We start from the raw sequence: 72089 nt of genomic DNA on the forward strand, positions 1-72089 counted from the left end.
GGGTTCGATCTCCGCGTGGGACAAGCGTTTGTGTGATCCACGAATGCTTGTCCTGAGTCTGGGTGTCTAATTGTCTATGCGCATTGAGCCTATTAGTATGATTGTGAAACTCCCCTCGTAACTAGCATAAAATTTCGTTGTACCACTTTTTCAGCTATGGTAGTATCTTTATAACGACATCTTTTACAGAAACATAAAAGTACATATCTTTAAAACAGTTCGTTAAGGACATCAAACTCACTCAACTCTATTTTAACCGCATATAACAAAACCGAATAGAGCATAATACCAAGTAAAATAACAAATGTAATACTAAACATTGTACCCAGCACAGTTTGTACAGCGAGTTAGCTCCACGCATAACGAAGGCGTGTATTCCGAGGGTAGATAAAAAATAAACGAGTCGTCTGCTCTCGACATTGTCTCCAGTCGCCGGTAATTAGAGGCACCGCCCGCGCGTGCTCAAGGGCGCGCCGCCTCACTGACGAGCGAGTGCACAGGTCCAGAGCCTGTGGTTACAAACGATACGAGCTATGAGGGCTGGAGGCAAAGCTGATGTCGAAATTATCATCTTGAAATTGTGACGGATGAGAATATTTTCTTATATTATTTTTTTTTTGAATTTCTTACACAATGGTTACTTTTTCATATTTTTGAATTAATGAATTAATGTTAATAATTAGATTGCGTTTCGACGAGGCTGATGGAAACTTACTTATTCTTCTTATTGTGACATTGTTAAATTATGTGTCTAGATAAAAATGACGTGGTCGTCACAGATGTCTAAATGCTTTCAAAACATACTAACTACGGAACTCGGGAACTCCCTAGCCGTTGTTCTTTGCCGTTTCCTACACCTGTTCACTATTTTCGTTTTCTTGTTACCATCATTAAAATAAGACTTGTGCAAACAATAAAAATAGATCTACGTAGTTATCGTCCCTAAATGTTATAATAGATCTTTTACATTATCCCCGACGCCGACAGCTAGGTCTATTAGCCGTTACATAAATATAATAAAACTGTATAATAGTGGGCGCTGATTTTGTTTGCCTAGTACTTGACTTGATTTTTCCTCCTTTTCCCTCTTATTTTATTACGTAAACGACTGCTGTGTTTTTATTAACAGACGTCATAACATTTTTGACTAAATCAATATACACCATTCTGATAACACCCCATTGTACTTCTCGTATATTTTGTCGTGACAATTCTTAAGGGCAACTGATATTGGTCACTTTGCCAAGTATGAGACAGAATTTCTCTATTTACAGTTGTAAGTATTTTCAAAATTCAAAATTCCGTCCCTGGGTTAGATAGCGAGCTCGTCGGTGGTATAATTTGGCCGGCGTCGCCCGCCCTGGCTTTCACGTGAATGTGACGCGGCGCGCCCATTAGGTGCCTATTATGTCTGCTGCCACCTGCTTTTATATTTTTTAGTTTTTACCACTGCTCTGTAAGGACTTGTAGCCACTGATGTGTAACAACCGTTGACAGATATGACAATTATTGTATGTAACGTAATTGCTATAGAAGAGCTTTAAAAACATTGTTAATGGCGTACACATGTACATATTATGACGCAACCGGTAAGAATAAATGTCTAACAAAGTGATTCATATTCAGAACGTGTTTCTTTTAAGTAGGCCTTTTTCAGGCTCTTTTGAAGCGTTAGTGACTCTAGTTGCGCGATACTGAAAAGTCATCCTTATAAAGAATATCCTCCAAGAAACATCTCCATCCACTCTTAAGGGCCATTTCTTTTCTCTTAGAAAATGTATTTGTAGTTTGTAGATCATAATTTACTAATCAGGCCTCCGAAGTCGAACTAGCGACAAGTTAGCATGTCATCCTCAGGGACATGGTTTTGGTGGCCTATAGAGCACTTGGCTATAAATGTAGAGTGTATTTTGTAACATAAGTTAAAATCAGTAATGCTACGATACAGTGAGTCACAAACCTTGTAAAGTTTCAGGCTGTGTGAAAAGATGGCGTAACTCGAGTCCCGAAAATGGATGCTTTGACAATCTTACCGCCTTAAGCGAGTTCCTTTAAGCTTAGCTTGCTCTACAAGAGTACTTTAAATTAACAAGTATATGTACAAAAATCGTAATTGTCATTATACCAACCCGCAAAATCCTCATAGATGTTTTACATAATGCTTAAAATGAAACAATCCACACGTTTTATTATGTTTAACTTCTATTGTACTATTGTGGAGCAGAAAAAAGAATAAAGCAAGTTACCAAGCTCAAAATATATTTAATATCGATATATAAATCCTACACAAATAATATCTACACAATACGTACTGTGAGTTTTGACCCAGCCTGCCTCACCCACACACAATCAAGAACTTAGAATTAATAGCGCGTTGTACGTGCCCCGCGTTGGGCGCCAACGTCGGTAACAACAATGCCAGCTAATGGCGACGCGTCGTTACGCACTCGACGCTCCGCAATTATTAATGCCTCCGCTGCTACGTGTGACAGGTACAAATAGTCTATTCTCTCGCAAATTACTACCACACTTAACTGCTTGTTTAGATATTGCAGGCTTTGGACCATTGTTTTGTGTACAGTACGGCCCAGACGTAAGTTTTTCATGTATTTGTACTTTTAAATATTTTTCAGCTTTTGATCATTAATTGTTTTATTTTAAAATAACAATTGCTTGGAATGGTGAAACAAACAAAAAGTTAATGTTTCTCCTTGCAATTAAATTCGTTTTTTTTAAAGTCGCTCCGTCTGTAAAGGGTTTAAAGTGTACTTAAATATATCCTCATTTTTGATCAGTACTCAGACCAATATGAATCTAGTATTATTATTAACCTAGTCGATTTATAGTTAATAACTTAATATCTGCAAACACCTTAAATTCTACCCAAAAAGCCCCAAAACAATGAAACAAAAGCTATATCCCCACCATTTTCCACATCGCTACTGATAATCCCTCTCTAAAATCAAAAGTGTTCATCTCAATACAAAATGCAAATATTTTTAATCTGTGTGCGATGTTACTAAGCCACTGGAGTCTGGTCGCTTGCAATCGGTTTACCTACGCGTCAAATTTGTGATGTACGAAAAAGCTTAGTGTTATTTAGACGTTCACAGATTATGGGCGTAGTTGGTATTGAGGTGTTCATTCTAGATGCGACTACGGAAATGTTCTTATTTTTCAAAGCTTCAGTCAATTCGTTTTTTTTAGCCATTCTGATACACTAGAGACGCTTTAAATGTTGGGGTCATTTTACCTTGAAGGCACGTATTCAGTTTAAGTGAGGACTTCAAAATGGGATATTAAAAAGCTACACATTATAGTAATAGTGGAGAACGCATATCTTTACAGTGTGGTTTATGCTGTCGATCGAAAACATCGATATCTTTTGTTTCGAATTATATTCCTTGAATTCGTAACTAAAACTCAAACATGCGTCTTAATGTATTATAGTTAATAAATTTGTGGCAGGAGTCACCAGTCCTCTTCCAGAGCCACATTATCGTGGTGCAGGTTCTTGACAAAGCGAGCGATTAAACACTCGACGTGCGATTCGCGCGGGGCGCGTCGCACCGACTTTTAGTCGAGTGTCGCAATACGCGAGTTTTGTGCTCAAAGAGAACGTTTATATTCATACAAGTGTCGGGATGAAAGATGGCGTTTGATTCTCGCACTGAAGCCTTAAAATAAAGCCGGCTTGTACACATAGTTGCTCGGTGATGTCGGCTACATTGACTACAACGCCTACAGCCGTGACTATTGGATAATGAATTACGAAAATGACACAAATAACAGTCATATTCATATTCCTCAATATATCAAATTCTCCTAATAATGCTATCTCTCGTTTGTTACAGAACGCTCACAGTCGTTCGGTCCCCGACCCAGCGGGTACATGCCATACCAAGGGCACGGGCAAGGCGGCCGCAGCTACAGCTCGGGTAACCAGGAGCAAGGCAGCCGGTACAACCGCGACCACAGCCAGGGCTCTCGCGGCTACCAGAACAACCACGAGCAGGGCTACAGCCAGGGCAATCAGGGCAGTCGCTCTGGTTTCGGCTACGGCAACCAAAACAGATTCGGGAATAACTCTGGTGGTTACAACCAGAACCGGAGTCAGAGTCAAGGATACAGTTCACAGAGTGGAGGCTACCAGAAGTATGGTGGTCACCAGACAAGCCAGGGCTACAGCTCCACAAACAAATCTAGTAACCAGGGGTACAGCACGCAGGGCGGGCGGGACTCGCGCAGCCGGCACCACAGCGACCAGCCGCCCTCGGGGCAGGGCCGCCGGTACCAGGGCTCCAGCCAAGGCGGCTCGTGGCACTAACACCGCAGCCTTAAGACTTTTAGATGTAACGTGAAATAAAATTTAATAAAAAACGCTGTTTGCCACAGGCAATATGTGCATATCTAAAATTGCGATTCGAGCGGATATTTGTTGGGAAACTATAATTTAATTATGAAGTAACCAATATCTGTTTCCATACTTGTATTATAATTATAAATAACAACGTATAAGACCTACAAATATATCATCAATGTACACATTTAATTATTATTTCCACATTTATTTATGTTTTGTATATTTTGTGAAATTCGTCTTGAAAGCTAAATAGTTAGTGAGGTATGTTGCGTACGGCTAGAAATTGTACCTATTTTAGCTAGTTATGTTTACATGTGATATTTTGAGAATTAAAAGATTATCGACTATGTTTCATATCTGTTCATAAAATATTACTGTCTTGGGGGTACTGCAGTGCCCCTGCCAAGTCCCCAACGATTAGATTGGACTACAGTAAGTTATGTGTACTAATTAATGTGTTTTTATTGGCAACTGTACGCGATTAACATTGACGACTAACCCCGAATACTAAAAACGCTCGATTTTAAGGCGTTTTTTAATGTGTGTATGTCGCTTGCTACATTATTTTGAGTATGAGAGGCAATTAAAAAATAGTGCCACTTAAAATTGAGCGTTAAATATTCGCCCATAAGACTGGCGTTTCACAAAAACGATGTTTGTTATTTTGTGAAAAAGTAATACCCAAGCATTTTTCATAAAATTACAAAATGTATAAATATGAAACAGAAATATAATAAAATTATTGATAAGACAAGTTCAATTAGTAGTGGTGGTAGATACTATAATAAGTATTTTTATATTGCCACAATTTAATATAATTTGTCGAACTTTGCAGAGATCTCCGTATCTATTGACTTATATTTATCCGACTTCGGAACAGGAGGTTATTTGTGTGAATTCGTAGATGATTTTGTAACTGAGTTTACAATACTGGAATATAATTTACTGTTTCCGGGAGCTCCTATTCTAAAGCTGAATAGGTTCCCTATGACGGGCGCATTATTGCGACGAACTACCTATGTTAGATTAAGAATTTTATGTGAATCAATCAGTTTGGCACCCTAAACAAAAATAATAAAAATCTCGACACCTCTATCATTGTATTATTTATTATATTGCATTCCCGTTCCTTTTATTCCATCATAATGATTTAACGCAAAATATCGATATCGATTTGATAATCTGATGAAAAACATGAACCTAAACAACAGTACAATTCAGTCAACATTCAAAATTCTAATCAACATTTTTTTAGAATTTTGAATGCTGATATACCAGAAGTAAAATGAAGAAAAGACACCTCATGGGTAAAAATTAAAGTTCGATTGGAAATTGGATTGGAAATATAAATTTAATTCAAATTAACTACGATCTTATATCTTAACTATAAAAGTACAAAGTAAGCCCACCTTTTATTCCTCCCACACACCTTTAACCACATAAATAGGTATATGTACAAGTACCTTATATACCGACATCAAAATAATAATAAACTAAACACATTAGTGCACATGTCAAAACGTTTTCCAATATGGCGGACAAAAGATTTTCAAGTGGCTCGCGTTTGTGCACGATCAATAGTTCTTTTTTAAATTTCTTTCATGAGCTAAGGTAGGCATTGAATGGGAGCCACTCGAGGTATGAATGATGTTAACGGTGATTTTTTAAGTATTTTTTGTCCAGACTGCATGTAATGGACTGTTAATAATTTATTGAGTTTAGAGAACAATAATTACGTGTTGTGTTATGTTAAAGGTTAAGTTTAATCGGTACTTATTAGGGCGAAAAATAACGTTGGAAAAATTCGTATTTCATGACTTATTTATATGAGTTAATAATAATAGTGTCTGTTTCAGGATAAAAATAACAGGGTAGATTGACCAACGATGTAGAGTTTACAAATTCTGAAACGGGAGGTTGTGACTCATTTTGAGTAAAATTTTATCGCATTTCAAATGGCTACTATAATTTTATGTAAGGATAAGTGAATTGAATTGACAAGGTCCTCACTCATAGACCACCTGCCATAAAATCGAACAAATCAATCCATGGGAAAATCTGTCATCCGGAAAAGAAAGTTAGCCCCAGTCCTAAAAACGTCAAATCTACCGAACTGTGAAGCTATAATAGTTTTTGACATAATCTGCACACCGAGTGAAAGGATCTCATTCACACACCACAAGCAAGTCGAGCGATTCGCGACCACTTGACCTTCTCCCGTGACAACAATGACTGATCCGCGAAATTCCCATCAAAACGGAAATTGCTCATTCACACTCCGACGATCAAGAAACGCCACTCAAATTCTTAAGACTCGGAAATCAAAAGTCATCTGTCAAATGAAATTTGAATTCTGAGTTCGGTGGCGTGCTGCGCGCGCGCCGCGTGCGGCGATTGAGAGTCACGCGAGCGCCGCGGGGAGGGCGGCGACACGCTGGCCGCGCCACTCCCCGAGTCATTAGTACGTGTGGAACACAAAGACAAACCTTTGACACATTACTTCATGGTAAAGTGAACATTCTAGATCTTAGCCGCGTTTATGGGAAACGAGCAGAGTTACAAGGTTTACGGTTCAAATGTTATGCGTGTGAGAATGTGGAGGTAGCGCCGGCATGTCGATACATTTGTTACATTTCGATAGTTTTAAATGGTTTGCTTAACAATCTGGGAAATTATTTTCTTACATAAATGACTCTTGGAACTGACTAGGTTTAAGTTGTGTTGAGACTGACAAACAATTTGGGCCCTCCGCGTTTGGGCATTCAGGCACGTTAAATTGTATGTCCCGGCTGTTACTTATACGTATTTGACTGTCGTTACGGGTAGTTAGTAGCTAGAAAGTCTGATTAAGTGGTATCGTGTTGCCAAGGTAAGTAGAAAAGGTCAGATAGGATTTTTGAAAAACTCTGGTATTCAGCAGCATCCTGTTAGACTGGAAGTCGACCCCGACATTGTTGGGAAAAGGCTAGGATGATAATGAATATACGGAGCTATTAGCTTGAGCGATATGGACGTTAATATAAAGATAATGGAACGTACCAGGCCTATTTCCTAATTTTAGACATAGGCAAGTCTTTGTCCCATTCACCTATATGAATAAAATTAATAATGATTCAAAGACTATTTAAATAGATATATTTAAGTAGGCTCCACTTCAACATTATATCTTACATTATTCAAATATATCTAAAAACAATTTTTTTTTTGATACGTTTGTTATAATAATGCATCATTAGGTAGGCCACTACAGCCATGCCCTTCACTTTAAAGCGTAAATTATATCGGTCCCTGTCTGAAGCAACAACAACATAAATCTACAAACAGATGTGGTTATTTAACATCTAACCTACATTAATTCATCCAAATACAAATTAATTTTTGTTCAGTCAACACAAAAACTAACTGACGATAAACTTTCCCCCAAATTTCACATTCGGAACACGCGCTATGCACGGCGCTGATTGGGCGGTGCTACTCGCCGCTGATTGGCTCACAACTTGACAGTAATGGCGTTAACTCGAACCTTATTTACAAAAAAGGTCGTAACAATCAAATTTGAAAAACGATTTTCATTCTTATTTCAGCAGGATAGAGTTGAAGTCTGATTACGTTTACAGTTGGTGGTTGCATTACTGCTGTGTGACATTCTCCCCTCTAGACAGATGTTGCTACATTTCAGTAACAAATTCGCCCACAACCGGTTTTGAATGCTATTGTGTAATTTTTTTGTATTATTTCACCTAATTCATTTGTCATTCGGTTGGTTAGGCGTGGAGGGGAGATATAACTCATTTCAAGTCATTGTTTGTGACTACCGGTTTTTGAAAAAAGTTGTTTTAGTATCTCTGCATCATGATATGTTTTTGCAAGGATTTTCAAGTAGATATGCGTGTTTTGATTTTGGGACTAATGGACCTTATAAACGTAAACATTAAGGATTTAGAAAAATATTATTAAAATATTGGCAAAGTGGGCAGATAGAGCCTACTCACTGTTTTGTGTCCTTCATTTATAAGAGATCAAATATGAAAATAATTATCAGACTCTTGCACTGTTTCTTATTTTCATAAAAAGTTTGAATTTTTCCACTTTAAGTGTAGTTAGGCACTGGCGCACAGTAAATCAAAATACCTACTGTCATCGTATGTAAAAAATACAAAGTTTCACTTCACACCATGTGTGAAGGCTGACATAACGCGCATCAGCTTTACTTATTCATGACATCATTAACAAAAGACTAAAATTCATAAAACCATAATCATTTGTCCGCGAGTAAGCTGCCATGTTATATTGTACAGGCGACCTCACTTTCAAGGGCCATATATTTTTATTTTTTACTTTTTAATAATTCGCGCGGCGCAGCGGTCGAGCTTGAAGCACTCCTCTTGAGCACGGACCCAAAAAATCTCAAAAATCCACCCATGTGTTGGGATTTGACAAAATTGGTCACGGTTCCGTACGATCGTGATTATCCTGATTGGTACTGCTTCGGAGGATTTTTATTTTTTGATCTGGAATATGACGCAATTTCTTGTTTGATTTTTGAATTTGAGTTTGTTAGTTTTGGCCAGTTGTTTAATGGCTATTCCGTATAAATTCTTGTCAAGTCTTTTTGCTTATGCCATTTATATAAGATGCTGAAATATTCGTAAGGCAAGGCTTTTCATGAACACTTTAATTAAGTGGTTTAGTACCTATAAAAATCCATTTAGGTACTTATTAATTTATTATCCACGAAAATGTAAAGATAGAAAATCCAACTACAAACAGTAGCCAAACCCAAGTCCACGGATCTCCAAGCCACACAAAAAGCTGCCTCATTTGACGCTGTGAATTATTATGTATTTTGGAAAAAATCCATTGTTTCGTAATCTCCCTCGTGCTTGTCTCGAGTGGGCATTGAGCAGGGCTGTTGCAGGACCACAATTATGTGCGCGCCATGTGCCGGAGGTGCCAACGTGACGGCGTGTCGGCGTGACGACGTGACGACGTGCTTATGTAATGAGCTACAATGAACACCGTTACATTTAATCATCTATGTGTGAGTAAGCTATTGTGTCGAGTATGTGCCAAATGGTGTGGACTTAGTTCGTTAGCTTGCGTAAATTGTAAGGACCGAACGAATAGCTTATAGAAATTAAAACGGGTCTATTATTTTTGTTGGTATTTTTATTAGTCACTTATTGTAATTAATTATTTCAAAAAAGCCTTTCATTTCACTTTTAAAAATCTTTATACCGTGTTTTAGCACAAAGTTGTAGATATTAATACTTCCTAAAATGCAGAACAAACGTAGGTACATAGTTTAAATAAAATTCAGAATCAGAATAACCTTGATTAGATAAATAATACTTTAACTATTAACTGGCTGAATAAAAATTAACATGCTTCATCCACAAAGTAGCCTCTTATGTGTTCGACTAACGATCAATATTTTAGCAAAGAAAAGGCTATCGCAATAAAAAGAATACTTCGCATCGCTAACACAATTCATACGTATAGCCACAATAGCATTCAACATCAAACGTTAATGTCCTTTGTGCGGAGATCGCAATATTTCCCTATTGTTTCGGCGCGCACCATTAGCGGGCAACAATCGTTCAAATGAAAGCGCGCCAAACCTCTCAGCTGTCAGATCGCGCGCCATTTTCCCTCGAGAGGATGAAAGTCGTCGTGCCTTTGCCTCTAAAAGTAATCCTTTATGTCCGTTCGCTTTGTAGTTATCAAGAGGTAGGTGGTACCGAATGTTAGGAGGAATTCAGAGAATTTTGGAAATATTTATATCATGTAACATTCAGTAAGTTTTTGTCATTGATACCATAAAGCGGTCGATAGACGATATTCGACACCGTGTGCCTAACTGCTACCAATATGACATCAATGACTGTAGTCTGAATTAATGAAATTAGGCTTAAAATCACAATTTTCGTATTCTCTAAGCATTTTTCTACACAATAACATCGGTAAGGCAAAATGCTTAAGAGGATAGGAATCATTTCAAATTCAATCCAATTGGCATTCAATCATCGGCCATTGTAAATAGCAGAATCGGGGCCCTGTAGCCTTACAGATTGCTACGAAATAATGCTGGACCAACGAAATGTTAACTACAATTCATTACCACATCCCCAATATCGTGAGTAAACTTAATTTTGAGTCTTAAGTAAAGTTAGTAAGTTATCTTAAATATGTGCCTATTCAGTATCGCCTACCTCCCATAGAGGACCCCGTTCTTTGTATGTGAAGTGCCTCTTGCCTGACTGATTTATCATGTTTAACGAATTTCCATAGTAAATATTAATTGATTTAATTAAAACCAAAACACAATAGCTTCGTAATTCCACGTTCAATTGCAAAACAGTTTTATTACGTAACATTATTCAAAGCTGACAGACATTTTATGATTTATCAAAACAAATATCGTTTGAAATAGTTATTGCCCTCATTAGGGCGATGATATGAATTGTTATAATGAGCGCTCATGTGTTAAGGCTCGTTCACGTCGGTGGCCATTTTTTTGTATTGTACTTTACTTTTTTTATTTGTTTTTCGTAATTCCAAAATCGAATGCTACATCGGAAAATGAACCCGTGGAAAAAAATAGAGTCAATGGCAATACATTGTGTTTTTATCATCAGCCTTTAGTCGGGTAACGTAATAGTTACTAGGTTCCTTTACTCATATTTTTAGGAGCAAAAAATACAGCTTTTTTTCGACCAATAAAGTAAGATATCGGCCGTTGACGGAGAGGCACGTTTTGTAATAGAAAACTGATTACTTAACACTGGGTTACATTTTTATATGTTTACTGGTCATATTTAGGAGTAAAACAAATTTCATATCCCAATTTCAATGGCAGTCTATTTAAATCTGAAACAAAATAGTAAAAGAACCAAAACAATATGGCTATACCTTTATCAAATGTATTAACGCCACCTGTCAACGCGTCGATGGTTGTCAAAATAACGCGCGTTGGCAACAGAACGGAATAAAATAAAAGGAGATTTATTGAACATTTGAACAATTCGCCGAGTCATACGCGCCGAGACGATTCAGGGATAAGGAGCGATGTTGGAAAACCTTTCGGAATTTTAATATTTGAACTCTAATTATTCAAATTAAGATGGTATTAGAAAATCAGGAATTAGGAAACTTGGTTTTAGAAATGGAAAAGATATCTAGATATTAGATAAGTACATATTCACTTGCTTATTTTTTGGATATACCATAGTAACCTCGTAATAAATTACGCTAATTGATAACAGGCCCTAAATCCTCGTTTAACTGTGCCTATTTCTCAAGTTGATATCACGAAATATTCCTTAACTATTATAATTGACCTTATATACCAAAAAGAGGCCATTTTCCTTACATACTCCTCCTTACATACAGGTGGCCATACTCAGCCAATCTACTGAAGCTTAGATACCTATATAAACACGTATCGATACAGAACCAATGTGTAATAACGATCGCGGCGGTGGTCGTGACAGCCGGCCGCGCTCGGGATAACGAGATGCGAGCCACCGAGACTCGCATGCCCACGTACCACCACATACCACCATATAGACCCACGCATGACGTGTGAACACTTCACACTTTGTACCTATGCTGTCTGCTCGCCAACCCTTCAATAATACTCGTATAACATAAGGCAAGAATGTAACTCTGCAACTACTAGGATTCTCGGTATTAGATGATCTTAAACCTGTAAAGCTCAAAAGGCCCTTTAAATCAGCAAGTTGTTTTGTTAGGTAATAGCAGAATCTAGTTTTTAATAATAGTGTATTGCTGTATGTGTTGCTGTTAACCTTTTTCATTTAAAATAAGCTTTTTGCTGTCCGAAAAAACCGTTCAAAGAAGTCCATCGAGCCCTCAAGGTAATGTAGCCATGAGTAAACACAGTATACGTCATCCCAACTCTGCTCTCTACTTATATAGTTCACTATTCTATCTATCTATCTATTCGTATAAAAATAAAAAAAAAGAGAGAGCTCGTCAAAATACTAGGTTCTCTAATAAATTCATTACAACGCACGCCCGTGCTCTATCGATTGTGGCCTCTTTGCCCGAACGTGCCAGAGACAATCGACGCGATGGCGCTTCTCTACGCAGCTATGGACAAAAGAGAACGCCATATTAGTGTAACGAACGTGCGGGATATTATACTCTACTGTTCGGAAAATACAGATGATTTTCCCCTGTAAAACTAATCACATAGAGCGTTCCAAATTCATAGCATTCGAAAAATAAATGTTCCGGTCAATGCTAGGACCTCATCCCCAAATTCAACTCTTGGCTCTTCGCAAAAAGGTTTATTTTGGAATAAAACTGAGATAGAGGTATAAAACCTTTTTGTTGGAAAACTGCGCGCTCTTTGTCTCTGACTCACTGTCAAGCATACTTGTGTTTTCCCGCGTTTTTTGTTCTAATTAGTCAGGCCCGGCCCTCGACCTCCGCAGCGCTCCTGCCACCAACGAAACGTCGCCAATGTTTTGTAGAGTTATTACAAAGAGTTCACGTTACCACGCTCTATTGAATTGCAAATTTAATTACTTTATAACCCCACCTAATAATTTTTTTGTCGGTTGGATATACAAAGTTGTTTACGTAGCGGTTGTTATATTTTCACTGATGTAGTGTATTTTAGAGTTAGAAATTGACATTTAAAACAATACTTTGTGTCGTAAGAGAAATTATCCTGAAAGTTTCTGCATATAAAATCGATTGAAACGTTTACTCAACATTCTGAGAACATTACCGCATACCTACCTATAATTGCGCCTATCAAGTAATCCGCCAAACCGAACGTTTCGAAGTATCGATCACCGTCAAGCACAAGAACAAGCTTTCAGCCGCACAACTGTAAAATTTAAATACAACACAATAATTACAGCAATTACAGTTACCCTCCGCCCTCCAAGACGGCCTCCTTACAGCTATGAATAGGAAATCTTAAGGCGTAATGGTGTCTCACCCCTTGCATTCATGGGGTTTCGTAAACGCGAATAATATTCACAAATTTGTTTACAGATCGCGTACCCGCGCACAATACGCAAGGCTGGGGAGATGGGGGAAACTCGCTTGTTTTTATTGAATTTTGCTTCAATTCTTTTTGATATTTTTTACAAAATTTGATCAGAATATTATTGGTTCAAGAAATCAAGATCGCTGGTACATTGGTAAAAAATCCCGTAGATTGTACAAGTGCAATTTCTTTATTTTTTAAGATATTTAAGTATAACTCAAAGGTAAGAAAGTAGTATCACATTCCTTGTATTTACAAATATTGTTATGAATGATTAGATCACAGTGAACGTTTCAGATTTGGGTACACTTCTTTAAGGAATCTGGGAAACAGCGGCGGTCGATTCCGGTAGTCGTGTTGATAGTTACAATTTCGAGAAGGTATAAGTAATTTATGAAGTCAGGCAAATTGACGGTAGAGTTCTAGAACTAGATATCATAATCGCACTATCCTTCTAGTTTGCAATGTTCATACAAACTGAGTCTTGATTATTACTCTTGCAAGATGAATAGTTACAGTGCGACAAAATAACATGGCTAGGTAGATCCAAAGATGTAAATTATGATGATCATCAACCTAAATGGAATCATCGTGGTCCTAAGATTCCTCAGACAAGTGTCTGAGTTTAAGTCTTCCGTCCTGTCTGAAAACATGTCACTTGTACATGTCTTGGTACCATAACAGCAGTTTTGTATATATAATAAATTAACGTGTTGTTTATTCTTCCACTTAATTTATAACCATTTTAGTAAGTATTTATTTTCAAATGAGTTTATTCAAACACTCGGTATAGCCATCTTTTTCGAATTGATTCCACAAATGATAATTAATCATGATTTGATTTTGTTCCGCGACAGTGACTACGGCGAAATTCAAATAAAGAAATTAATATTTATTAACATGTACCTATAAAATTGTCTAGCTCAAAAGTCTACGACGGACGACCTCCGTGGTCGAGTGGCGTACGCACCGGTTTCAAGGTGTCGCTAGCTCTGAGGTCCCGGGTTCGATCCCCGGTCGGGACAATGTAAAAAATCACATTTCTACATTGTCTCGGGTCTGGGTGTTTGTGGTTCCTCCGTTGTGTCTGAATTCCATAACACAAGTGCTTTAGCAACTTACTTTGGGTTCAGAACAATGTATGTGATGTTATCCGCATTTATTTATTTATAAAATATGTCCTACAAATTTCCTTAAAATTTTATTTGAACCTGTACAAAAAGTCATTTCTCCACTTGAGCTGAATAAAAAACCAACAATTTATATCTAAATCTACCCTTTATCATCGTCTCTACATCCGCAACTCTAGTCAGGAACAATACCTGCGGACACACGTGCTCTATCTGACGATCGATGCTGGCGGCTATCAATGCTGCCATCGCTGTTGCTGTTCGAAAGTTATTGATATAAACTAAAAAAGGTTTGTTATGACGACTAATTTTTGGTTATAAGAGGAAGCAGTCATAATAAGAGAGAGTCAGAATAAGAGGTGGCAGTCAAACTGTGTAAACGGTTTGGCATGTAATTTAGTTATGTAATTTAATAATAAGAGAGAAATAAAGATTTAGAATTACTAAATGTAGATTAGAAACTTTAGAGTCTAGTCAGAGTGTTAAATAATAGGTACCTACCATCGGTTAACCTATGAATGAGGTGTAATTTTAATGTATTAATTATGCTTTTCTTATAAAAAATATGTATTTCTTAAATAGAAGCAGTATTGTGTTGTATGTGTTTTATGAACTGTATTCTAATACTTTCCAGAAATATGATATGACATACGGCTGCATATGAACACAAGTCGAGGGATCGATCAAAATAGTCTGTGAAGGTAAAGCTCAGCTTGATGCGGTCGGTCTGTTGATGGATGATGACCATCTATGTTAAAACCAGTTCCTCCGTGTTTCAGAAGGCTCGTTACATTATGGGCCCCGGCTATTATTTACACATCTTTGACAGACGGTTACGGGTGGTCAGAAGCAAGAAAGTCTGACAACTAGTCTTACTGAAGAGTATCGTGTTGCCCAGGTAACTGGGTTGAGGAGGGCAGATAGGAAATTGCTCCTGGTGAAACACTGATTCCTACTTAGCAAAATTAAGTTCTAGTTAGACTGAAAGCCGACCCCAACATATTTGTGAAAAAGGCTAAGATGAAGAAAGTACGTTTTTAACAAAATTGCAAATTGAAGAGGCCGCTGCTCCTTCATCATTTAAGTACCTACCTCTACTTACAAAGGTCTATATTAGAGACCAAACACGGCGTGTTTCTCTGTTATTGTTCAAAACAAAACAAAAGCTCCTAATTATAAACCCTCGGAGCGCATGATAACAAGAATGTTCACCGTCCGTCACCCGCGACATAAATCCTGCAATATACTCAAATAATCTGCTTCGAGAGGCCAATAGTTTTCAATTTCAACCCCCTCACCTGTACGTTTGAGTTAATCCAGCGTTTTATTAACGGAACCCGTAACGAGTCGCACGTGTACCCTGCGCCAGCTTTGTTCCAGCAAAATTACTTCTGAACACCAAAAAGAGAGAACTCGAACTCCCTTCCAATCTAAAATAGACTCTATTGCAGGAACCGAAAGTGTGCGTTTCAGGGACAGCTTGAGACTGTTGTGTGTTTTTGATGGGAGGGTGGCCATGTTATTATTTCGTTTTGGCGGGCCGTGACTGACGTTCAAAGTCGGTGTTGCCATGCGGAATAAACTGTAATACGAGTTATGAAAGATTATAGCGTAATCTGGGAATATTGAAGACAATAGGAATAGACCCCGCACAGGGGTGAGAAGCGTTTGTTACTTTATTGTTTGAAGGGCTTGATTGATTTAAGATGGGATGTTTTGAAATTGTTAAACGATAATCGACGATTAAGGTATATCTATGTAAATTGATGTTCTTAAATAGCCTTAAATAAGGAGTTAAAGTTGGTGAAGCTGGTATTTATCTCCGTAGCCCGTACAAGTGGCTTTCTGTACTACTGTGGAGTCGTGTTTAAATTGTGTGATTTATTAGATATTTCTGCAAGGGAACTGAATCCAAGTAACTATCGAAATCGAAAAAACTCATCGGACGAAAAGAGTTGGAGTACCTGTCTCGTAAGTTTTCTTAAACTCATTTCATAAGCTTTGATTTAATTATGTGTAACTTAGATACCTGTTAACATAAATGTTTCCCAAAACGTTGGTCTTGTGCCTCGTTTAAACATGAAAGGATTAAGCTAACGTGAGAACATGAAGAGATAGAAATGACTATCCTTTTGTATGCAAATTCGTAAAAGGCGCCGTAAGCATATCTCTTTGAGGCGAGCACTCGAGCTGTGAGTGCTCTACCTAGATATAAATGTCTGTTCCCGAAGACTTGACCCCATCATTTTGAGGTCCACTTCAGGATCAAAGAGGCTCTACAAACTCCTTCAATGAAAGTCAAAATAAAACTCATTAATTTTATTAATTTTATAAATCGAAATTCATTACACCTCCCTTCATCGTTATAGTTACAAATTCCTTCTCGTTAATACTATTATTTATAATTATTGTAATAATTATTAACTCCCCTAATCCTACAAATTATACATCGACCTAATTTTTCTGAACATATAAATTAAGTTGAAAAATCGTTACTCCATGTTGTTACAACAGACGAATTAATCTAATTTTAATTAAATTCTTATTGCTATTATTTCGTCGTCAGGTGACGCGGGGATCGCCGACATGTTTTAATAAAAAAATCGTTACTAATTGATATTAATTACTATTTACATTGCAGCAATTTGCAGAGTTCACATTGTAAAAAAAATTGTCTTAAGTACATCATAAGTTCATAAGTAAATAATTGCATTTGGATAGAATCAAGTCAAAAAAGTATTTAATTTATATAAAAAGAAAAACAAAGTAAGTAGATTAAACATGTATGGAATGATCCTTGTTTATTACTATAAATTCGTTGTTTATTCTTGCAATAAAAATGATGATAAAACTATTTCAAAAAGTCAATTTAAAATGTTTGTAACCTGGCTGATTAGAATGACAGAAAAGTATTTTCTGGTTATATTTAGGCCTATGAAAGCAGACCTATAACAGATTCTAAAATAAAGTCTTCAGGACCAGTTTAATTAAATAATATCATGTATGTTAATTTTGATTAAATGTATATTAAAAGATTTTGATTCAATCAGCCAAGTCCAAGCCAATATAGATTGCACAAGAGTGTTGATCCGGGCCGGGCTCGGTGCTGCACCGGTCCATACTATACTATATACATTATTATCTACACACGCAAACACTGACTCGTTAAAATTATGTTCTATTCACACAACAATTTGCTACTTTATCAGTTATTTACAGTAATGTTCCTACGCAGGCATAGAGACTTTCACCATCTATATAAACTACTGGGAACTAATTATTGCAGGTTTTTATTCATCAAATCAAGTCTTTTATCTATTATTTTAATAGTAACCGAGAAAGAAATGGCTCCTGTTGATCCAAATGAACTGTTTGTGTGGTGAAACGCTCCATCCAATTCATTACATAATATCTATTACAAGTAAAACTTTGTGCTTTATCGCATAAAACAGACATCTGTCTATCAAGAGCTGGAAGTTTGGCACTCATTGGAATCCTGAACAGAAAAATATTTGTGTCTACAGTTAGAATCTCATACCTACAAAAAAGGCAAACACACATAAGTTTCTACACATCTATGGAAAATGTAGAAATATTTTTAAATTCAGGTTCGATAGTCAGTAAAAAAAATATCACAAGGAATCAATTCAAATCCTCACGTGTGCTTATCTAGGACTATAGCTAAGTATTTACACGTTACCCTCCTCCCGTTTGCGGCGATCACCGACTATGTCCACATTTTACATCAACACTGAGAATTCACTATTTTTCTAATCAAGTCCATGTTAGTAGCTGCAGCCAGCGACTTCACCGGAGACAATGTTCTTAGAGGAGGCTTGTGGTTTCATAAGCTTATGGCAAGACAAACTAGCCAAACGACTTCATTACGAAATTATACACAGTTAGTTAGGTACTTAAGTTATATTTGAAATATATCAAATTCAAAATAAAAATATGTAAACGACAAATTTTCACTTACAAAATATCGTTATATAGAGATTATTTCTGCAAAGGAGTATAAACGAACCAAACAATAAATTAACATTTTAACGAGAACGGGACTCGTTTACATTTTAGACAAAAGCCTATACTTATAGTTTGATCCATAAACTTGATCACGACACAAAATCGTAATTAACAAAAACACCAATGTAAAACAAACCACAGCGTTCAGTCGAATTAATCGAAATACATCTCTTCCTTGAACATTGTCTCGTGGTAAAGCTGCGGGAACTTCTACCAGGCGCGGCCCTGCAGCGGCAGGTAGCCGGAGCACTGCTGCTGGTAGGCGGCGGGCTGCCGGTACGACGACACCAGCGGGTTGCTGCACGCCGCCTGCGAGCCCTGCGCCGCCGAGTACCCCGACGTGGGCGTGGCGCAGTGGCTGTGCGCCGGCGACGACGACTCGCCCGAGCCGCAGGGCTTGCCGTCCTTCACCAGCACCGGGACTGCCACCCGCCGCGGTGATGATGACGACTGGTGGACAGACACAAATATACAACCCCTTCTTCAATAAACTATAAAAGTTGGTAAGGCTGAGATGCCGAAAATTTATTTTTGGTAACTGTTTACCACCGTTCACAATTCCTTTCAATAACGACATCTTGCAAGTCAACTGTCAAGGTTACAATGACAGATCATTCATTATTAACCGGAACGTAGAGACAAATAAATAAGGTTAACGTTAGTACGCAAATATTTTTGGGTAAATCCGGCTTTTAGTTTCGTCAAAAGATATCTGTGGTGTTTCCTTCATTGTAATGAGGATAAATGACATTTGTAGTCAATCCGTTTTTTTTCTGATGTGTAATAATTAACTGAGCATCTTCAATACGTCAGGGAATGGTGAGTTTATAAAAGTTTTTCTAAACGGATACTTTGAAAAGCTCGCTCTCGCTGGACTGATTACGATGAAGTCACCTGCGATTCGTGGTATAACTTTAACAGGTACTATAAAACAGAATTAAAACTAACTGTTTAAAAGGAAGTGTTTCTTCGCTATACAGCGAATACCTGTTAATTACCTGGATATTATATTCCTGTAAATTGTTTAAAACAATTAAATCACAAAGTAAAAAGACTAGTCTATATAGTTCTAGATAAAGTAAGTGATGAAGTATAATCATAAAACTAAGTTTCGTTAAAGATGCGTTTCAATAGAAAATAAGATAACAGGGCCCCGATTCTGCTATTTACAATGGCCGATGAATGAATGGCAATTGGATTAAATCTGAAATTATAAGTAGGGATTCTCTTAAGCATTATGCCAATAATTGAAAATTCATTGTATTGACCTTGAGTGTACCGTCCCATACTGAATTGTTGTGTTGGAAAAATGCTTTAGAAAATACGAAAGTGTCACGTAAGCCAATTTTCATTCATTCATCGGCCATTGCAATAACAGATTGTAATAGTAGAATTGGGGCCCAGTAGTCATGTCGACTGTGAAGTGCGAAACCCACCAAAGAGGTCTCAGCCATGCATTGTGACAGCTACCGAGACGAGTATTAAATATGTGACGGAGCCCACATGTCGCATGTTAAACAAGTGGCGAAATGATGAAGGGCCATCGATCACGACTGGGCTCAAGGGCCTGTGAACCACTGGAGGTTTGCTACACGCCGGTAACTCGGTAAGTACTATATAACAAATTATGTAAAATTAAAATATGCATGACATTTTTTAAATAAGCCTGTTACTGTCATCGTTTCTTATCACAGCAAAGATTCAAAAAAGGGTCGCTATCGTCATAATTTAAAACGATTTTATTCCAGATTTCACTTTAGTAAAAAGGCGAATAAGGCGCTACTCCTTGGTGCTGTTACATACTAGTAAAACACTATACGATCCCTCTTTAGCTAAGGATATAATTGGTACATAAGCAGGATCGTAATTTGGGCGGGCGGCGCCCCGCTAGCAATCAGACTCCGCTACGCCCCCGCCGCGCCGTCGCTGCGCAAATTTAGCCAATGTTTAACTCACGCCAGGGTTACTTCGCTTGTTAGCACATTTAGTAAAATTTTGGAGAAATATTTATGGTTTTCTTTTTTTTGTTGACCACTAATAATTAATCTTTATGCGATCGCTATTATAGTCGATACCGCTAATGCTATCTTAAATCTGCATCTACAAATGAAGTGCTTTTTAAGATAAAACTAAAAATAAAAATATTGAAAATGTATCATAATATGTAATATCAAAGCAGTCATCTTATTTTGCTTTATTCATGTATCGAAATTGGACTTGCATTTAACGTAGAGTCTAATCAATCGAATAATGTGCGCTACGTGGTTCCTGAAAACTTTGCAGCTATAACAAAAAAAAAACTTATAATTGTAAAGTAATTTGCGGCAATCCCTAAACATTGAACCAAACATTTCATTCTTGGTAGATACAATCAAGATTATAATCTTCCTCACGTCAGCGGTGAGGTAGCCCTATTTTCCTGTGAAAAAGAATTTCAATTGTTGCAAGGGTACCAGGGTTCCAGGGTTGCCAGATTTGGAAAGTGCGGGTCCCGTATTTTGTTAGCTATTGAGCGCTGCGGGAGATTGCTATCAAGAGGGCAAAGTCTATCGCCTTGGCAAACACCGCGACCCTCGGTACTGCGTCAGCGGATGATTTTTATCGCTTACACGTTAATATTCATTATTCATTAGCGTAAATTTTTGATTTAATAATGTCACGAAAAACGCATATTTTTAAGTTCTTTTTTTTTACAAATTATACTGTAGGTGCAAAGATACTAAAATATTGTGAACAACCCAGAATTTATTTTGACAGGCGTTAGAGTTAGACCAATACAAGGTCGATTGAACGTTAGCTTACAACAGAATCACCATCAGTGGTTATGTTGTCACGCGTCTTTCTTTTTTCAAGACACTCGCGTCTTGAGCGGTGCTCCAGCAGTCAAGACACATGTCGACATCAACAATAATCTTGATAAAGACTTATCAGTTCCACACATTTGAGCGGTCTAAAATCACTGATAGTAAACATAGCTCACCTGATTGTGTTGGTTCTGCTCGGCCATCGCCTTCTCCTTAGCTTGTCTCTTACATTTATAGCGATGGTTCTGAAACCATATTTTGACCTGAAACAATTACCCTCCGTCATTATTGTTGTCATATAATAATTTACAAGTACTATTATTTTATAGAGAAGTTTATTGTGCAAATGTGCAATGAATGCAGCCTTAATAGTGAGCGGTTGGTTTAAGCGGAATCAGAGAGAGGGGGGGAACTTTAAATCAATCCATGAGATGGGAGGACAAATTTACGCGTTAATCCCATTCCAAACGCATGCAGAGTCAACAGGCAGTCAGTGCCTCCCTGAAATTAGCGCTAGGTCGAGCCGGTCAACACTCCAGCTTAATGACGAAAGAATAAACATGCGCTGTTTGCCCCACCGAGCGGCCGGCCTTTGTCTACGCTCGCTCCCGACGCAGCGAAATATACACTTTATTTATTATTTATACATCGAGAGCGTTTCCTCTTGTTTATTCTTTGAAATGGATGTGTGCTCCCCCGTACCGAGATCCTTCGCTTGTTACGATACCAAACTTATACTTTGTGCCCGCCAATTGTTGATCGATCCGTTATCAAAACAAATATGCTACATGGCTACTACGAAGCACTGGCCACTAGACGGCACTACACCGCCTCGATGGTCGTTTTTTCTGTTTACTCTGTGATGCTTCGTTGTGGGAACGTTGGCAGCATTGACGCGCGCTTTGTGTCGTTCAGGAACGATGCTCGCTAGGTTATTTATGGAGGAGGTGAGAGTTAATGAACGGGCCCCGTCAGCGGGCGTCGCTTATTGCACTCCGCCGAGGCTTGGACGCTCTCGTGTGGAGTACTTTCTTTCAATCTCCTTGTGCATAATGCTCGGCGTTGGCTTGCACGCACTCTCCGCCCGAGTGCGCCATTCACATATTTGTTTTACATCTAAACGGCTGTTGTTACTACGAGTGTTGAGACATTTCGGGTGTGTCCGAGGGCTTTCGAGCTTGAGTTTACACCCACTTAGCTGCCATGCATAATGTTTTCTATTATGCCATGTTTACAATCAGCTGGCTTCTGAAATTATTTGCCTTTGGTTTCATTTGAGACTACCTACATCAATATATTCTACTTCACACATTTTGTAGCCTTACAGATCCAATAAAGCTACTCTACAATTCATCCCAATCCTTCATAATATATACCCACAAATTATTCACTTAATGAGATGTTTTTACATCGAGAATATTGACATCCTTTTTTCACGTATCCTAAAAAATTACGTTCATTAAAACGAAATAGCGGCCACCCAGTCAGCTGTCATCTCTACAATACAAGTCAATTTTGGCGCCAATGCCTTTCTTCCGTCAGAAAGGTGAGGTTACACGAGTCATAACCTAATAGTTACGTAATAAGGTTGGATTTAAATCGTAGACATGATGAATATGGGCTGTGTTATATGGAGCCCGCGTAGGTGTTCCGTTTCTCTGAACCATGACTTGGAATATCGAGCGACAATTATTATAAATAAAGATGCGTTCGTGTTTGTTTAAGTCTTCATTTGCTGCAGTGATTTTTTCCAGCGATGAGTTTGACGTTTTTAATATTTGAAACGTTTACTAACAATGGCTTGTATTTGGGCCCGAGCTGCGTGCTCGAGTGTGCATTAAGAGTGTTGGTAAATCAATTCTTAGGATTTTACAGGCAGTAGCGGGAGCAAACATTTGATCAGTTTGGAAGTAGATTTGTTTGCCCTCATGAGTAGGAGCACATTCGAAATATCATAATCTCTAAGTGATACTTGTCTTCATTTGAGAAATGAACAAAATACATGTCGGAACAGTTAGATACATAATTGGGCAACAGTTAATCCTAAAACTAAATAGAGAATCTACCTACATAAGTACATACAATAGGATCATCAGCAACAAAAAGGACTGATATCTAAAATGCCGTTAGAAATATTAAATAAACCGTCTTCATCGATTCATTTAGAAACGTACGGCTTGTCACTGATTTGTCATTCCCCGCAGCACTCACAATGGCCGATTGTCGCCATTATTGTATCAAGACCTGCATCCGACGGCGCTGAGTAAACATCGCTCCGCGCCGTGACAGCACATCAATGAACTTCATTTATTTAGTAACTTATGATAATATCAAGCAAAAACTTTTAGTTACAATCAGGGAACTACTTTGCCAAACTATTTTTAACCTTATTTTAAAGACGTAATTTCAAATTTAACTGTATTTGATATTTGACAGACGCAAAATGAAGATGGCGGTTAAACGTACGTGAGTGAATGTTGGCAACAAATTTAGAATTATTTTGTACGTGTTTTTTCAGGTGTTAGGTAACACTTTTGATTCATTCTTCACTCTATTCTGTGAATTGATGAATCAGACAATAGTTGAAAAAATAATAATTTGGTTAAATCAATCGCCCTTTGAAATTATTATTTTCAGTTGCATTCGTCAATTTTAGCAATGTCACATATTAAGTACTTACTATGGATACCAAAATTTCCAGATACCATATTGAGTATGAGAATGGTTAGCTCATTATAATTCTTCTGCTAAAATAACTGTACCCAAGTGCCAACATACCAGAAAACTTTGAACTTATGCAGTGCAAAAATGTTACAATCTCTCTCAAAGTAACTGAATACTTAAAAATATATAAGAGCGACGCATGATTGCTCAAATTAGGTAGCTATGTGCAATCGTTAAGTAGAGCTGAATGCTCCGCGGGCGCGGGTTCGACCCCTGCGCGCGGACCGTGAACACCTACGGCAAATATTTACACATCAATCCGTCAAATTAATATTTGTATGTTTATTAAAGTTAGTTTCAAATGTTACTTGTGTCGCTCTGTACGATTATGCAAATATACTTTGCAATTGAGAATTGATGAAATGTTGATGTACCCACGGTTGTTCAAAGAATTACGCAGTTCAAAAATAAACAACGTGATCTTCATCAAGGGTTATTGGTTGCCATTTAGATTATTTGATTTGATAGAGTTATGTAGCTGTTGGCCAATCATACCAAGGGTATGTAGAGACTTTTCTTACAATTAGGATACAGATGTGTTAATAGCAATAACAAAGAAAACAATTATGATTTTAATTTCATTTTATATTTTGCCTAACATCTAGAAATATGATTTATGAATGCAACCTCTTGTAAATAAATATTTTGGTAAATGTTAATTAAGTTATACTTATAAAAAACTTCTGTTTTCAATATCACCGTGAAACCACACGAAGAAACAGACCATGCCCAGAATAATATTAAAATGTAACAAAAAACTCCTGCCCAAATCAGTATCTATAATTTGCGAATAAAATCCATAGAATCCCTTAAGATCCTACGCAAACACCGCAATATTAACAATGGGACATTACAATTCAAATAATGCCCCTTACCTGTACCACAAAGGGCTGCGTCAGGTGTATCATCCGCTTAAGATACTATTAATCCCCCACAATGCCCAGCAAAAAGGTTACCATTCATAAAAATTTAATCTCAAATATATTGCATTGTGCCGCAGCCCAAGCGAAAAGCTAGGCAATAATTTTCGCGGTTATTAAACGAGAAACGAATCAAAAGTTTTTTTTTAATTTGTTTTGGCATGTTGGCCGCACTGAGGCCGCGGGCTTTTGATGTGATGATAGCGTAGATAATTATCATTTTGGAGAGCTTCTTAGTGAATGTTAAAGATTTATTTAAAACAAACTTATTGTAAAACATATTTTGAACTGGGTTATCTAATTGATATCTCGATTGTCTTTGATTTTTAAATAAAAAAACAACATAACAATGCCCAGAGTCAGCTGAACTTATAAAACTATTTTATTCTCAACCTTGCATACACTGATGCACGCAATTTAAAGAAAAAAAAACAGTCAGTATGTACATATGTATACTGTTTTTTTTGGAGGAAACCACAATTAAATAGCATAATTTGACCAAAACATATTCAATAACTGAAGCAAAGCAGATGAGCCGCTTGACAGGAAACGCATTGAAATCCCACGACGATTACAGAATATAAAAAAGAACTTGAGTGGGATTAATGGTGAGATTATAAGCTCTGAGGGATTCGCCGACAGCCTTCAATGATAGCTTAAATAATTATGATGTAAATACTTACTAAATACACTTCAATATGATTGTAGTAAAGAAACTGTCGGAACAGTTGGTAAAGGAAGTATGGTGGAGGTTTTTTGCAAGATTTGTAAACCAAGTGATATCATAACAATGTGTTTTACGTAGAAATTCTACTGATGTTTTCAATAAAGAATGAAATTATAGTGAAACGTTTATTTTGGTAAGAGTATTCGTAAGGCAATACGAGAATTATTAGGCGCTTCTTTACCTAAGCTTGATATTTTCAGAGCACGATAGGGCTCTAACAATTTAGGCCTATTTAAATAACTTCACGCTTTGGAACATTGGCAGCTCCTTGGATATCATTATTGCGCTCAGGAGTAATTTTATTTTATTCTATGTTTCATAGATCATGAAAATTCATTAGTTTAAAAAACTATCTTGTGACAGAAGTATACAAATCTATAAAAGAATACAACATGTCATCAGCAATCAGCCAATCAGAGCACATCAAGCCATCCAACTGACACATAATAATTTGTTCCGGGGCTACTTAGTGTCATCGACAACGGAGCAGTGATGGCTGACGGCAGTGACGGCTATTGTTTCATAAAGCACCATTATCTCATTCCTCTTATTACCGCGTGGAGCGCCCGCATGCTCGCATCCGCCGCGCTCGGCACCGCCGGAGAGCGGGCCCTGCAGTACGTGCAGTACGTGACCATGTACAATGGAGGAACCTTTGTTGCCGGCGTTTTTTTGTTTTCCAGCTGATCTCACGGTTTTAATCAGTGTTCACTTTAATTGTTTTTGTCATCAAAATTTAATTTTCTTGAGCTTTGACTGATGGTTTATTGGAAATTAATTGGATTATTTTAGGTACTCTTACTAGACGGAATTGGGGCCTGATTACTTTAAGTGTCTCGGTTCTGTTTGCCTACGGTAATAGCCACAGATCCAAGCTATTATTTTGGTGTTGTAGATTACATTATTGTATAGGTTAAGCTTTTGCTATGTGGCGGTTTTCGCGTTCGAAATATACACGGTAAGTCTTTTAGAATTCAAGTGGTACATCATTCCAATTTGTTTATCGATATAAATTCAGAAAGTCCCCTGTGAAAGAGTCAAAGCCAGATAGTGTTACTTTTTTCCATTCTACTGTAGATATGGATTTAATTTATAAAAGTCGAAACCATCCCCGTGCATTACGAACAGGCAACGAGAAAAGCTAGCTAAAGTTACTTCACTACAGTAACAAAAAACCATCAGAAATATACCTGCAAATAAAGCAGTCATTAAAATAGCCATTAGCTTTATTAAATCGCAGTGTATTTGAGCGGGCCCCGGTGGCTGGAGCCGTAACATCAGAATTTACTTACGCCGAACGAAGCGCCCTCTATTTACCCATCCCGAACGTCAAACAGGCGGGATATTGTGGCCGACTCCAGCTTTATTGCAGCTATTTAAATGGTATGAATATGCACGCTTTTAGAGTTATTCTTTCTATTGACTGATGGATGTTTGAGATGAAGTTTGCGTGGGGTTTGTTAGTATGGAGTAAAGAGATATGGAAGTAGGCGACGTGATCAATGTTCGTATTGATGCTGCAGGAAAAAAATGGCTATTTGTCTCGGATCTACATGATATTGGATTGATGAATCAGTGACAATTTAAGTAGTAATTTAATTCTACTTCCTGCTAATATTATAAACATAAAATGTTTGTAGGTATGGGTGGATGTTTGTTACTCTTTCACGCAAAAAGCACTGATTGGATTTGGTACATAGTTTTATCCCAATCTTGTATTTCCGTAAGATCACTTTCGATAGGTAGCGCGTTGAGCCGCTGGCATTGGCCGGTATGTAATAAAGTTTATTAACATATCACAAACACCTGCCATTCATTATTCTAGTAGAAGTTGGTGAAGCTCATATTTTATTCCAATCATACTTATTCGACATTGTTATTTTCTCGAGATTTTGTGGACCAAAAACGTTACAAAAAACCACTCAGTATTAAACGATATAAGTTCATAAAGATTATCCGAGATTCTCGTAACTGAATACAGATAATACAGCGCTTAGCGCGACTCGCACGCGTCGTGCGTGCGTCTGACAGCGGCCGCTACCGGACCCGTAAGAGGATTTTATACAAATATAAATATATATTCTGATTTAAAAGAGGTTTAAAATATGGATAAATGCCTGAGGATGTTAAAAGCTGTTGGCTAGGCCCTAGTGTTACGATTTCTCAAGTGGCTCATAATCAAGATAGTAAACTTGTCTTGTAAGACACAAAATATTTGACACACTCAGTGACCTACCCAATTTTAATTATAATATTTAAATTTTATCCCGCTTCACAATTAAGCTAAATGTTTGATCTCTATGTGTCTACCCCTCCAAATATTTCGGTCATAATGCATGAAATACTAAATCCGCGAAACATTCCCAACTATTTACATTAAAAAACATCATCACCATTATTAATATAACTGTCAACGGCACGCGCCCTATTTCCCACATTCGTTCACAAAATTCAAATCCTTTACAACAATGCGTCAATAATCTCTGGCCGTGTCGATATAAATTTCATAAACTCCGCGCGACCCCCACAATGGTTTGCGTCCATGAATAATCTCCATTTTGACGGTGTCAACACCAGCCGTTTGGCGCCAAAACAAACGTCAGCGGGGCACAATGGCGGCGCGCTAAGCCGGAGATAATGCGTTGTTATTATAATTGGGCCGTGCAGAATGCATTGTTCCCCTGCAGGTTAATTAGGATATTGATCGCCGCATCTTTGGGATTGTGCGTGAATGGGAATTATGTCAGATAGCTCTCCTCTCATGAGTATGCATAATTTCAAGAAGACTGAACTTAGAGTTTGAGTTCACGAATATGGAGAAGTTTGGAAAAAAGGAGAGGTCTTTGTCCTGCGGCGGGTTCTCAAAGAGGCTCTTTAAAAAATCTCCACTACTCTTTGTAACGGAATATAAACGCGGAAGCCCCGACAAATTCAATACAAAAAATAGCAACTTTAAGTAAACGATTAGAAGAAAACAATTGTTCTTCAACATTGACAGCATAACTAGGGGTGTATAACATAAACCGAACCACAATTAGCCCTAAATACAAAGTAATTCAATCAGCTCCATTTGATGAGCTCCCTAAACGGAAGTTACTCCCTCGCCAGCAGCCGGCGGGCATTCCGCACTGTTCCTACATTGTGGGCGTTCTCTGTAATTGACTCCGGTCATCGCCGGAGGCGTCTGGAGCGCGATTACCGCGTGATTTACGAGCGCGTGTCTCTGGCACGGCGTGACGCTGGTACCACTGATCACGCAGCTAACGCTGGTCACGGTGGTGACGCCCAGCGCTCGCACGCGTGCCTTCCACTTCACTCTGCTTGTCACGGATTGTTGTAATTTGAGGCGTGACTCCAACGATCTCAACGGTCTTTTGTTTTTATAAGTAGCAGTTGAAGGGTTGTAAAACTTATTCAGAGATTTGTAAGTTATTTATAAGTCGTGGGATATTTTTTCAGATTTATTTATATGTAGTTGTGAAAGGGTGAATTTTATTTGCTATACATTTTTCAATTTGAAGTGACTTTCTTGAGTTTCTGTTGCTATTTTGACAACAATCATACAGAAAAGCAATATTTAAAACTCCAGTTTAGTAAGGGTCGTCCTGTCGTGTAACACTAAGGGTTTTGGGGGCCAAAGAAAAAAAATGGTCACCCAAGAATTTATAACCGCATTAACTATTGGTCAACTTCGATTATTAATTTGACTATTATAATTTATTGCTGTTATGGACAAATTACTAGCTATCACGGTACTATAGATTTCAGCCTGCTTACAGGCGGACGGACTGACCCGAGCCTTAATAATAGGGTTCAATTTTCACCTTTTGGGAACGGAACCCTAATAGCCATGTTGCTTTAAAATCACTAACCCAATAACACAACTTTATATTTTACAATATTACAATTTCATTCCCGTACTCGAAATACCTGTATATAAACTCTACCAAACAAACTAATTTAAATAGTCTGGCAACACATGACAGTTCGTTAGAGCTGCTGCACTGGGATGTCGGGCGATGGCCGCGCCTCGCTGCCACTTCAGATAGCTTTGACTGCACGAGTGTTTCGCTGATATTTCCCTATTTGCTACGGCTTTTGTACGTACGTCTGTTTAATTGCCAATACACGGCGGTTTGTTGTTTTAATGTTCGCTGTGAAATAATAGTACTTTTATTTTATTCTCATGTCTGTCATTTTAAGCTGCCAACAGTTTAAATGACGTGAAATTTGTATTGAATTCAGTTGAAAACTTTAACCTAGGTGACTTCGTAATGGTGTTGAATCTTTTAAGTAAATTTTACGGAAAGTTTAACCTTCTGTGTATTATTTAGAAACTTGTCAATTTATGTAAATACTAATGTGTAATTTGTTTTACTCAAAATCGTATCATAGCAACACTTTAAAAAACGAAAACAGTGTTTCAAACAGAATCCCAAGCACGTTAATAATGAAAGTAAGAAAAACATCTTAAAATGTAGATATAATTTACTAAACAACTGTGTTTTTACAACTGGCAAGCTAAGACAGCTCGTTACCGCGTGACGTCACCGGCGACCGCACACCGCTTCAACTGCTTTGATTTTCAAGTGCCGGTACAAATTTATCCCTGTGTGTTACTGGGAGAGTACGTCTTTGAATTAGGGGTGCGTAGATGGGGAGGATTTTTATTTTTACAGTAACTGTAGGTTATATTTGTTTATCTTTCAAGAAATATAAAATAATGAAATGAGGTGCATTTGTCTCTTGAAACCTTACAAATAGACAAAGCATTACCAAACGCGCACTAAGTGCCGATTCATAAGTAAAAGACTAGATCGAGTTTTACACAAATATTTGAACAAAATCTAATTATAAAAATCTAGATTATCAATAAAGAAATTTATACCGTAAATCGAGAAGATCTTGAATAAAATTCATTTATGTGTATTAAAAATCGTACAAAACAAAGACTCTACTTTCTATAACCTCATAGATAGATATCTACATTGTTAAAAAAAAAAACATAATTTAATCGCACATACATTGATACGCATCGACATTTTAGCTAAAATTTTCGCATACCTTCATGTAAGAACACAGGAACAATCAATAAGGAAGTATAGAAAGTATGACTGACCTGTGTAGGGGTTAAGTGTATGAGAGACGCGAGGTGTTCTCTCTCCGGCGCCGACAAATACTTCTGCTGTTTGAACCGCCTCTCCAACTCGTACACCTGCGAGAAATTTACACTATTACACTAATCATCCAGATAAGTACATGGTGGCATGATATCTATGGTACAAGCTATGTTGATAGCAAGTAAGGTGATATTATAATAATTGAATTTTTTGGAGTTTTTTGGCAACTCCTCAGCGATAAAGTTGATTTTAGTTAGACATACCATAGTAAAATATTGCCCTATGAATAGTATTCCGGAACACAGAACCTATATCTGTATGTTCGCATCACGCTAAACAAAACACAGATCGCAAAACACACACATTGTTACCCACATAATGCCGTTAATTTGTCTCACTCACACATACTCGCTCTCACACAGAAACACTAGAATCAAACTGCAACCAGAAAATTCCGTGGAAATAGAATTAATTACATGGCTCATGGCTGGTGGAGGGCGGGGCCGGATGTGGGCGGGATGGGCGCCGCCCTCGCGCTAACGCAATTTTGGCTTTAGTTAGCCTTTGAATGCGGTGTTGCCCGTTCCCCGGCAGCTTTGATGTGGAATGTTTTATGAGATTAAAGTTGCGACTTTGCTACAGAGTTGTCATGAGCTGTGTAATATAATATTAAAGTTGTAGAAAAATGTATTAAACTGTGTAATAAAGGGTTTTGCTCAGGAAAGTGTTGTATGAGCAACGTAATGATCAGCTAAAGAAGAATAATGCTAAACTAACAATGGGTTTCTAAATATCATTTTGATATCTGTGTACTAGTTACCAAAATTATTAATATTTTGCATTTTACGACTTACTATTAAAGTCGTACGGGTTTAAAAAGCTTCAATGTTGCGAATTTACTTTGATCTACTCTTAAACTATCCGCATATACAATGAAGCTAAAATACGAGATTTTATTTAGATGTTCGGAAATGCAGATCAAAACATATTTCCCAGTAAATTTTCTCGACTGTTGACCCGGGTCCCGGGACTCGTCCGGTCACCATGGCACCGCCCCGGTCTAAACCGGTCACGGTTCGTGCAAGACCCCCTCATAAAGCGCTCTGTTCACGAAGCGACGCGAATTTAACTCCAGTCGCACCTGTGTGCATTGCATAGAGAATCAAAAGGAGCTCAGACTAGTTAATAATAAGGATTTGTTTCGGCATATTACGACGAAGACAGGAATTATTCGTTTCGGGACATAATCAAGGTCAGCTTTGCTAAATCGTAGTAACGATTAAGATTATTTTCATGCGGCGCAATGTACCTATAGGTATTTCAGTACTTACAAATAATTTAGTACAATTAAAAATACCAACAGATAAATAATAGAACCACATAGGGAGTAAAGACTTCTGATACTCTTTGCTTCAAATGTAGATCTCAAAAGCCATATTGCAAGTTTACCTAATAACAAAAAAGAAAATTACGATCGAATACATCATATATATTCTTTTTTGGAAAAATGAATAAATCGAACAAAATAATCCTGCATCTAATAACGATTTTCGAATCTAAATCATACAGAAAATATCCTTAGTTCGTGAATTGTCAGGTAACGTCCCCCAGTCCGTATTTATTTGTAAAATGATCGGCAAATAAAGCTCCCCCAGCGAGGGAGCGGCCGAATAATACTGGATGCGAGACGAACTGAGGTACTCAGCTATGGAGAAAGATGTAGGTACCTACAGTGCGAAACTAGAAGACCTCTTATGCGTGAAGGAAGTTCGAACCTATTGAAAAATAGAAAGAAAATCAGCACTTAATTCATACTTGAAACTAAGTTGAGTATAGTCAAATAGGATTAGATGAAGTTGTGAAAAAGGTTCTCATATTTAATAAACACAGACTAGTGGAACAAACGAAAATCATTACATTGAAATAAGCTAGGAACCCACTAGCGTGTTGTGCATCTTTGGGCCTCCCACCAGCCATTAAGAATCCATAAGAAACGAAAGGAAGTAGGCCTACTTCCAGCAGGCTATGTAGACCTGAAGATGGGCGATATTTTTCTGAATGCTAATGTTGATTAAATCAGTAAAACGTTTTAAAGTAACATAATTAAAAAGTGAATGCATTTATCGATTTAAGGAATGATTTTCACAATTTTGCATGATTAATAATTGATCAAAGGCTAATATGGCTAAATTGGTATTGTATGTTCCAAATGCAAGACTGTGAATTACTGTACCTTAAATCGATTGTAATGCTTGTAAAATGTTATATGTCTAGATTCTCTAGGGTTAAATTGGTATCTTACCTGTGCCTGTGTGAACAGCACCCTCCGCTTCCGGCGCTGCGCCAGCGGGAACTGCATGGGCTTGGAGTCGGGGCCCGCGCACGCCGCCAGCCCGCCCATGTTGTTGACGTGCCCCATGCCGCCAGACGTCGACGTCATCAGCCTGGAAACTGAAGCAGCCGCTCAGATACGCACACTTGGATATACATACTACTATCATTGATGGAGCGCACAATACTGTCTTTTTCTATTCCGCTAAAATATTATTCTCAAACTAAGCAAAGCTATTATTGTGATTACTAGATAAGTGATTAATAATAAAACAATAAATGTTTATTTCAAAAAGTAATCATAAAATTTGTCTATCTAAATCGGACATAAGAATAATGAAGTACAACACTATACATTATTTGAGACAGAGTGAACGTCTGTGTCCGTGCTAGTATAAACTGTGTTACAGACACAGGCGCCTTCCTCTTACAATTTATTGCCAAATTTGCTGCACTTTCTTTAATAGGCGTAAAACTTAGTTCCACGTAAGTACTTAATACTTACGTGGATTAACATACTTATATGTTTCGAAATACATACGTATTATAAATAAATTACAGCCTGGCACGGAACAAATGATCGTGCTCATCACACAAACGTTTGTCCTGGGTGAGTATCGAATTCTAAGGGTGTCAAACAGTTACAAAGAAATTCGTTCACAGTGTATTCGCAGGCAACAAAGTTCAATTGTTTTCAATTTCCATTAGTTCAATTCTTAGTATTACCGAATCGAGTACAAATCCCTAATTTTATAATCCCTGTCAACAACTATCAAAAGAAAACCAAAATGTCTTTCATCTTTTAATTCAACTTTCCTGTAATTCTACTCAACGGAAAACATGGAAAGTCAAACCCTCAAAATTATTTCTTAGCTCAGACCGCCAAAAAAGCACCAATTTTCCCGAAAATTACCTAAGCAATTAGTAAAATTCGATTTTCATAAGATTAGCTGCCAATTACCAAGAACTAATTAAATACTTCGCTTTAATAAAACTTTTAAGTAGTTATTTCATTTTAACTACGATTTTATTAAACTCCGTTCAAGACCTAAAAGCGTTTGTCTCAGGCAAACTTTGAAATTCATTAAACTTAATTAATTGATTAACTTAATGGTTCAATTTACTTTGGTGAGTTGAACTTGCTTTTCGTTTCAGCTGATTAAAACCTTCGTCTTGTTTTCAATTTATTGGGACTTGTGAATACATCAAACTTTTAACTTATGTGCCTGAGTTACTTATTAATTTATTTTTATGTTTTAAGGAACCCTGTAATTATGAAAATCGTTAACATTAATAGGTTAATCACATTTTATTAGATAATATATCTCACTCTGTACAAATCAATCAAAAGCCAACCAATCAACTCAGTTTGGTCACAACAAATTTAAGACCGTTTTTATGGCTTATCGGGTACATAACCTTAAAAATAATGTAACTTTAAATAAAACAGTAAAATAACAAGATGAAAAAGACTAATAACATTTTACGAAACCGAAATACTTGACATTTCCACCATATTCTTGTCGCTAACAATTTTGCAACATACGAGCGACGATAAAATAAATGCAATGCTTTAATCACATTTTTATCCATCCTTGTGAATTATAAAAGGGGAGTAGCGGGAAAATAAAAATTAATACTTTCTAGCGGTAGAAATTATTCTCTTAACGTTGGCAACATTTAAGCTGGCGCCCGCCATTTTCCTAATGACACTAGACGCGATGGTTTTCCGCGCTAGTAGCTTTGCGACGTATTTTAGTCACTTTGAGAGATTATGACTATGTTTTATGAGTTTTCATATTACATTTGATTCAGCTTTCTTCTTTAGCAAGACGACTATGTTTTAGTACCTACTTAGCTAATCTCACTCAGTTTTTGAAAGTAAAGTATTACACAGTATGCCTAAGTATTAGACAGCTTTTTTCAATATTTTCCTCGTTTTCACGATTGAATAATATGTAAGTACGAAAATTGCAACAATAGGATGCAAGTTTCGATACCTTATTCGTCCAAAAAATAGACTAGATCTCGCAGTTGTTGGCGAGGTCGGGGCATCAGCATTTCGGCCCAATATCGCGCACATTACACACAACCCGACGTATTTACACAACACTCGAGCAGGAGGGGCATCAATAAAATATTACTCCCCATTCTGTCTTACTTCATTGTGCGTGAGTATTGTGTGATATCTCTGCCATCGATGGAGCTCATGCGAGACTCCGTACTGCGGGTTCTGTTTGTTTTTTAAATGTTTTTACAATTTACCTCGAATCGCTTCAAAAAGTTTATAATTTTGTCAAGAACTCTATAATAAAGTGCCTAGAAAAAACCTAAAATCTTGATGTTCGATTGATCATTCTGCAGATATTCTAAGAAACAATCAGACCTAGCTGTTATTGGCAATGTACTGAAAATACTTTATTTTTTGTACTGATCCGTTCAGAGCATTTTTGGCTAAATTACCAAACACGGTGATAAGCAGTTAGTGTATCAGTAGGTATGTGTTAAATAACTTTCCCTCGACTTCGCTATGTGTATACCAATTTACACGTAAACAACCGCATAGTAAACCACAAAATACATTAAAATATAATTATCAAGTTAAGATCATTCCACCGTACCCTAACAAAATGTAGAGCCAGTTTCCAGCCTCCTTTGTGTATTGTACAGCCGGACATTTTGTTATCCGCGGATCTCTGTTTAATTGAAACGTAGCGCTATTTCCATGGCGGGCTTCAATGGCCGCGTTTTTAGAACCCAATTGAATCGTTTAATGACACGTAAAGGGATGTTTACAAACATCTTGAATAGTTCCCGATGACAGCTCAATACAGTACTGATTTAATTTTAATTGATCTGCTATCCGTTTTTTGGTGTGGTTTTATAAAAAGGAGTTAACGTATACTTAACGAAATTTTTTATACTATTTTTAGGACTTACTCTACCTTATGCTGCATATTTTGACAATAACATTGGCTTAATTCATAATTAAGTAGTAGTCATTAGTTAATTGAACAATGCTTGTTGCGTATGTTTCAACTTTTAAAGTTTTGTTTCATTTTTGGTCACTAGCTCTTTTACCAAGTGTGGTCTCCTCCTCCGTAGCCAAAACTCAAAATTTCCTAAGAATACATGTCATGCACTCATGTGTCCGTGCGTGACAGGGGTCGGGCAGAGATGTGCATATATTTTGACAACAAATACGTCGGTAATTGAACCGGGGGCGGCCGGCGAGGGAGCCGGGCGTGAGATGTCAACGGAACTATTTTCACGGACGAACGGTGCTAGATGTATGTTAAACAGTAAATTGTAGTTTAAGTTGAGTCAAGGCTGGGTAAACTATGTTTCTTTAGTAGTATTGTACTGTTGGTTTCTTATTTGTTATTTTGTGAACATTCATATTGTTCCTGACAAGTCTTAAAGCTTGAAGTGTTGAAGTCTGTTCATGTTCTTTGTTCCGTTTCACATATTCCACGAACAAGTCATCTGTTTATATTTATTTTCTCTTTTTTTCTGAACTCCTCAGCTACCGTCGTGATCAAAGAGAACAGCCCTCATTCCCCGATGATACAACAACAATGTTGCCAACCGCAATAAACCTCAGCTACCGTCAATTATCATTTTCTACCATCCGAAAATGAGATGAAAAATAAATAGTTGCACGGAGACACTTAGCTTTATCGCGTGCGTTTGATGACACGATTGGCGTGAAATTGGCCTGCCCAGGGGCCTGGGGCGAGGGGCGGCGGGCTGGGGTCACTCCAGAGGGGCAAGCAGGCGTGCGTCTGACGGCCGCTGACCGCAAGTAATTACCAACTAGACAATGCTAGTTGAAAATTCACTAAAGTTTTAATAGGCAGTGTTCTCACTTTGTGCGGAGTTATTATTGCTTTTTGGCCCAACCTTGGTTTTGAGGTTATGTTTTACGTAATTAGGATTTTGATAAATGGATTTTTAATGACTTCTTAACATTTTCGTTGCTGCTTCTATGCGATTTTTAGTAAAAGCAGCTCGCTGATTTAGTGGTATTCGTTAGACCTGCTATAACACTAAGCCTACACAGCTACTGAATAGAAGCGTGACGGTATTACACGTAACATCTGAACATCCGCGTGACCAATAAAGGTATCGTAAATAATTATTTAAAAATACACGTTTACTTTTATATTAGTCGAGACAAATTGACCTTTTCGTTCTGAATAAATTTGGTAACACCTCATTATCGAGGTACAGACGCGGTCATAAGTACAATGAAAAATATTAAGTGCGATGATATATTTAATTTCGTATGAGTTCTTGACGCTTGGTAATTTAAGGTGAAAGTCCGTACTTAAAATATTTAGTACGGACAAATTACAAACTATGTTTTTGGTAACAAAATCTTTAGGCATAGCACAAATCCATATATGTATTGCCAAAACGATGACAATGATATATAAACAACATTTTTGTGGCATTATTAATACTGAAATTTAACTAACTTATAAAATCTGAAGAACATCATCCGTCTAAATTTTAATTGCCTCTGTCTTTTTTGCAAATCTTACTGATTTTCTCGATGGTTGTACAACATGTCTATTTTATTTATTTATTGTGAATGTTTGCCTTCAAGCTGCCTTCAAATTCAAGTATTGAGTTTGTGTTACGTAAGCACGTGTGTATGTATGAGTGTCAATAATTATGTACTCGTATGTACCCACTATAAGTATGTATTTATAGTGTTTATAGCTTGCTAATGTAATGAGTCTGGTATACTAGTTACTGGTTTTCACTTATGATTTCAATTCCATCTTTTTTGATATCTTGTAATAGAGCAAGCTACTTATCCGATAGTAAGTGAAGCCTGGACACTGGAATATCACCTGTTTTAGATTTTTTTTGACAAGCATATGGGGACTATCTCAGTCCATTGCCTCTGCAAAATCTATTCCGCTGTGGCCCAACTATTCGTATAACCCAGCTCAAAACATTGAGTAAATAGGACGCAGCTACTCTATCTTAGAGGTATACAATTCATGCTATTATGGATGGACTGTTTTTAATTCAATTTTACTTGCAACAATAAAAAGTAATTAACGCAAATATCTAGGAGTAAAAGTGTCATAATAGTGTCAGAAATATACTCTCATAAGAAGATTTCAATGAAATACAAACATTTTAGGTTGATTATACAAACAATTGAATTAACACGAAAACAAGTTCAATATTGATTATATGAATCATAATGATCGTGATGTTTGTAGAAACACTAGGAATCTAAATCTCCGTACGAGGGTACATAGCGTTCGGGCGGCCACTTCGGCTACTGTCGGCAATGCTCGGTAGTCCGAGCCGTGCGCCTGCGTCACACACGCGTCAATATTTGCTGACAACTAATGGATTTCGCGAACGAAGGGTCATGTCATCTACTTTGTATAGAAACCTGTTTTGTATAGCTAGGTTAACTTATGGTATATCATTAAAGTTTTAAATAGGCGTCGAGAAGTCTATGAAAATGTAAGATTTTTGGTGTCTAATGAAAATGTATACAATGTACTTTTGAATAAATTATAACAGTCGCTTAAATTATTGTAACATTTAGTATGTTATCATTTTTAAGCGCATATTTAGAGTCCATCATCCGTGCCATCATTAAAATTCTCATGATCCCCATGAACAGTTCATAATAATCGCATTAAAATTCGCTACGCGCGCGCATCTGATCGCCCCCTCACGCAAAATGTTGCCAACGCTGAATAAACTCCGGCAAATTGTGCGTGAATAAACATTGACAATAATACGAGCATTGTTGCAACCCCAACCGGGTGTGCTGTCAAAATAGAGTAGTTCTAATCGCGGGCGGCCGATCGGAAAACGAGGCGGATACGTGAGGAGATACCGCTTTGTAAAACAAATCGTTTTGTTGAATGTTTAATAATAATTAGTTAAGTTATTTAAACTACGTTTATGCCGTCTGCCGTCATGATCAATTACCCTGATTAGGTTTAAAAATGAGCGCACGCAGGTTTCTCATTTAAAAAGTATATGTGCATTGTATACCTAGTTAAAGTATACCTTACCAGGATACCTAATAAAGTGTATAGGTATCTATGTTAACATGAAAACAGTGTATAAAAATATTCAGAAAAAAACTGTCCAAACAATTTTATTATAACATTCCGTGCGTTGTCCAGCAAAAATGAGACCGTTGCCATTTCTAAAAGTAAACAAACCAACAAAGATGTCGGGAAATGAAATAGCAAACATTTCCGCGGCTATTTCCCTCAGTGTTGCCACACTAAGGAAGATAAACTGCGGCCGGCTGGCGGTGACGCGGCCACTCGGCCCGCATTAGGCGCGCCTGCATGGAGACTAAGTGTGTCACACACTTATTTTTTCCCCGCGGCAATTTTAATTTACCGCTGACCGTGGGTACTGGGTACGTTTGATGTGTCGCTACACTTGAAAAATACTGCGGATCGAGCGGTTGGAAATTGTGTGAAAATATTTTTTACCATGCACTAGCTTTCATAGAGCGGCTAGGAAAAGTTAGTTCGGACACTTGAATTAAATCCAATGACTTTGTGACCTATAAACTTAATGATCACTTTTTCCTAATACACGGTTAATAGTTAGTTATCATTAAGAAATTAGAATACTCTTTAGAATACAGCAACAAAAAGAAATGTATGAAGTATATACAATTTTAAAAGAGCCATAACCACAATTTTTCTCACAGCTCGACTAGTTATATAAATACTTTATGTAAGTTACTCTCCTAGTGTTGAGCAAACACGCAACATATTGTATTTATTCGACTTTACAAAGCACCTTTCACACGAACTAAGAACACAAGTATCGAACACCAATTACCATATTCATTACCATATACTAAAATAATTTCTCCTGACTCGAGTAAAGCCTTCGAATGCACCGACATCACGCTATTTGCGGACGTGAGGCCTAATGTTTACACAGTCAAGACTCTAGTGGTGGGCAAATATGGGCCCGATCAAATGGAATTGCTTATTTTGTCTGTCTACACAGCTCCCTAGTACAACAAGTATGGGCGACAGGCGTGCCTCAGGGTTCGCTCCTCGGACCACTTTAGTAATCTTTTTTTTTTCAATAATTCGGTGGGTATTCGAGATGTTTTTGTCCGTTGGACATCACTCGACAGTTTACCGTTTTAATCTCTGCTCAAACGTACTCGTACGTGCGGAAGCGTGGTGTCTTATTGTGTTAAATTATTTGTAAATTTTGTTCAACGAGTTGTTGGTTTTGTTTCGATAGTATTGTGTTTTTTGTTATCTCAGATAATAATACCTTACTGTACTCTCTTTGTAATGGAAACAAAAGAAAATAAAACTAATGTGATTACGGACTCGAGCACTTGGATGGACCTTTGATTATGTTTACCACTGCATCCAAACAAAGCGTAGCTTAATTGTTGTATACAGAATATCATATTAAAAGGACAATTACATTTTATCACTACTGCCACCTGCTTGATAATAATTTCTGTAACAATTTCTTGCAAATCGTGATTATGTAATTGCGACATTGCTATACTTAAAACCGTTGTGATCATTTAAGACATAAAGTAGACCGTACTAGGTACCATAACTATATGAGATCCTTCTGAGTCGTATTTGTAAACGATTGAATTCGGATTTTAGTGTAATTTGTACCTACCTACTACACGCACTGTCAGACTTGGACAATACAAAAGGCTCATTGTAATGGGTATTAAGCGTCTTTTTACTATGTGTAACAAGAATTTAACCAATTGACATTGTTGCAACAATGTTAAAAAAAAGTATTAATGTAGGTACTTAATCCCTACTAATATTATAAATGCGAAAGTAACTCTGTCTCTCTGTCTGTCTGTCTATCTGTTACGCTTTCACGTCTAAACCACTGAACTGATTTTAATGAAATTTGGTACAGAGATAGAGTTGACCTTGAGAAAGAACACAGGATAGTTTTCATCCCGGACTTTTGAAGAGTTCTCTTGGAATCGCGATGTAACCGACCTCGACGCGAGCGAAGCCGCGGGCGAAAAGCTAGTGAGTAATAAAAAGTGACATTGCTTGCTGATTAGATATCCAAGTGATGTAAATATTTATTTTAAGCTAACTTTATCTTTTTCATTGAAAAAAATCAAGTTCCACCTAAAATATTAATACAAAGTATCTAATTTTATACTAAAACAGTAATGATCTCTAATATATGTTATTTGTCGTAGCTGTCTGTCTGTAGTCTAAAGTTGCTTGATAGTGTTATATAGAAATCTCTTGTTTAATACTGATTTATATTGCTTTTAGATTACGCCATTATTCCACTTCGATTTTGTAAAGCCCGTCTGGACCACCATATTGAAACTAGTTCTGATAAATTACACAAATTTGATCCCTTTACTCGAGTTGCTCCACAAACAAACTTTCTCTAAACTACTGGCTTTTCTCCGGAGTTTAGATTACGTTACTGATTGTCTTTGCTCTGTATTGTCTACCGTTTGTGTTTGAGAGCCTCATTGATTATAGATGACTAGAAACTGAAAATCAATAAAGGTGAATTTACAATTAAAAAAAAACAGAACAATCTATAGCCCAGCTTGATTAGACCAGTGATTGAACGGTAGATCACTTTTAAAAAGAAACATAATTAAAATACTCTTATGAAAACTTGGCGTATTTGGACAACAAACTCTGTAATTCTGGGTATAAGAATCGTAATCATAATTTAAGTGATGACTATGTTAATTAATACCAAATTACTTAATAAGTTTACATTTCCTATTCTTTTAGAATTTGATAACAAATTAAGAGGTTCTTTAAAACGATCTAGTAATAGTTTTCTAAAAATGAACCTTTACGAAGATATTGTATACACGGACAAATAATTTCTTATAAACTACCGAAACAACGGAACGAGGCCTCATTAATTCTTAGAATTACACAAAAACAAATAAATACGTCTTTTAATCTACATAACCGTTAACAAATATGGTAGCATCGGCCCAAAATCCCGAGAAATAGACAATCTCTATCGAGTACGTACTCATAGACAAATATCATAGTTTGTGTACATATTCGAGTAAACTCTATGCACCTGCGCCTCGGTAATAGCGCTCCCGTTGCTATATCGAATTACCAAGCACCATAGATTATAGAACGGGCTCAGAAGCGATTGTATTCGTAATTGATGTCAATAAAGTGATTTGTCAGTAGCAATATCCATAGCACAGATATAATTTTATATGAATTTGAAAACTTGGACAATGTAATAGACTCTAACGGGATTAGTGGAGAAAATTAGATAGTCTCAAAACTTGAGTAAAATAGCTTCTTCGTAGATTTGAGATTTGTTCATTAGATTGTGTTTAAGAACCAATGATAAATGTTTGTAATCTTTGTCTTTTAGATAGGGCGAAAAAGCAAAAGGACATTAGATACGTTTCTCCAGTTACCAACACATTTTTCTTTCAGAACAGTACAGTAGTCGTTACAGGTAGTCAGAAGCTTGAAAAGACTGACAACCAGTCTAACCAAGAGGTATCGTGTCGCCCAGGTAACTGGGTTGAGGAGGTCAGATATGCAGTCGCTCCTTGTAAAAACACTGGTACTTAGCTGAAACCGGTTAGACTGGTAGCCGACCCCAACATAGTTGGGAAAAAGCTAGGCCAATGATGATGAATGATGATGAACAGTGGGTAATAAAACCTATACCCGTTAGAAGGTTTCAAAATTTCTAGTAACGTTAAGTAAACCGATATTTTAATGCATTGACGCTTCTGTGACGATTATCTATGATGTCAAGTTAAGATGCTGTGTTGGTAGCGCGGCACGGAGCTTACTTTTTGTAACCCTCGGTTAATGGTGTTTGCTCGGCGGAGGCTCGCAATCTGAGACAGTTTTATCTTCGTAATTGAGTAGGTAATGACTTGAAATTAGTCGACTTGCTGGCTTCAATTACTGAATATTGATTATTCTTATTTTGATGTGGTAATAACCCTCTTATAAGTACAGTTACAGATGAAAAGGTGGACCTAATAAAGACTACGTGAAATGGCAGATGATTTAATATTCGGATACAAGTTTTTTTCGAAGATATTGGTTAATTAGAATAAGGTTTTCCTTATTTATCGCAATTTAATGACATTTCGATTTGTTGACGATTTGTATATATTTCATTAACTTCTAATATAGTTAATTCGATCCTTTACGCTTCATTTTAAAATCTGGTTACAGAAATGTAACCTAAAATGTAATTTGCTCTGAAATGACATCCTATCTCTCACTTTAGATCAGTAGCATGTAACTCTACACTACGAAAACACCTTTTCGCAGCTCCACCCCACATAATAGCGACGCTAACCGTATCATTTCGCCAATAAACACCGAATTAGCTGCAAACTATCGCGTTTCATCAAATTGCCGTGTGTTACTCGAGGCGGCGCTCACGTGCGCGCGGTGTCAGTTACGCGCATGCGTGCACACGACCGCCATCTTGATTTACAATAATTTATAATGTTTGAGTATAATAATTACGATACTGATATAAGCGTAAGAGTAGTATTATAACTATTGAAGTCGTTTGAGTCTTCCTATCCGTATATGGAGGTGGTAATCGGAAATTGACATTTAATGAAATAAGTTTTCGGAAACAAGTTTCAAGTTTCAAATTCAAGAGTAAAATAACCATTATATTTAAAAATTTGATTTAACGCTGCCTTGGTTTACTAAGTGGCAGGGAAGGAAAACAAATTTTGAGGCGCAAAAACGTGACTTTCGACTAAGTGCTACATCTTCACGAGATCAACATAGTAAAAGAATAGCATATACGTTAGAAACACGCCTATATATTGTATATATTCATCTTCCAAGGTATTGGAAACCGTCGCATCTAAACTTAAAACTATAAAAAAATACACTTTGAAAGATATCTGTAAGACATAGCCGACTCACTGGCAAACCTGGGGTCGTTAGACGCGGGGTACCAGCCGGCGCCCCGCATGTCTCCGTAGTGCGGCAAGTCCGCCGGGGCGCAGCCGTAGCCCTGCACCGGGGCTCCGCCGTACAGCGGCACGGCGTACGGGTTCGCCGCCATGCCGCACGATGGCCCCAGTGGGGAATTAATACTGCTGCCTGATGAATTCGATCTGGAAAAATATTAACTGTTACATTTCTGAATGATCTGATCTGAAACATTCTCAAAAACAGTTTATTACGATCTCTAAAAGTAAAATGTGAAGGCCCAAACGGAGACAGCGACAAGAGGTCGTCTTTTGCGAAAATAATTCTTAAAATAGCCTAAGCAGACATACAAGAACAAGAAAACAACGAACAGGCTTTTGCCCTGAAATACGAAGAATACCATGTGACTTATGACCTAGATACGTCTTAGAAAAGAAGAAGTCAGAAGTGTCTTGTCTTATCAATATTGCATTTTCCTAGTCCCTGATGTTAGGCAATTTCACTGGACTAAATATACTTAATGTTCTCTAAAGATATCATTTGTAATAGTAGCGTTGAACATGAGTTCAAAATTCTTAAACATGTGTGGTAGAGAAACTCCAAAAATACATCGGCATTTTATTGGTATTGAAAGTAATACAGCCTGCACCTACGTGTTTTGCAAGACTTGGGGGTTATGCACAAGGCACTGACGTTGAACTGAACGGTTTCTTATTTTTTCCTTGTGTACCTATCTAACTAACAGATGTCACTGAAAAACACAAATCTAGTGGCCATAAATGCAATAAATAACGTAACGACAAAGAAATGTAGACGAAGTCAATGAAGAACAAAACGATGAAAACAGCAAAATGACGGATACGTGCTTTCCTTCCGGTTCGACTGCTACGCCTGCTACTAAATACACTTCCTATTTTTATCTATGAAGATTTTTAAAGAGATTAAATCCAGACATAACAACTTTGACCCAAATCTGCCACACACAGGTCTCTAAGCCGTTACCCGACGAGGCGCCAACACGTCACTTTCAAACAATACCGAGCTTATCTACCTAATCCCTATTTACACAATCTAATCTCCCTATCGAACCATCCCTGCTCCAAAAAAAAACATTTCCAAGCGATTTCCAGCCTTAACACCAGTAAAATAATGATTATTTCCATTATTAGAATCAGTAAATATATCCTTGTCTCTGGTACACCCCAGGGCCGCCATTACGATGTTTGGTTTGACAAATTGAGTTTTGACAGGGCGGGAAATTATGGCGCGAACCGTTTTAGTTGTTAGAGCAATTAGAGCAAATTTTAATTTGATTTTAAGATTGTTATCTTTTAATTTAGTGTGTTATGTAAGTTTTAATTGGTTTTACGTTAATTTAATCATTGTTATTTGGTAAAACAGCATGGTACCGAAATTATAAATGGCTAGGTGAATAGCTAGCTAACTAGATAAATAGATAGCTGTCTATGAATAAGTCTTTAAGTGAAAATAAATATAGGACGATGATAGGTAGACAATTTAGAAATATGAACCTAGATACCATCACAGTGTTTCATCACAATATCTTAAATCAATAAATGAAATAAATGACAGTTGACTATCATTTATTTTTTAAACTTTATGATTCACACGTCCTCGTTGACTCTACCAAACATTCACTTTCCACCGGCATAACTTTCAACGCCATGAAAGAACATAATGCTCGTCTATTTAACATGTAAAGCACTATTTATTTACAGATACCGGAAAAAATTGTAGGTGTGAACCACTCGTAGGCAGAACAAACACTCGCCCATGCAATGTTTAAGTTATAAGTCTAAATCCAATGGTGTCTCATCGTCAACAGACTGGCAAATTGCAAACTCATCTACTTCGTTATATTTGAGCAGTGTGAGGAGAATACATCAATCTGGAAGTGGAAAAGGGGCTTTTGAATATTCTCTAAGATTTAATGAAACAACCTAAGAATGGAAGCATGAATTTCCAACCAGCTTCAAAAAGGAGCAGGATCGAAATATCTGGATATGTTTTATGTTAATTACTTTTTAATTTTGGGAGTTGATTTTATAAGTCGGTTTTTATGAGTACATACCTTCCAAATTTTAACAATCGGGGTATTACTACTTAAGAAGTTACAAAGGTAGTTAGTTAATGAATTTACTTAACATAAGCACTATGTTAAGTAAATATGTAAAAATTATAAAATGTAATATGATAGGACTCACTTACGTTACACCTCTAATGTTTACTAAATTTTCATAATATGATTTTAAATGTTATATTTTTGAGTATGGTATTACAGATATATTGAAGAGACTTAGTTGATGTAATAACGGTATTTAAGTACTTAAAATATAATTTTGACTGTTGATTTCAGAATCAACCAGATTCGACTGTTTAACACAATATTCTAAATCTTCTACGAATACGATAAAATATGCTGAGTAAGTATTATGTAACTTAAAATTCTCGTTACTATTTAATGAAACTGGACAAGTGCGAATTGGACACGCGTCTGAGGGTTCCAGTGTATACAAAGACAACTCTGCAAAAGAAACTGGTCACCCATCAAATTTATGACCATACCACCCGGAACCCTAGAAGTGATGAATCGAGACGATTATGTAGAGTTTGTACGAAAGTGAGAAACTAATACAGTGAACGCAGTTTGATACAGCTTTAGAAATAACTCGCTTATAAAAACATTCTATACAGAAGCTCCATCACTATGAATGGTTAATCTAAGCGTTGAATAAAGTCTACGAAGAGGAAGTCCAAATGCTTAAAAAGACACCGTATATTAAGTTACCTTGGACGTTTAGTTCTAGGTCTGCATATAACATAAGATTTCAGATGCAGAACTTTGATATATTGTTGATGTTATCAACATCAGCAATCTTTTAAATTTTATATATGTACTTATATCATCAAAAAGGAAACTACAAACAAAAACTGTTATGAGGTGTTCCCGTTAAGGTGAATAGCAACAAATGATATATTTATGTGATAGATATTATGTTTAAAATGTAAAATAAGAGTAACTAAAATATCCTAAAACCATGAGGCATGCGTCTAGGTGACGTTAATCGTGACAAACTTATCGCAAACTTTCAATTTTTTGCGGTCAGTTGACTGAGTTGACCTCGTTAACTGTATAAAATTAAGTTAGATAGGTATGTCTAACATCATTAGCACTTAATTAATTATGCAAAAAGTACCTTTACACATAAATCTTAAAAGAAGTCGTAAATTAAGTATCTAAACAGATAATAAAAACTAGTATTCATTCTATTACTTAATCAGCAGAGCTTTTCAAACAACCGTGTATTTATAGCGCGCAAAAAATAACGACGTTGCGTGAATATAATTGCAATTGTGTAAGACCTTGGCGTATTGAATCAGAACAAAAATGGTGATGAAAAGGAATTTACTCGGAATGCTATTATACTGTGACTATTAACAACAAAAAACATCTAAACGAATTTAATTTTGTATGAATTAACACATTTAACTACTTCCTTACGATACCGAAGATCTTTTTATACCTAAACCAGCAAAAACTAATCAATTATCCATAGAAAAGTTAGACATATCCAAATATTTATACTCAATCCTAAATAAACGAGGTTATGCGAGAATTCAATGTGATGTATTCAATTTTTTCCCTCAAAACGCAAGTCATTTGATTTGACACACGGATCTAAGTGAAGCTTATTTATTTTCTAGGTTTAGATAATATACGTCTGTACGTAGCCCGTCATGACTGTACCAATAAGGATGTTAATTTGCATTCGATAAATAGACGTTTGATAAATCATAGATGCTACGTAAGATTTTTGGACTGTTCGGCAAAATGTAAAAACTGGATTTACACAAATTAAGTAAGTTTTATCGAAAGTTAACTTTAAGCCGGGGCTATAAGCTAGTCCAATTATGTTAGATATTAGATTATTTCTGGCTAACGAAACAATAACTGTTTTTAAAAAGTTTATTTTTGTATAATTCACATGCTGAAATAACTTTCGTCAAGAATATGAAAAAAAATGAGGTTTGGCAAAAATTATTACCGCAATGGTACCTAATATTTTCTATTATTAGAGGTTTTGCTATTATTTTGATGAATTCGCAATCTTGTTTCTTCACGGTTTTTTTACCAATATTTTAAAAGAGGTGATAAAAGTTGTACCATTCATGAATGCATGAAAATAACAAAAATTGTTTCTTTGACTGTCAGAACTTTTTTCAGGAAACATAATTTATATTTCTAAATACAAAGGCGACAATTTATGGAAAAAAAATGTGAGAAAATTATTCAATTAGGAAATGGATTCACATTATGTTAAATTTTGCTCACGACAACGATTCTGTTTTAATGTCTTAACGATGTAACAATACGTTTTTACGGAGCACACTTTTAATTTAATTATGTATAAAATAATTTTAAAATTCCCGGCTTTACCCGCGTTACAAGATTATTTTTATTTTGTTAAACTTTTATTAATCTAGAATTATTTTAAAGGATGTGATATTTTTGAAGTATAATGAACGAACCTACGTTCGTTTCGTAAAATATAACTACGCATAATTTTGTCACGCTTGATATTGTTGCCACATATTATTTTATTTTAATTACAAATTATTTTTGCAATTTTTAATGTGTTTTTAAAGTTCCGTTACCATAATTCTACGTATAAAAAAATATTAGATTTAGGCCTAAACTGCAATTCATTGGAGATGTGCATTTTAATAACTCTCAATATTAATGAAAATATTAATTTTGAAATATTGTTTAGCTAAAATTTTTAAAACCGATTTCAAATGAATAAACCGTAAAACCAATCAAACAATTTGTCGGAGACCTTTGATAATGTGAACCAGTTGAACAATGAGAATGTGTTGATGATATTTGACGAACACTAGAGATCAATTAACCGCGGAGGCACTATGTAATGATACCCACATATAATGGTGCTCCTCAACCAGCATGACTGTAAACAGCTGAACTGAATGCTGGCGTCCCTCAGGGTGCTACGTTGAGTCCACTATCATTCATGAATGAGAGACGGTATTTTTAGAGAACCGAGTGAAGTAACATCGATCACGAGTCAAGCAGGAGCGAGCCGAGTCGCGAGCCGCGCTCCTACAGCACATCGTTGACCGCACACACACCACTTGACCGCTAATCACAACATACCTGCACAAACAAACGTCACAGAACTATATCCTTCGACTACGAACGACGCTCAAGCACTCTCGTCGGGACCTTCGCCACTCGAAAAATCAGCGGGTGGAGGGCGCCCCCCCCTCCCGGCGATCGATCCACGCACCTGTACGGCGACGGCGGATTGTTCGCCAACTCCAGCTTGCGGTACTCCTCTATCGGAGACAGGATATCCGTGACGGAGAACGGGGTGGAGTGCTGGAGCTGCAGCTGGGACAGGTTCTGCTGCAGCAGCGCCGACTTGGGCGACAGGCTCATCGCCAGCTCGGCAGCGCTCAGTTCCGGCAGCGCCTCCGCCGGACACGGCGAGTAGTCGCCGCCCTCCGCGGACATCCGACCGGCCGACACTCGACGCCACTCGACGGCTCAGCCTCTAGTGGCTCTCGGGGCGAGAGTGGCGGCCGGAGCCCCCGGCGCGGGTTACGGCACTCGAGGGGCCCCGCCCCGCGGCCGGCGCGCGCTCCTATGGCGCGGGCCGGCGCCGCGGATTGGTGCGCGGCGCGAGGGCCGGGCGCGCCCGCTGCCGCAGTCCGCGCCGCGCGCCGCGCCAGTCCGTACGGGGAGGGGACCCGCCGCCGCCGCCAGCCGCGCCGGCACCCGGCGCCCGGCGCTCGCTGCCACCGACTTATGTATTCACATTGTTTATATTTGATGTCTGTTACAACCTCTATGTGTCTCTCTTGTGCGGCGAAATAATCTTATGATAATGAAGTCCTGTAACATACGAACATAAATTAGTTATACAAGGTTCAATGTGTACCATATTAGTGCTACGAAACTGTAACGAAGTGAATCAAACGTAAAGTTCTTGTCTCTTTTTCTTGCTCGCGCTGAAAGCTCCTGCTGGCTCGTTCCATACGTATCTATGTAAATAAAGTTTAGAACTTATTTCGTGGAGTGTAAGGACTATTGTGCAAGGGATTTTGCACCTAATTGGTAAAGGGACACATTGTGCGACAGAATGAAAACCCGTCAATAACCTAGCAATAACAACATATCAAAGACATTGAGTGCAGTCACCAATACCATTAGTATATTCATATGTTGTTTTAAAATAAATTGAAACCAATTCCTGTGCAAAGTCTCTATGAACCTCTATCTCTAGACCCTCCCGTTATAAAAGTACCTATGTTAATAAAGTGTGATTGCTTGAATTGATGATTATCATCATTGAATTGATCCTCAAATTCCGTTCCGAGGTGGGATACAATTTGCGATAGATCATAAAGGCTAGCTAGCTTCTTTGTCCAGCATTGGACCGCGATAGGCTAAGTTGATAGAAAACTTCTTTAGCGCTGATCTTTAATCTGTACTTACCTTATGGTGTGAGCCGCATTAGCTTTGCATAAAGCTCATTAAATTGTTTGTTTTTGTGGTGCAAATATTTATCATGATTATCTTCATGACCTGTTGCAAAAAAATTCGTAGCCGCACAATGTTTTGTGATCATTCATCTACTATATATAATTACCGATTTGCTTATTATTCTTGTGACAGCATAAATTTCAGATTGCTAGCTAGCCATGCGGCAACTACGGGCGCTACGGGGAGCTGGCATGTGCTTGGTGCCCGTAAGATCAGAACTCGTATACTTAGCATTGCAAATGTCTTGTCAGTTAAAACGTTGATAATCTACTAGGTTTGGCACATCCCATTTGGTCGTCGACTGTATCTGATCATATTGAAATTATGTTTGACAATTATTTGTATCATATATGACTTTGGCTATCTAGTGGAGGAAATTTTGTTCTTCCCTAATGATTAACTACGACTAAGACTGCTCCATCTGATATTGCTATACCGCCAATTCTGGACTTTCAAGTGTAATACCAATCAAGTGATAATTGGACTCGCGGAGAACCCAAACTGGGTGCCGTATTAATATCCTAAGAAGAACAAATTTGCAACAAAAAATATTCACCCATCGTTTAGTTTCATTTGTTTTTAGCAACAGCAGCATACTTCGTCATTTTAAAATCAGAATTAAACTGACTTTTCTAGCGATATTATTTGTAGGTATTTAGTATAGCATCGTTGTTGTTAACAATTAAATCCTATAGGAAACTCTATGGCAAAACACAATAAGTAGAATTTTTGATAAGTTTCAAAGAGGCTTGAAGTCTAACTAGACTCTAGCAAAGAGTGATAACAGCCTTTCTTTAAACACATTTTCAGGTCTCGGCAATACCGCCGCTAGTGTTTCAGAGCAGAGGGAACTGCGCAGACCGTCGTAAGCATTATGATGTGCTATTGTTGGTGGTCCGTCAATGTATACCAATGAGGCAAGACTAAGAGGGACAAAATCTAAAGGACAATAACAAAGTTTTGTCATTTTATCGACGCGTCGTAACTGTATAGACTCTGTGAGCGTGATGATTTAGGTGAAATGTTTTCAAATTAAATATGCTCGATGTTTGCCACAATACCTACTGTGTAAACAATAAGATTAGTAGGTACTCTCTATGTTAAAGGGAGAGTAAAGACATAATCTGTTTTAATCGACTTCAAAAGGAAGGTGATTTCAATTTTGTATGTTTAATTAAAAAAGTATATTGTCTTTAGATCTGTAAGTAAGCAAATTACGTTTCAAAAGTCCCTTTCTGAGGCCTACTGAAAAAAAAAGATTTTGATTTTTTTTTTAAGTTAATCGTGATATCGGTATTCGACCAATAAGGACAAACATTACATCACATTTATAATTTTTATCTTTGCTGTGCCCGACAGGGTCCACGATTGTTACCTATCAAAAATGTTTACCACCTAAGCCTACATTGTGGAATGCAATAAAGAATTGAATTGAATTGAAACAAATAAAATTAACTATGTACCTACAATATTTTTATTGTATAATTTAAAAAGCTTAATAAAGTCTGTGATGGCCTGCCTTTATTCCATTATACGTTGTTTTATCGTTGTTGACGACGTGACGAGGAACTTTCTCCATCAATTCAGCTCACCCCTGCGACATCCCTCTACGACACGGAAATTCAATTGCCACGCTTGGTCTTGGAAAAACTTAGATATTAATCCTAACTTAATTGTTTTTCGGTGGGTGTAGGTGTTTCGTATTGTATGTAATTAAAACATGCATCATAAAATGATATTTAGTTTTTTTTTATTAAAGCGGGTGTGATTATTAGCACCAACTAGCATTACGAAAAATTTGTAAAAAAAACTACATTATGATAATAAATTTTAGTTTGAAATAAACAGGTTTTGTACAATTATTTGTTTTATTTTATGTTCCTTTAATCTTTACACTCCTTTAATGCTTTAACTGAAATACGATATGAACTACGATCTCGATTCTTTAGCACATAACATGCTTCTGTTAGACATTATACAGATATAAATGAAAGGAGAGACTCCCTTCCCTCCTTAAATTTCAAAGTCTTCCGCCTTTGTGATGCAAGCAATCGATGCCATTGGATAAAACTTCAAAATGCAAGGAAGCCTAAAACTATTATTACCCTTATCAGCCTCGAATAGCATAGACCTCACTTTGTCTATGCCATTGCCTCTCGCCACTTGCCCTTGGCATCTATCCTATTTCTGCTCTTTTTTATATCGTCTGCCCGTTTCATCCTCGGAGAAGCGTCTCTAAGATAATTCTATCATTACGAAGCTTACAAAACTGCAACAGTCTTGCTATAAGAGTCGGTCACAAGTCCTTATCTCTAAAGTACCTATCAACATTTTGTATTTCCACCAATGGATGTGAATTTATGATCCACGAAGGTTTGTTCTGAATCAGGAACTCTTTACGAATGTGACTTGATTGTTTGTGAAACCTCCCGCAAGACGAGGATACAATTCTTTATTGCGGCTGTCGATTTTAGAAGGAAAAAATAAATGTTACAATAATAGGTTTTATTTAAGTTGTTAAAGCTTAAAGCGTACAGTCAGCAACAAAAGTCAGTTAACACAATCATCTGATATGTCTCATTGAATTAGATTGCGTTAAACGTCGAAACCCACTTCTTTGGCTGAAATAAAATACATAAATTGTTTATTTCCCATATATTTACTTAATTTACAATAAATACTAAACTACTTACATAATTTACAACCTAGGTAGATATTCACTTAAAAAAAGTACTTAAAAACAAAAACAACAATTAAAATAAAGCATCTAAAAGTTAATCGGCATCGCTGCCGGCTGGGAGTGTGCGCAAAAGGCTGGCAGCATTACTACGTCGAATGGCAATGCTAAGCCTCTGAGCGAGGTAGAAGCCAGCGTTTTGGCACTCGGCCTCCACGGCCCAAAAGTTTCGATCCCAAACGGATGGTGGAACGTTGGTAGTTACAAAGAAGTACCTACCAACTAGATTACCTGATTACTATATTTGCGCAGTTTCATTCATTATTACTAAAATATACTTATAATAAATCTGTAGAGAGGTCAATTCTGTACATAAAATATATTTAAAAAATAACTATCAAGGGGTGGTTAGGGATCGCTACTGATGCCAAAAATGCAATCAGTAAAATTTTTGTCTGTCTGTCTGTCTGTCTGTCTGTCTGTCTGTCTGTCTGTATATTCGTTATAGAAACAAAAACTACTCGACGGATTTTAACGAAATTTGGCACAATTATTCTTCATACTCTTGGGCAGGTTATAGTATACTTTTCATTACGCTACGACCAATAGGAGCAGAGCAGTGAAGGGAAATATTGGGAAAACGGGGTAAGTTACTCCATTTTTTAAGCTTCCGTCACGTGTGCAGGCTTATAGGTTAAAGCTACATAGAAATCATGTATGACGGAAATATTCTCCCTAAAATTATATAAAAAATATTCCTCGACAGCATATGTCTAACTTTTATGGTTGACTCACAATAACACGTGAAACTCCCGATAGCTTAGCAATTCGGAGATTTCTGATTGTATTTGTCTACTCTAACGTTTACAACACTATCACTCATCCCCAATTAAAAAAGTTAACATTATTACCTATTCAATAAAAAAAGAATCATGTAAATCGGTGTAGAAACACCAAAGTTATACATGAAATAATAAGAAATCGCGCGTGAATACAGAGTCATGCTATAAGGATTATTTTTGTGTATCGGTTGCCGCGCTCGACGCGCGTCGTGGCGGGAGGTATAAAAAGGCGGGGGGTCCGCGCTCGAGCGTCATACAATATTTGGCTGTTGATGCGAATAGACGTTCAGACTGTTCGACCTTATTGACAATCAATAATTGTTATTTGCAAACCGTGCTTATCAGCACGACTTTTAGTCTTTGAATAGTTTATTTTTAGAATTGTTTTGTTGTTAGTTTATATAATAGGTATTAGATTAATAGTATTAGTAGTAGGTACACCTATTAGTTATTTTGGTAGTGTTTAATTGTATTAATAGTTTATTTTCGTAATTGGTAGTGTTTAATTATATTAATAGTTTATTTTCGTAATTTTTATATTATTTATTTTGGTAGTGTTTAATTGTATTAATAGTTTATTTTCGTACTTTGGTAGTGTTTAATTAAATTAATAGTTTATTTTCGTAATTGGTAGTGTTTAATTAAATTAATAGTTTATTTTCGTAATTGGTAGTGTTTAATTATATTAATAGTTTATTTTCGTTATTATTATATTAGTTATTTTGGTAGTGTTTAATTGTATTAATAGTTTATTTTCGTAATTGGTAGTGTTTTATTATATTAATAGTTTATTTTCGTAATTGGTAGTGTTTTATTATATTAATAGTTTATTTTCGTAATTATTACATAATAACTATATATAATTGTAAGTGTAAGGTAGCTTCAGTTACCGTCGATTAAAAATACACAATGCCACCTAAAAAACGACCATCTTTATCTCGAAATTCGAGAGATGCTAAAAGGATGAGAAATGCGCGTTCTCAAGAATCGGCAGAGGAAAGAGCACATCGGTTAAACTCTATGAGAGTTAGTGCCTCAACCTCTCGAGCCAATGAAAGCTCTCCAGAGAGAGAGATGCGATTAGCAGCTGACAGAGCGAGACGAGCTACATCACGGGCGTCTCAAAGCTCTTCTCAACGAGAGCTAAGGCTTACCATTGACCGAGAACAACATGTGTTATCCCGAGATGCTGAAACTGCGTCACAACGAGAATTGCGTCTCACTGCTGACCGCGAACGGCATACATTGTCTCGCGAGTCAGAAACCTACACTGAGAGGGAATTGCGTCTCACAGCTGACCGCGAACGTCATATATTGTCTCGCGAGTCAGAAACCTACACTGAGAGGGAATTGCGTCTCACAGCTGACCGCGAACGTCATATATTGTCTCGCGAGTCAGAAACCTACACTGAGAGGGAATTGCGTCTCACAGCTGACCGCGAACGTCATATATTGTCTCGCGAGTCAGAAACCTACACTGAGAAAGAATTGCGTCTCACAGCTGACCGCGAACGTCATATATTGTCTCGCGAGTCAGAAACCTACACTGAGAGGGAATTGCGTCTCACAGCTGACCGCGAACGTCATATTTTATCTCGAGAATCTGAAACTTTAACTCAATATGAAGACCGTTTGACAAATGATAGGGTGCACCATAATGTTATTCGATCTCTCGAAGACGCACATGAGCATGAACAACGACTAGAGTCGGTACGCGAATATTATAATTCTTTGAGACAAGAACGATCAGTAAGTTTGTCTAATGAAAGATTAAGAATCGAAAATATTCGGTCTCTTGAAACGGACGAACAGCGAGAGGCCCGTCTTACTGCAGACAGATTTCGACATAGCCTTAATAACTTAGATGTACACATAGAAGATCAATCTAGAAATTCGGTGGCTTGGTCCGACAAATATAAAAGTGGGTTTGCTTATAACCTCACAATTGATTATGGATCATCTTCTGTAATAGGCGATATGAACGTGGTATGTCGTTTTTGTAATGCTTCAAAGTGGAGTAAGGAGTCAGCTGGTTTCTGTTGTTCTACAGGTAAAATAAATTTGCCTTCACTCGAAGACCCACCGGAACCTTTGAAATCACTACTTTTAGGGGAACATATACAATCTAAACAGTTTTTAGATAATATTCGCACTTATAATAGTGCATTTCAAATGACATCCTTTGGCGCTCAACAAATCTCAGAAGGTCATTTCATGCCTACTTTTAAGATACAAGGTCAGGTTTACCATTTGATAGGGTCCCTTTTGCCTGAAAACCAACCTAAGTTTCTTCGAATATATTTTGTATCCGACTACAACGAACAGTCGAATATAAGAAATCAATATTTCCCGAATTTAAATACTGAACTCATATCACAACTTCAGAACATGTTGCATCAGGTTAATTCGTATGTGTGCAGTTTTAAATCGGCATTAGAAGCTCTTCCTCGAGATGATGATAACAATTATAAAATTGTTATAAATGCCGATAGGCGTCCAACTCAGGAACACCCTGGGCGTTATAATGCTCCATCCACGAATGAAGTTGCTGTGGTATTGGTCGACCAGGAATGTGATAGGCGTGATATCGTTATCCGCTCCAGAGATAATCGTTTGCAACGTATTTATGAAACCCACAGGGCTTACGACAGTTTGCAATATCCTTTGATATACTGTCGAGGGGAAGATGGTTATAATTTTGCTTTATACCAAACTGATCCGCGTACAGGCGCACCTAATTATAATAAAAAGATTTCATGCCTTCAATTTTACTGTTACCACTTGCAAGTAAGACGGAATAGGTTTGTATACTTTCAACGTTTTCGTGGCTTCTTCAATCAGTTTATTGTTGACATGTACGCAAAAATTGAAACCGAAAGATTAGTTTATATACGATCTAATCAAAAGCAGCTGCGCGTTGAAGAATACGTGCACCTTCGCGACGCCATGCAGCAAGATAACGATACGGTGAATATGGGTCGTTTAGTTATTTTGCCCTCTTCTTTTACTGGTGGTCCACGATACATGCACGAACGTACTCAAGATGCTTTTTGTTACGTAAGAAAATATGGACGTCCCGACTTATTTATTACTGTAACTACCAATCCTAAGTGGGATGAAATTACTCGGGAGCTTCTTGAGGGTCAAGCACCGCATGACCGCCATGATATCATAGCAAGAGTTTTTCATTTAAAATTAAAATCAATGATAGATCTACTTACCAAAGATAAAATTTTTGGAGAAGTATTGTGTTATATGTATAGTATTGAATGGCAAAAACGCGGCTTACCTCACGCACATATCCTGCTTTGGTTAAAAGATAAGGTTCGACCTAATGATGTAGACAGTTTAATCAGTGCTGAAATTCCAAGTCCGATTGCAGATCCCGTGTTATACGACATTGTTAAAACTCATATGATACATGGTCCATGTGGTTCGTTTAACGGGAATTCTCCTTGCATGCAAGACGGTCGTTGCACTAAAAGATATCCAAAAGCCTTAGTGGATGGCACTGTAACAGGACATGATGGATACCCATTATATCGTCGCCGTTCAAGAGATAATGATGGTTTTACTGTTGAAAAGCGAGTGTCTGGACAACAAGTTACTTTAGATAATAGGTGGGTCGTTCCGTATTCTCCTGTGTTGTCCAGAGCATTTCAAGCTCACATAAATGTTGAAATGTGTAATAGTTTAGAGTCAATAAAATATATTTGTAAGTATATTAATAAGGGCAGTGACCAAGCTACATTTGCTTTGAGAAATGAACATGATGAAGTTACAAGATTTCAGTCAGGCAGATATATAAGTTCTTCAGAAGCTGTGTGGCGGATCTTAAGTTTCAACATTCACGAAAGATATCCACCTGTGACTCATCTGGATGTTCATCTTGAAGGCGGCCAACGTATATATTTCAACGCCGAAAATGTCACAGAACGGTTAGAGAACCCTAGACAAACAAGTTTATTAGCATTCTTTCGACTTTGCCAAACTGATGATTTTGCAAAATCTCTTTTGTATGAGGAAGTTCCATCGTATTATACCTACGATAAGCAACGGGGTGTCTTTAATCGAAGACGCCGTGGCAGGCCTGTAGATGGCGAGTCAGGTATTTTTAAAGAACATGTTCTTGGTAGAGTGTACACCGTTCATCCTAACAACGCTGAGTGTTTCTATTTGCGATTATTATTACATACCGTGCGAGGACCAACCTCATTTATAGATTTGAGAAAAGTAGACGATGTTGTTTATCCCACTTATCAAGCAGCTTGCCAAGCGCGTCATTTGCTTGAAAATGATCAGCATTGGGATGACGCTTTAGCAGAATCCTGTGTTAGTGATAATCCACGACGGTTACGCCATTTATTTGTAACATTACTCACATTTTGTAATTTGTCAGATGCTGTAACATTATGGGAAAAATATAAAGAAAAATTTTCAGAAGACTTTCTTAGAAATATACCTAACAATGATGAAGGCACAACTAATGATAATTTCCGTGATCTTGCCATAAATCAGTGCTTATTAGCTCTTCAGGATGACTTAACAGCAGTAGGCGGTAAATCACTCTGTGAATATGGTTTGCCAACACCAACCTCAGTCGGAAAGGTAACTAATAGGGAATATTCCGCAGAGATTGGTTACAATTTAACGGAACTGCTGACAACATTAGAAAACGGTGTCCCAATGATGACTGCCGAACAACGTTCAGTTTATGACCGCGTGTGCAATAGTGTTCAAAATAATTTGGGAACAATATGGTTTTTAGATGCACCTGGAGGAACTGGAAAAACCTTTTTGACTAAATTAATATTGGCTTATGTTCGAAATCAGCGTAAAATTGCGCTTGCCGTAGCTTCATCAGGGATAGCTGCAACATTGCTACCAGGAGGTAAAACTGCTCACAGTATGTTTAAAATACCAATTGATTTAGATCGCACGGAAAATCCAACCTGTAGTATTTCAAGAAATAGCGACAAAGCTAAGGTATTACGCGAGTGTAGTTTAATCATATGGGATGAATGTACGATGGCCCATCGAAAAGGAGTAGAAGCGGTAGACAGAACTTTAAGGGATATAAGACAAAATGATCGACCAATGGGCGGTATCACGGTTTTATTTTGTGGTGATTTCCGACAAACCTTACCGGTAATACCACGGGGAACCCGAGCTGATGAGGTTAGGGCTTGCCTGAAAAGCTCTTATTTATGGCGAGATATACAATCGGTGCATTTGACTATAAATATGCGAGTGAGAACTGGAGATAACCCGGATGATAGTCAATTTTCTGACACATTATTAAAGATTGGTGAAGGTACCTATCCACAACTACACCAAGGAAAACTTATACTGACGCCTGAATTATGTTGTATGGTGCAATCTCAACCACATCTTATATCGTCGGTTTACGGTGACGTAACAAATATATTAAATAGGGACAATTCTTGGCTATGCGAAAGATCTATTTTAACTCCTCGCAATGACCAGGCATCTGAGATCAATAACAAAATACTGTCGAATATACAGGGGGAAAGCAAAGTTTATATGTAGATCAATAAATAGAATGGTCGATGAACAAGAAGCCACTAATTACCCGATAGAATTTTTAAATTCTTTAAATATGCCCGGACTTCCCTCTCATAATATAATTTTCCATTCCAATTTAAAAGGACGCAATTCCCAGTATCGGTGTGTTATGCAATGACAATTAACAAGGCTCAAGGGCAGACTTTTCGTGTTGCTGGAGTAGATCTCAGTGTCAGTTGTTTCTCACATGGTCAGTTGTATGTTGCTCTTTCCCGTGTTAGCAGTTCTAAAAGTCTTTATGTTCACGTGCCGGACGGGTCAACTTTCAATATAGTTTACCCGGAAGCTTTGCACTAAAGTATTTTCGTTTTATAGGTACCTTTACCTTACCTTTATAAGGCAGTGGTACTTATATTGCCACCAGAATTTGAACCTTAACACATTATTATAAAGTTTAAAAGCTATAAATATTTTTAAGTTCTGTGTCTTATAAAGGGTTAAGCCTTATGTGAACGTGATCTAAACAATATTACCAATATAAATAATAATAATAAATATTACCAATACATTAACTTAATACACAAGGAGTTACACGCTGACGGAGTCGCGGACACAGCTATCTATACTTTTCTGCCGGAAGTCACTATTCCACGCGGACGAAGTCGCGGGCACAAGCTAGTTATTACTAAAATTAAATTACTGATCCCACAAAAAAAGATCTGTAAAGAACTAGCCAAGTCTCGTTGGAGCTGCTTGTTTATCTCTAAAAAGTAATGGAATCTAGACAAAGTCATGCCAAGTCTAAGGTTCCTTACTGCGATTTCTTTATTATTATTGTTAGTGTTGTGACCTGGCTATTGAAGGGTACAAAAGTCACAAAGGTACAAAATTATGCAAATCAGAATACTTGGAAGCGTGGACCCACCTAGTACCTACACAATGTTATGCCTGGGTTTACAAATCATTTAACAAGAGAAGGGCAGGTCTACCTCTCGAGGTCAGCTAGACTTTCGGAGCCAAAAAAGTGGAGGAGGACTAACTTCTAAAATAACCATTAGTAGTGAATAGTTACTATGAGGTGCGAACGAAAATAATGGCAGAAGACGCCATCTAGTGATAAGTAGCAAAATCACAAAGAACACCTGGAACACGATTCTCGTTGTGTAAAGAAGACTTGTAATGCCATCTGTATTACATTTATTGAAACTTCATAGTCGTGTGAACTGTCAGCGTGTTCCACAGATAACACATCAAAGCTTTCGAACTTGTTCTATCTGTATGAAACTTGTGCTTTCAAAACAAACTCTACTGTAGTTTTAAATGAACATTTATTTAACATTGATTATTAACTGAGAACCTCTCAAAGCTAAACTTTCAAATAATGTAAAAAGACCAAATCAAATAGTTTTTAGCTAAAATACTTGTGTTGACGTTTTTTGTTTGAAAATAGTAGAATTTCAATTTATTCAGCGGACACCCCTGCCTGCGGCTGGCCACATTCTGCTGTCTCCGATTTCAGCAAGTATGTAAATGTCATACCTTTATTTTACGAATTTTTACGTTCAACACGGTTCGCGTTATATTTTCACGATAGCTCGTGTGTTTCGTGTCGGTTTCCGTTACATAAAGTTAGTGATGTCGGCACCGAGGGCTCATAACCTCCGCGCGGCGCGCGCTCGCTGCATCACGTAACGACGGGAGTGCCCTGATGGTGAGAAGAAGCGAAATGGTGCTGAGTACCGAGTGGGCGCAGGTTGAAGTTGTCGATCTCACTAACGATGGCAACGGTCTCGGGTTTAACCTGGTAGGCGGGCGGAGCACTGGAGTTGTCATCAAGTACGTGCTGCCTGGCGGCGTAGCGGACAAGGACGGGCGCCTGCAGAGCGGAGACCACGTTCTGCAGGTGGGGTCGGTCAACCTCCGCGGCTTCACGTCCGAACAGGTGGCCGCCGTGCTGCGCCAGTCCGGGCCGGCCGTGCGCCTGCTGGTGGCGCGCCCGGCGGACCCCGCGGCAGCGCTGCGAGCCCCGCTGCCCGGCACGGCGCTGGTACCCACTAAGATCCTCGGGGACCCAGAGCTTCTCGACCGGCACCTCATAGAGACTGGCTATGGTGCTGTGTACGACTTGTCTCAATGTTTCACTGACTACATCAACAGCCAGAATGGCAATTGTGCAATTGAGCCCAGCATGGTGGCTGCAGCTGTGAGTGTAATTGGTGACAACCCCCAGCAGATACCTGACCACCCCATCATATCTGATGCTGTCTCACCCACCATCACCATCACAGTGCCTGTTGAGATCCCCAACCAGCCTGAGATAGAAATAGTGAATGTGGATTTAAACAAGAATGTCTATGGTCTAGGTATAACCGTGGCTGGGTATGTGTGTGAGAAAGAGGAACTCTCCGGAATATTTGTGAAAAGTATTATTGAGGGCAGCAGTGCTGAACAAAGTGGTAAAATTAAGATTAATGATAGAATTATAGAAGTTGATGGATTATCCTTAGCGGATAAAACCAACCCACAGGCAGTAGAGATATTAAGAAATACAGGCATATCTGTGCACTTAGTATTAGAGAGATACTTGAGAGGTCCAAAGTTTGAGCATCTGCAGCTAGCTATATTTAATGAGGAGCGTCCTGCATCGCCATCCCCAACCACCACAACCTTATCCTGGTTCCCAGTGCCTTCCCATGCAGAGAATAGTACAGTAGAAATAGAACCTGAGCCTGAATCTAACACAACCATTGACTCTGGTGTTTTAGAAGTTGGTGACATACAAGACGAGCCAACACAAGAAGAGTTGGACAGAAGATTTGATGAGATATTATCTGTTGATGAAGAGGAGATAAAGAAGAAGTGGGAGAGTGAAGTAGGGCCTGATAAAGAGATCCTAGTGGCACAAGTGAGCAAGCTTGAAGGACTTGGTATTAGTCTAGAAGGCACAGTTGATGTTGAAGGAGGTCAGGAGGTCAGACCTCACCACTATATTAGGTCTGTGCTACCTGAAGGCCCTGTTGGCCAGGAGGGCAGTCTGTCAGCTGGTGATGAGCTTTTAGAAGCAAATGAGTACAGGCTACATGGCCTAACTCATACTGAAGTTGTTAATATCTTAAAAAAGCTTCCAAATAGAGTAAGATTGGTTGTTGCACGCAGTAGCATAGACAGTGGTCCACGCCCACTCATTAACCTGGCACCTGACAGAGAAGGCTTTGAAGCAAGAAAGATTATCTCTGGCAGTTTGAATAACTTAACAACCCTAGTTAAAGCTCAATCAGACACCTCAATCAACACATCCAGTACTGCAACACTCACCAACCACTCCGGACACTCTAAGAAGTCTCGATCCCTGGAGTGTGTGTCAGGCTTAGCCATGTGGCAGAGCAAGGAAGATATTGTAGAGCTTGTCAAAGGTGACCAAGGTTTGGGATTCTCGATTTTGGACTACCAAGATCCTGTAGATCCTCAGGGAACAGTTATAGTGGTCCGAAGTTTGGTCCCTGGTGGTGTAGCTGAGAAACTTGGCGAGATCGCGCCAGGAGATAGAGTGATGTCGGTAAACGGAGTCAGTATTAAAAATGCGACCCTCGACCAAGCTGTGCAGGCGTTGAAGGGTGCTCCGCGGGGCGTCGTGAAGGTGGGGGTGGCGCGGCCGCTGCCTCCCCAAGAATCTAAGTCAAAAAGCACAACAACTCTGAACACAAAACCAAGTTAATTGTCACCTGCTGGTGATACCTGATCTAGTCATGTTGAGTCATATCTGTAAGCTTTAGGGTCTACATATCGTGTAGAGTAGAGGTTGCTGGCAGGGTCTCACATACTGTATAATATCTAATTAATCAGCCTGTTTCAAATCCTCCATTTATAATGCTGATGATAGATATTTTTCTTATCAATAGCAATAGCAACTATTAAATGCTAATTTTCATATGGTCAAAGAAAGGTTATCTTAAATTACATTCTATTTATTACTAAATTGTGTTACTATCTATGATTCCCTTCACTATATGGTATGTTAGGCTCTACCAAGGATTGTTAGGAAGGCTGTAGACATAAATTCACAGAGAATTCACGACAGAGCTCAAAACTCGTATGATACAATAATAATTAACGCTTTACTAGATAAATAGTATTAAATAAGACACACACATGTCATTTTAAATGCACTATTTTACAAGAACTACACTCTTAGAGACTTGGATTTTTGTAAACAATAGAATTTAGAACAAGCTACAGTGCAGTCTGATACACATTTCTTTTTACAATAATTTTCTACACATAAAACTGTGCTGCGTTTCTTGCCAATAAAATATACTGTTCAACAAAGTTCAACAATCATTCAAGTCTTTAAAAGCTGTTTTAAGTACCTACTTATAATAATTTTACACAAGAAATGTTCCCTGTATTGGACAATCTTTTTTTACTATAGATTGTAATATCACTATAATGTAGATATTTACCTAAGGGAGCAATTATATAAAGTAAAAGTTTATGTAAATACATATATTTGAATCTCACAACACTTGCATTGGATAGTATTAATGTATTATGTATAAATATATAATTATTATGAAAAAATTGTGGATTTGATTGAGAATTGAGTTCTTAAATCTTTTGTAAAAATGTATTATTATTTTGTAAGTAATGTATAGTTTGCAGGTATCTAAGGACATTGCCTGATACTGAGGATATTTCCGCACAATATTTCTTAGTATTTCAGTAAAAATATAATTTTAATAAACACAGTTTTTTTATGGTTTACAGTGGTATGTCCTTAGACTACAAGTAAGCATTTCTGTATGTATGTAAGATAAGCACTAAAACTAGGTGAGCACATGTGATATGAGTGAATTATATATATGTACTCTAACAATAACCCTTTCATTATAACGAAGACAGACTTAATTGGTATAGGAACTTTTGTTACTATTCTATACTTACTTAAAATCTGTCGAGACCATGTCATATAATTATACCATATTATGTGTCATATAATTCATAATATTGTGGAAACAAGATGCCGCTACTCAGTGTATCGCTCCGTTTCGTTCCAACAAAAACAACAGTCCTGATTTATATTTATAATTACAACTGCTCTCTAATCTGTGTCTGTCTTCATCATGAATCGTGATTTAACTAATTTTGTATTAACATGCATTTATTTTAACATTTCATATACTGATCTCTATTACTATATTTATGTATTATGTGTCTGGCAATGTCCAAAGAAGGACTGATAGAAATCGAAGGGTCGAGATTAATATTCCAGTCTATAATAAGAAATTCATAGATTCTTACTGTTCATTGCCAGTACGTATGGATGCGGGCGAAGCATTTACATTATTAATAGTCTATACTTAGACGCGCGTATCATCTCTTATTGATTTGTATTCGTTCTTGTTACTTCTTCCAGTGAGATTGGTACCATCTTTTATTTATAATCTGATGTAATCTTGGAATCTCTATTTTAGAATATTTATTTGTTGTACTTCCCTAGTATAATTTCATTAAAAATCATTGTTCAAAGATTTTAACTAAAACATAGTCGACTTTCTACCATTTTTTACTTTTATAACGAACAAAGCAAATAGTTTTTCCATTAAATTAATACGAAACGTTTATTCCTCTTACATACAACCCTTAATTATTATTGCTACTTGTAAAATTATTCTTATTAATATACGGTCTAAATAAAATGGTACTAAAGTGAAAACAGAAACATTCGATTCCTTTCTGAAGTCGTAAAGTAACAATTCTCGTCGAACAATTAAACCGAAATAAACACAAAAGAGAAATTACGGAAAAGTTCGAACGCTACTCTATAAAGGTTACCGTGAAACGTCTGTGTTATAGAATTTTCTATTTTGATTTATCAAAGGCTGGCTATTTCCGAACCACGCTCAATGCCGGCGAAGTTTGTATGGCGGGAACAATTTTCCGGCGCCATTCCGAAAATGTATTTATTTGGATAGGAATTCTTTTGAATGCCGGATAAATCATTCATTTTATAATGTAGATTGCTGTATAATCCTATTAGACGTAACATTTATTTTAAGCATTCATGAAAGGTTTTATAAACACGGCGCGGATGTGGCGTCGCGTGCTCCAAAACATTGTAATTCGCCGCAGCTAGTTCCCACATAGTCGTAAATTCGACCACTAACGTGATTTAACACACTTACCTACATCATAAAAACATGAAAATATTTACTTTTCCTTGAAAAGAAGTGCAAAGTAAAACATTTTTTTGAATGGTGAGATTTTTTAGCGCTTTATGATGTTTTGAATTCTGTCCATGTAGTTAGCTTGTAATTATGTTCGCGTTTTCAAATGAACTTTTAATCAGCTGCAGCTGCTCTTCCTTTTGATGCATCATCCTCAACTTATACCTAGATTCAACGCTCAAATCTAAGCAATACTTAAAGTAGTGAAGCACTGTTATAACTGCACCTATAAAATGATTTCATAGGTGATGATCACTATTAACGATGATTCAGGAACTAGCGAATATCGCATGAACTTGCTCTTTTCCCCAAGGACTTGGTTTTATAATTGCATACGGCTATTATCAAAAGGTTTCATTAAGATACAAAAAACTTTTCAGATTTAATCTTATCTGATCTTCTTGATGCGCAAAGTTCAAACACGATTTAAAATAAATAACATTTCCCACAATCTTAAATTTAAATTCACTTTGAGTCGCGCAGAGCCTTCCCGTCTAAATTTGGCACAAGTTCTGGATTCCCGTCGCAGTACGCTTATTTATTTTGAACTCTGTTACTTCTTCCTGCTGAAAGCTATGATTTATTGTTTGTCAGAAATGTCGTCGTGTTCTTTTATAATGTTGGAGAATTTAAGTTTCATTCGCTACGTTATACAGGAACGATTTCAACTTGTCTAAATGTTACTGAAGTTAAAACGATAAAAAACAGCTTTAGGATTTTGATTTGATCTTTAGCTTGTTTTATTTAACATCGCATTTTTGGGCAGAATATCGAGCAGGATATGATCCTGAGTAAAATATAGGATAATGAACAAGGGTTTATATCACTTAATGCTTGGGTGCATGCTTAAAGTTTTCATTAGCTTCTTCTATTGAAAGTAACACTTTCAAAGTATGTTTCAGCTTTTCATTCATGTAAAATAACGAGTATTTAAATAATTGCAAGTATTATAAATCTAAGAAATTTATAATATGTATAAATAATGTACACTTGCTGTAAAATGTATGTGGCGACATTACAATCTGGTGCACATTTATTATACAAGTGAGGTATTTTTTGTACTTTTGTCACCTTTAACAACAGTTTGCATCAGATTGTAATCGTGTCGACGTTAAATGTAATATTTTTATATAAAAATAAACCTCAATAGCCGAGCTTTTATTGTGGAACGTGCACGCATGAGCGAATGACCTAAGAATGCCCACAATTGTTTATAGTTCCTTACTTTTCACTATGCAATGCCTATACAATAGGTATTATAGGTACGGGTTCGACGCTGATACGTGCATCTTCCACACTACGGCGTTTATGTAAATTGCGTTACACCACGATTCTTCCGTTCAGCCAGACTGACATAGATGATAAAATGTCTCATTTACAAACTCTAGGGATATGTGATGGAATACAAGAATCATTCTATATTATATTTTAACCAAAACTTCTGAGAAAATGCTTGTAATTGTTTTCGATATTGATACAGAACTATTAATCATTATATTATAATCATAGATTCAACAACTTGGCTACAGTCAGTTAATACGATCTGATTCGCGAAACATTGAAAGGCGATAAGCTGACGCTACGACCAGCCTTCATATTAGAACTTTACAGAAACTCGAAACTTACTGATCACTGCTCTAACCGTCACTGAACATTTCTGGCAGTTCGCTTATCTGACTGTCCACCGAGTTCTCTAGTCGCTGGCTGTGCCGATTAGGCAAAATTTCAATTATTCTCTGTTTAAATACTTGTACAAGAGTTGGACTACCATGCCACAGTAGAGTAAAAGGTTTTTATTTAAGCATCGAGTACCTATATGAGTATATAGTAATATTTCCATCGCATATCCCAAGCAACGTCCTACATATAAATACATAGTATAATATCGGCACGTGTATTATAAACGACTCACACTTAGCCTTACACTCAGATGTAATATAAAGAGGATAAATATAAATAAGAAAATTATTTACTTGTTTCATTTTTTCCCTTTTCGATGGTGGCAAAAAGTGGATCAATATTTTCTTTGAAACGCCTCATCCAAACAGTGGACCGAGTCCAAGAATATAAAATATAATTTATTTAATACCAATAATAAACAATATTGGTGTATGTATCTATTGATCTAAGATCCCATGATAAAATGACCCTCGCCGGGCCGATTAATGGATTAAAGGTAATAAAAAATGCCAACCAGTTTGTATTTTTCGTTACATTAAAGAATCACAGAAGTCCTCTACGCTCTACGCAGCATTCACCAAATGTGCGCTGACCCTAAGTACCTACACGTAGTTACAGAAAATTGAACATAAAACGTAAATATATCGTAAACTTTTGCTCGTGACCTGAAGAACAGTGCTTACTTCTGGACACTAAGCTTTGTAGCAATCGTATACGAAAATTATTTCCAAATAAGTAGATACTGGTACATGTGATATCATTACATCAAATAAGGCGTTTAGGAAAGAAAAACAGGCATAGTCAGCCACAAAAATCGGTTACCACAACCAGATTTTCAAAGAAATTACACTGTATACTCAACCTAATTTAATGAGTTGTCGTTATTTTATTGAAAAAAAAAAACACTAAACCTACGCTATATTTTTTTAGGTAATGTACGTAAAAAAGGTTAACAATCTTGGAGTGACTTTTTCTCGAAAAGTTAGGTTTGAAGCACGCTAAAAAAGCACGATAAAAAATAGTGTAGTGTAGCTAGTAATCAAAAATTGGAAATTCATTGTATTGACTGTGAGTGTTCAGCCCCGTACTGAATTTTCAATTATTGTGTTAGCAAAATGCTTACGAGAAGAGGGATTGTGTCATTTTAATCCCATTTCCATTTATTGATCGTCCATTGTAAATACCGGAATTGGGGCCCTGAGCTTTTGGAAATCGGATTACTTATGATAACCGATTCTGTCGGTGACTGCACATTCATAATTTTTCGCCGCGTATCTCCGCGTGCCATTGTGGAAAAATATCAGTGATGTATAAATATAGGACTGTAATGTCCCTATAAAGTGTAGTGCGTCAATGTTATAGATTTTCTTTTATCTTTTATAGCTTCTACCATGTGGGTGCCGAACATGCCAGTGACGATTATAACCGCGGTGGCGGCCACTGCAGGTGGGGCCTGCATATTCAAGTAAGCCTCTATTTTTCACCTAAATGTATTAGCAATAAGGTTTGTTTTTGTTCAACGTTTTTTTTTTCTTCAGAGATTTTTACGGCGGTCCGCCTTTTGATAAAGCCGTTCGCGCTGATGGCAAGGTGGTGATTGTGACGGGTGCGAACAGTGGCATCGGCAGGGAGGCAGCCTGGGACCTCGCCAGGCGAGGAGCCAAGGTAAGGAGATCATGAAATGTTTTAACAATCCAGATGATATATTTTATACAAACTTACGAAATTGCGTTGCCTACATCACGGTCTAATGTTCTATCAGCAACATAAGCATGTACAATTACTATGAAAAATTTGCTAAAAAGTTTTGTAAATATATTTCAGTGCTAAAACAACAACGAAATTGGATTTTCTTGGGCTATTTTGTAAAAGCTACAGTGGACAAGGAGAAGACAGATTCAGATAATTATCTGAATGCGTGGCCGGGGTCGATTCGGCTAATAACTATCACATATAGAATAAACTTCCTAAAGATCAACATTTGTACAATAACCCTCATTTGAGCATCTCCCTTTTGCCTCTTGAGACCTGTCCCTCATGAAGACCTGTGCAGGTGTTCCTGGCGTGCCGCAACATGGAGAAGTGCGAGGAAGTGCGTCGCGAGATCGTGCTGGAGTCCAACAACAAGTACGTGTACTGCCGCCCCTGCGACCTGGCCAGCACCGAGTCCATCAGGAAGTTCGTCGAGAGGTAACAACTAGGCAACTTGTATAAATGACATAAATATTATGTCAAAAACTTTTTTTAAAATTTAAAAAAAGTGAAGAATGAAGAACTGAAGTGTGTTGTAACAAGCGTAACTGAATTTATGTTAATTGTATTGTATCAAATAAAAGTTTATAAATTTTTCCACGAGGTTGATAAAGAAAAATATACGCAGTAGAATAAAAAGGATTTTAATGCATATACAATGAAGAATTACCTATTTTCTTACAGATAAACTATTAAAAAAAATATAGAAAAGCATCAATCAAAATTTCCATATTACATTCATTAAGCTTAAATTAATTTGAACCTTACGTGTTGACCATAAGGTTCAAATCCGAGGAGCCCCGCCTGGACGTCCTGATCAACAACGCCGGCGTGATGGAGCCCCCCGCCAGCGTCACGCGCGACGGCTTCGAGACACAGCTCGGGGTCAACCATCTCGGACACTTCCTGCTCACCAACCTTCTACTGGATACATTACAGGCAAGACTCAACCTTATTCTTTTCAAATAGAGCTGCAATCAGCTTATTCATGAAGGACAGTTCTTGTTTATCAACTTCTTGATTCCTTACACGCAAGTTTCGACTATATGACTAGCATTATAAAGTTGTAATTTAGTTGTGAGGAAACATTTATTGGGGATCCATTTACTGCTTATATTATAAAGCTTTAATTGTCTTGCTTATGTAACCATACTATCTATCTTCTCACTAACGTCCCGGGAATCCTACAAGCAAGACTCAACCTTACTACTAACATCAAAAAGTTGTAATTAGCTTGCAAATCTCAAAATAATATTCATTTTTCAGAAGTCAGCCCCCAGTCGCGTGATATCAGTAGCTGGCAGCTCGCACTACAGAGGAGACATAAACAAGGAAGACCTGAACTTCAGCAAGAAGTACGACGGGCCCGCTGCGCACGCGCAGAGCAAGCTGGCCACCGTGCTGTTCATCAGAGAACTTGGTAAACGGATGTTGGGTAAGTGATAGCAAACTATTGGAATCTGAGGATAGGGTGGGGATAGAAAGAGATGTCTTTATTTGTGACACTATAGCTCCAAAACGTAAAACTTTATTATGAAAGAATGATTAAATTCTTTAAAAACTAGCGACAATTTACAGTGTGTATTTTATTCCAAATTTAGATAGCCGTTGCAAAGTTATCTATCTGTTCTTTCGTCGTCCTTGATGTAAATATAATCCATTGAAGGATGAAAGATATAATTCTTTAAATGTGTATTTTTACCATCCTTACTGGTTACTGGTGATGGACTCCTTTATCTCACGTAGGCTCCAAGTCGTACCATCCTTATATAAATTTAAAATCCAAGAAATCCATTCCGCAGGTAGTGGCGTGGCCGCGATCGCAGTAGACCCGAGCCTGACGGACACTGCCATCACCCGGCACATGTCCATGATGAAGAGCGTCTCGCGCTACTTCGTGTACCCGCTGTTCTGGCCCTTCATGAAGACCGCCAAGCTGGGCGGCCAGACCCTCGTGCAGGCCGCCCTCGACCCCGCCCTGGCGGACTGCTCGGGAGACTATTATGTGTAAGGATTCTTTTTAATACATAAAAGTACTCGTTTCGCGGTTTCGGTCTTTATAGTTACACACATTAGTTATAGAGACACCTCCGAATCAGCTCGACCGATTCTGATGAAATTTTGTGTCTTTGTTAGGTAGGTTTGAGAATCGGACATTTATTTGTCATCCCCATAAGTTTATTTTTTTCTGCGTTCTAAATATATACATACTCGTATAATATACATAGATAAATTAAACCCAGACAGAACAAATGATTGTGCTCGTCACACAAAAAAATGTCCTGGGTGGGATTCAAACCAACATCCTCCGGCACAGCAGTTAGGGCCACTAACTGCTAGACGATAAATTGCGATATTTCGTAATCTGTATATTCCTTTACAGTGACATGAAGAAGAAGGATCCCTCTGCGCTCGCGCAGGACTACGAGCTGTCTGACTGGATGTGGAAGGTCAGTGAGAAGTGGACCAAGCTGGACGAGCACAAAGCAGCCCTGAATAAGGCCACGGCAGCGTGATAGAGGCTACTAAAATGCTGTTTCTACAGACCACCTAACATAGGTTATGTGTAACCAATTGAAAACCGACCTTACGGGTACGTGATAAGAGCTAAATTACATTGGCATTGCCGTACAGCTAGTATGTCTTGTTATAACTTCATTAGACCACCTAG

General features: G+C 37.4%; 4 protein-coding genes across 4 annotated transcripts in view; 3 read left to right on the forward strand and 1 right to left on the reverse strand.

Moving 5' to 3' along the window:
- Positions 1-5456, forward strand: part of LOC113504793 (5'-3' exoribonuclease 2 homolog) — a 17214-nt gene extending 11758 nt beyond the window's left edge. The window contains exon 16 of the mRNA XM_026887237.1: positions 3855-5456. Within this exon, the coding sequence (XP_026743038.1) occupies positions 3855-4327 (473 nt within the window). The 3' untranslated portion in view covers positions 4328-5456. The remainder of the gene's footprint in view (positions 1-3854) is intronic.
- An 11369-nt stretch (positions 5457-16825) lies between these two features.
- Positions 16826-49826, reverse strand: LOC113504807 (homeobox protein Nkx-2.1-like). Its single transcript, XM_026887268.1, has 6 exons — positions 49459-49826; positions 44123-44316; positions 33145-33293; positions 30842-30937; positions 21528-21614; positions 16826-18997 (listed from the first exon to the last, which is right to left on the reverse strand). Exons 1-6 carry the CDS (start codon positions 49683-49685, stop codon positions 18758-18760), a joined length of 993 nt encoding a protein of 330 aa, XP_026743069.1. The 5' UTR covers positions 49686-49826; the 3' UTR covers positions 16826-18757.
- An 11269-nt stretch (positions 49827-61095) lies between these two features.
- LOC113504806 (retinol dehydrogenase 13-like) overlaps positions 61096-72089 on the forward strand; it is an 11179-nt gene continuing 185 nt past the window's right edge. The window contains exons 1-8 of the mRNA XM_026887267.1: positions 61096-61284; positions 69050-69131; positions 69205-69331; positions 69720-69856; positions 70201-70357; positions 70685-70853; positions 71221-71425; positions 71802-72089. The exon at positions 71802-72089 is cut by the window's right edge and continues 185 nt beyond it. Of these exons, the coding sequence (XP_026743068.1) occupies positions 69058-69131; positions 69205-69331; positions 69720-69856; positions 70201-70357; positions 70685-70853; positions 71221-71425; positions 71802-71934 (1002 nt within the window). The 5' untranslated portion in view covers positions 61096-61284; positions 69050-69057 and the 3' untranslated portion in view covers positions 71935-72089. The remainder of the gene's footprint in view (positions 61285-69049; positions 69132-69204; positions 69332-69719; positions 69857-70200; positions 70358-70684; positions 70854-71220; positions 71426-71801) is intronic.
- LOC113504802 (patj homolog) lies at positions 61256-67953 on the forward strand. The gene has a single exon (XM_026887258.1). It carries the CDS (start codon positions 61471-61473, stop codon positions 63475-63477), a length of 2007 nt encoding a protein of 668 aa, XP_026743059.1. The 5' UTR covers positions 61256-61470; the 3' UTR covers positions 63478-67953.

The sequence above is a fragment of the Trichoplusia ni genome, chromosome 23 (assembly GCF_003590095.1).
Source record: "Trichoplusia ni isolate ovarian cell line Hi5 chromosome 23, tn1, whole genome shotgun sequence".
Taxonomy (NCBI): Eukaryota; Metazoa; Arthropoda; class Insecta; order Lepidoptera; family Noctuidae; genus Trichoplusia; species Trichoplusia ni.

Coding starts and splice junctions, on each gene's coding strand:
- LOC113504807 (XM_026887268.1), bottom strand. CDS start 49,685: ATGTCCGCGGAGGGCGGCGACTACTCGCCGTGTCCGGCGGAGGCGCTG. Junction 44,317..49,458: donor AATCCGCCGTCGCCGTACAG/GTGCGTGGATCG, acceptor ATATTTTTCCAG/ATCGAATTCATCAGGCAGCA. Junction 18,998..21,527: donor AGCAGAACCAACACAATCAG/GTGAGCTATGTT, acceptor TCTGTCCACCAG/TCGTCATCATCACCGCGGCG.
- LOC113504802 (XM_026887258.1), top strand. CDS start 61,471: ATGGTGAGAAGAAGCGAAATGGTGCTGAGTACCGAGTGGGCGCAGGTT.